This window comes from Anomaloglossus baeobatrachus, chromosome 10 (genome assembly GCF_048569485.1).
Source record: "Anomaloglossus baeobatrachus isolate aAnoBae1 chromosome 10, aAnoBae1.hap1, whole genome shotgun sequence".
Classification (NCBI taxonomy): domain Eukaryota; kingdom Metazoa; phylum Chordata; class Amphibia; order Anura; family Aromobatidae; genus Anomaloglossus; species Anomaloglossus baeobatrachus.
The window spans coordinates 98,440,754-98,512,842 of record NC_134362.1 but is presented as its reverse complement, the minus strand read 5'-3'; the positions used below and the strand labels follow the sequence as shown (position 1 = coordinate 98,512,842).

The following is a 72,089-nucleotide window of genomic DNA, read 5'->3' as shown; positions in this document are numbered from 1 at the left end:
AAACAATCACCTCGCTCCCTGTCCCCTGGCGGTCAGTTTTGCTTTACCTCATGCTGATTGGTGGAAGATGGAGCCAGTGGCCCTTCCACCACCAATATGTTTACTGCTATCTGCATCCTGTTGATGCAAATAGAGGTGACATTGGGCGGTGGACGGGTGGCGGAAGACAAGCAGTGAGGGATGATATGGTGTGGCCGACGGTCCTCTGTTTTCAGCCCTTTAGCTGTCTCAGTCAGTGGACCAACCAGAAAAGCCAGAGATCCTGATGGACTGCATTTTGCCCAACCCTGCCTTAAACTTATTGTTCTGAAGCTGATAATTTCTTGCCTAATGGAAAATATTTTGAAATAAAAATGATGTCCTAGTAATTGAACAACAGACTTCATGTAGATCATATGTGTTCTCACTCCTCATGTACAGCACCATGGAGTCAATGGTGCTCTATAAATAAATAATAACTATGTGTTCTGAGCGACACGAGTGATTCTTAGCAGTGCCTGTGAGAGCAGTTTAATAGTGTGATAGGTTCAACCTTTGTGAACAGACATTTGAAGCATAATAACCGATGTGTTTAATTCTACATTCGGCTTTCAGTCTATGAGAAACACATGTCTTGAGATTGTATCTTAAAGTAATGTAGAACGTTTTCAGGTTGTAAGAGAAAACCTTTTGAAATGTCATATACAATGAGGGGCCTCCTTATTGATGCTAAATATAGGAGGCATTTACTAGCTTATTTACTAATTTAGTATCCAGCCAGAAAATTGAAAACCCAGCTTTGCCTGGAATGGTAGGCTGTCTGCCCAGTTTATGGACCACAATCATTCCCATCTCTTATGTGCTCTGGCTAAAACATTCACCACTCACAAAAATTTACGGATATTTGGCTTTCGGGATGATCTTAAAATGCACTCTAACTTTTTCAGGTGAACTTAATTTGACTTTTTCTAAACTTTTGAATGCACGTGTCTAGTTGTTCAATGTTTCAGAACCTTTTGCACAATTTGCTGTTCTCTAACAAGGAGCTTAATGGCAAAATTCACAACAGGTGTTTGATCCATGAATCATCCAATAAATATCAGGGTTCATGTAGAATTGGTATTTAAACAGCTATTGTGAGGCTCTAAACAGGATGTTCTCAGACGGAAGTGGACACTGAGCTTAGAGTGTCAAAGAGTGTCATCAGCAGGTTGCAACAGAGAAAGAGAGAGACTGGGAGAGTCAGAGAAACGCATATAAGTGGACGTCCTTCGGCCAAATCTCACACTGGTTACTGCTTCATTGTGAACAAGGTTCTTCGGAACCGTATGATGAATGCCACGCAACTCCAGGCACATTTAAGCACCCAAGTGTCATGTCAGACCATTCAAAACTGTTTACATCAGTGTGATCTGCATGCTAAATGACCTGCAAGGATACCTGACCACACCACCAGGCACAGATGTCATTGTCTTGCTGGACAAGGGATCAGTGTGCCTTAGTCCTGTTCACTGATGAAAGTCAATGCACACTGAGCAGAAATGATGGCCATCAACAATGTTAGAGACTTCAAGGAGAGCACCATGCATCAGCCACGGTTATCACCAGACAAGCTTTTGGTGGTGGTGCTACAGTGTGGGCCAGTGGATGTGTCTAGTCAATACAGTATTGCCTTAAGGCCCCGTCACACGCAATGACGTATCTAACGATATATCGCCGGGGTCACGGATTCCGTGACGCACATCCGGCATCGTTAACGACGTCGTTGCGTGTGACACCAACGAGCGACCATTAACGATGGAAAATACTCACCAAATCATCCATCGTTGACACGTCGTTCAATTTCAAAAAATCGTTGATTGTTGAGGATGCAGGTTGTTCGTCATTCCCGAGGCAGCACACATGTGTGACACCTCGGGAACTACGAACTACAGCTTACCTGCGGCCGCCGACAATGAGGAAGGAAGGAGGTGGGCGGGATGTTACGGCCGCTCATCTCTGCCCCTCCGCTTCTATTGGGCGGCCGTTTAGTGACGCCGCACAAACCGCCCCCTTAGAAAGGAGGCGGTTCACCGGCAACAGCGACGTCGCTAGGCAGGTAAGTCCTTGTGACGACTCCGAACGATATTGTGCGCCACGGACAGCGATTTGCCCGTGACGCACAAACGATGGGGGCGGGTACACTCGCTAGCGATATCACTAGCGATATCGCTGCATGTGACGGGACCTTTACACTTTGTTATTGAGTTGCCTTACACAAGTTATTGAGACATTTACATTTTGGGGGTTATACCTCCACTGTTGTTGGCTTTTGTTTCAATCAATTGTGTGATATGCGGAAATTTCTATTGCATGCTTCTATTCATATCATATCATAACATATCAAGCATAAGCTTCTTATGTTTTACATAAATTTCACCAGAAAGCCAAATATCCCTAACTTTTTGTGAGTAGTGTAATTCATTGTCATAAAAAATTAGGTGTAAATGTGGTGTCAATGCAAGAGGGCACAAATCATAGCTGGCAATCAGAGATCTGGCAAAATTCAGATAAGTGTTATTGCACAGAATTTAGAGTGAACTTTTCTCTGCTAATTGAATGTTCTCTATTAGGGTCTCGGGTTTCTCCAGATCCCAGAACACAATAACTGTAAGATGTAAAAAATGAAAAAAATCCTTGTACTCATAACACCGCTCACCTGTCTCAGCATCCTTGCTTTCTCTGGAGCCCAATGTTCACCATCTGTTCATCAAGGCCTCTTCTTTCTGTGGTCACGTGTCGGTGTCTGCACTCTAGTACAGGACTTCCGACCATAACTAGACCTCAGAGGACACAGCATAAGGCTGTGACTAGTGATGAGCGAGCACTACATTGCTTGGGTTCTCAGTACTTGCAACGAGCAGTTGGATGCTCGGAGGGACACGACTTGTGTATCCGAATATATAGTGTAAGTCAATGTGGAACTTGAGCCTTCCAGGAACTCTTCTGGAAAAATGCTGAAGTTCCTCATTGGCTTCCATTATACTCGGGAACTCGAGATTTGCCTCTCCGAGAATCCAACTGCTGGTTATGAATTCTGACCACGTGAGCATGGTAGTGCTCGCTCATCACTAGTTGTGACGTCATGGAAGTCCTGTTCTAGAGTGCAGACACCAGTGTGTGACTACAGAAAGAAGAGGCCCTAGGACCCAATGGGCTAGCAGCGGACGTCAGAGGCATTTTACTGAAGTCACATGAAATAAATTACCAAAAATAACTGTATCATAGACATGTCAATTCTGCGCGAATAAATTAGCCCATCTCCACTGATAAGTATTGTGAATGGGGCAGTGTGTGTTTATGTAAAGTACTGTAGGTAGTGAGGGCTGCCCGAGAAGTGTCCGAGGTGTTTAATGTCAGTTGGGGGTATTATGAAACCACGTTGTCTTGGTCAGGATATATGTGCACAGATGTAAGGTAGCAAACTGAGTCTTTGCATTTAGATTATTGGGGCAGAAATGCTGTGGGGCGCTGTTTTGGGCACTGTCACGCTGTACAAAAGGCTAGTACTACGTAGTACAGCATATTCCCCACTAGATGGCAGCAGAGTAGTGAAGGAGAGTCAAAGTAACACTGTAACAGAAAGGCAGCTGAAGTACAGTAGAGTAACTTCAGCAAGCAGTTCACAGGTGAACCACCGGGGAGCAATAGAGTAGTCAAGCAGTCAGGGTCTAGCCAGGAAAGTCAAGTCACTACAAAAGGAGGATCAAAATCAGGTCAGAAAACAGAACCGAAGCTGGATGCTGGAAGATCAGGTATGGAAAGGGAAACACAACGGGCACAAGGAACAGAAGACAAGACCGGAGAGTGAGGAGACACAAACACGGGAAGGAGGATGAACCAGGATGGGTATACAACTGACAGGAGCGGGAAGTCCGGGACTGGGGCAGACTGATGAACGGGGGAGGGTACAGGTCAGGGCATGATAACAAGGAGTCAGATCAAACAGGAAATCTCACCAGAGCCAGTCACAGGCTGCAGAGCAAAACTATAACCAGCACAGGAATGCAGGTTTAGGAACCAGATAAAGTGTCTCCTGAAACCAGAATGAGGCTGATGGGAGTTAACCCCGGACATGACCAGAACGGGTCTGGGAAACTCTGGAGCGAGGAATACTGGTCCTGGATCATGACAGGCACTATATTTAGTATTTTTATAGATTACTGAGGAATCTAACATGTGTGTAGACTTGATAAAGCAGTACTAGTGCCGATGATCTGAAATATGAAGTGTTAAGGCCCTGTCACACACAGAGATAAATCTGTGGCAGATCTGTGGTTGCAGTGAAATTATGGACAATCAGTGCCAGGTTTGTGGCTGTGTACAAATGGAACAATATGTCCATGATTTCACTGCAACCACAGATCTGCCAAAGATTTATCTCTGTGTGTGACGGGACCTTAAGGGGCTTACTGTGACCTCATGGCTAGAAACTTGCAGAGTTTGAAACAAGGCATAATCCACATCCAAACAACTGGTGCACAACTGCCCAACTCACAATGGTGCTCACATATGCCAGACACAAACTCCACCATCAGTCTCACTATCCAGTCTGTAATCGTCCCAGCTCACACACTGCGGAGCACATTATATTAGACAATATTTCATCTGTAGGCTCACCTGGACGCTTATATAGTTAGGAAGTTAGGGAACTTTACACAGGTAGGTCCAGGATTTTGGACATCCAAAGACATGGCAAATTTCATCCACAGTGAAAAAAAAATGTCTACATGTATTTTCTGCAACTTTCCTATGTACGGTGATTGTTGTAAACTGTAAGGTACCAGAACTAATGAATGACTGAATTCAAGCCCATGGTGCATCTTCATACTGTATGTAGATGCTGCTGGTGACATCTATGTGTTGCTCTGTCTGCACCGTACTCACACACAGTCGCCCATATTGATTTACCTTGTCATGTGTAGCTTGACATCCAACCGGGAAAAGCAGCTACTCAATACAGTTAAGCGGTAATAGAAATTGGCTTTATGCTAATTGCATAGACCTTGATGTCCGTACAACTAAACGGAAACCGATTCTCATGCAGCGCTAATCAATGTTGAATTTTCTTCCAGATCATTGTGGCTAAAAGATTGTAAAAACAGAACAAACAATTAGACTTTTACTAATTAGATAGCAAATTGATTTATTTACGACTCAGCTAAGAAACTTTTTAACCAAGGGGAGATAAGAAGCTTGGATTGACTTTCTGGTTAGTGAGATTGACTGATGGTAACTGTGAAATTGAAGAAATTTTGCATTTAAAATGTAATTTGATCAGCAATGTGCATTATCTCACAGTATTTATGCTATTGAAATCAGTCATAGTTCTCTGCAGGTAAAAGGGTGATGAGATGTTATGGAAGATAAAGATGTCCTGTTATTTGTGAGATCATTTCCTTATAGGTATAGCCAGGCTATATTCTTCATCAGGGCAAAGATTCAGTTTGCTGCACTGTCTACTCACCTTCGCCACACCGGTTACTTGTGAGTACATATAGCAATGGTCACCAAGATGTGACTCAGGAGCCACATGTAGACCCGTGATGTGTGGTTCTCGGCTTTGTGCCAACTTGGTGCATCAGTACGAGGTCTAACAAACAGCTATGAAGAGCAGGTCTCCAGAGGGTAAATTCAGGGAGTTGGTCCGCATAGCAGAGCAGATCTGAATGGAGGCAGGTACCCCTGGATATTGGTATACTTCCTCAATGTGGTGATTTCTGTGGAAAAGCTTTGGCTGTAATTATACCGGTAATAGGGGCTCTGGGTGTCATTACCATGAGGGGCTGGGGCTGGATGTGACTCGCGGTCCTCTCTCAGAGCTGAATATCACTCTCAAGGTCAGCAAGGTTGGGAATTTCTGATCTATAGCAATCGACAGATCTGTAAGTGTCGGTCTAGTAAATCCTTGTTGCCTCTCAATATAGGTCATGTAATATCTGTATGAAGAGATTACATAAGTGTGGTGTGGAATTAGGGCGGCGTCACACGCTACGCTATATCGGACGATATGTCGTCGGGGTCACGGATTCTGTGACGCACATCCGCATCGTTAGAGATGTCGTAGCGTGTGACAGCTACGAACGACTGTGAATGAGCAAAAATACTCACCTTATCGTTGCTCGTTGACACGTCATTCATTTTCAAAGTGTCGGTCCTCCTTCTATGCCCCGGTTGTTCATCGTTCCCGAGGCAGCACACATCACTCCGTGTGACACCCCGGAAACGACGAACACAGCTTACCTGCGTCCCACCGGCAATGCGGAAGGAAGGAGGTGGGCGGGATGTTACATCCTGCTCATCTCCGCCCCTCCGCTTCTATTGGCCGGCCACTGTGTGACTTCGCTGTGACGTCGAACGTCCCTCCCCCTTCAGGAAGAGGATGTTCGCCGCCCACAGTGATGTCGTCGGAGAGTAATTTCTCGCACAAATGACGGGGGCGGGTACGATCGCTCGTGAGATCGCACGATAGATCGTACCGTGTGACGCCGGCCTTAGGGTTAAAACAGAAATAAAAAGAAAAGTGATCATGATAAAATCCTACGTGGCTGCATCTACAACTGGAGGGAGTATACTGCACACTGTAATAATCCATTAGCGATGGAGACAATTTTTACCTTCCCGACAGAGCCCCATTTTCCATTTCTGACATGTGTCACTTTATGTGGTAGTAACTCTGCATTGCTTCTACATATCTCAGTGGTTTTGATGTAATGTTTTATTATTCACTGTTCTTTAGGTCAGTATGTTTTGCATTTATGAAAATATTTAAAAATGTATAAAACTATCTGAAATTTTCTGAACATTTTAAAAAATTAGCAATTTTTAATCCTTGGTTATACCCTTAAATCAGAAAGTCATACCATATAAAGTAGTTAATAACCAACATTTTCCATATGTGCCATAATTTTTGTTTTATAAGACGCAATAGATTATAAGACGCACCCCAAATTTAGAGGAAAAAAAAAGGAAAAAAGAAAGGGGGGCAATAGTGGTGGTTGAGCGGGATCACAGGAGGCAGGGACGGTGGTGGAGTAGGGCGATGTTGTGGGTGGTGCCGTGGGTGTCCCAGATGCTTGCTGCAGACACTGTGAAGAAGGGAGCATCCGGAAAATGTTGGTGGTGCGGGCTTCAAAGAAATGGTGGCCAGAGTCATCGTGTGAGCTACCGCTGACATTTTTAGGATGTTCCCTGCCTCACTGCCCATAGTGAGCACTAGCACAGCGCCTGCAGCAAGCACCAGCACAGCGCCCGCAGCACAGCACCCGTAGCACAGCGCACGCAGCATTGCATCTGTCTCCTGTAACCAGTGGCGTAACTAGAGTTTGATGGGCCCTGGTGCAAAATTTGGACCAGGGCCCCCCCTCCACATACACCGACACTTAGGGGTACTTTGCACACTATGACATCGCAAGCCGATTGTAGCGATGCCGAGCGCGATAGTCCTCACCCCCGTCGCACATGCGATCTCTTGTGATAGCTGCCGTAGCGAACATTATAGCTACGGCAGCTTCACATGCACTCACCTGCCCTGCGACGTCGCTCTGGCCGGCGACCCGCCTCCTTCCTAAGGGGGGCGGGTCATGCGGTGTCACAGCGACGTCACACGGCTGGAATAGAAGCAGAGGGGCGGGAGATGAGTGGGACGTAAACATCCCGCCCACCTCCTTCCTTCCTCATTGCAGCCGGGACGCAGGTAAGGAGATGTTCCTCACTCCTGCGGCTTCATACACACCGATGTGTGCTGCCGCAGGAACAAGGAACAATATCGTACCTGTCGCTGCAGTGACATTACGGAAATGTCCGAGACTACACCGATCATACAATTTCGACACTTTTGCGCTCGTTAATCGTAGTAAAAAAGATTCACATACTCCGATGTCGACAACGACACCGGATGTGCGTCACTTTCGATTTGACCCCACCGACATCGCAGCTGCGATGTCGTAGTGTGCAAAGTACCACTAGGGTACGGGATAATGACACTGACACTCGGGGTACAGGATAATGATGCTGACACTTGGCTCTTACCCTCAGCACCAAGGTTTCCCATGATCTGAAATCCCTCTATCAGAGCACAACTTTCCCATGTTCTGATATCCATCTTGTCCTCGGCACCCAGCTTTCCTATGTTCTGATATCCATCTTTCCTCGGCACCCAGCTTTCCCATGCTCTGCTATACATCATTCCCTCGGCACCCAGCTTTCCCATATCAGAGCATGGGAAAGCTGGGTGCTGAGAGATGTACAGCAAAGCATGGGAAAGCCGGGTGCTGAGGGAAAGAGTCTTTTTCACTTAGCACAAAACATTCCCATCCCATGCTTGTATCTTTGTCCCCTCTCGTATATAGTTCTCCAAATACTATAATGGCCCCCACATAGCCTTCCATATAGTATAAAGGGTCCCGCATAACCCTTAATATATTAAAATGCACCTCCATAGTCCTCCATGTATTATAATGCATTTCCCATAGTCCTCCATGTATTATAATTCACCCATAGTTCTCCATATATTATACTGCACCACAGTCCTCCATGTTTTATAACGCACCCCCATAGTCCTCCATGTATAAACCAGCCTCCATAGTCCTCCATATATTATAATGTCGCCCCCATAGTCCTACATGTATTAGAATGCAGACCCATAAATTTTCATATTGTATTATGCAGCCCCATACTCCTCCATTTATAATGCACCCATATAGTCCTTGTATAAGGTGTCCTTCATGTTTATTATGCAGCCCCATAGACCTCCATGTATAATGCAGCCCCATAGACCTCCATATTTCTTGCAGCCAGCCCCCCCAGAGCCTCCATGTGTCCTGCAGCCAGCCCCCCCAGGGCCTGCATGTGTTCTGCAGCCAGGGCTCCCCCAAGGACTCCATGTGTCTTGCAGCCAGGCCCCCTCCAAGGACTCCATGTGTCCTGCAGCCAGCCTCCCCGTGTACTCACTGATTTATAAAAAAAAACAAAAAAACAAGTACTCACCTTTCTTCTCCTTCCACCGCAGCTTTGTCCTCACCTCTACTTGTTTCACCGCTACCCGTCCTCACTTCTGTCCTCGTTCCCCCATGGCTCCGGTCGGCATCCTCCTGTGCTCTCACCACACACAGCAGTCACACAGGAGTGACGTCACCGCGCAGGCACGGGGGAAGAATGATGATGCATAGAACAGCGCCGGCCGCTCTATGCAATATCAAAGCAGTGTGCAGTGACGAGAGCACGGTGAGTGACGGGAGCGTGGTGAGTGATGGGAGCGCGGTGGCGCCACCGCCGGGTCATATAGCGGCCGCCGCGCCGCCTGGTCTGCGGCAGAACAGCGCAGCTCCTCTCACAGAAAGGAGCTGGCTGCTGATCTGCCGGGCGGCCGCGGGCCCCTAACCTTCCAGGCCCGGTCGCAATCACGACCGCTGCAACTGCGGTAGTTACGCCCCTGCCTGTAACCATTCTCTACCACCTTCCATTAAGCTACATTCGGAATATAAGACACACCCTCATTTTTCTCCCAAATTTTTGGAAGGAAAAGTGCATCTTATAATCTGAAAAACATTTTATATTAGTGTCATATTTCAAATGTCTTTTTATTTTGCAATGTTGAAGGGGTTTATATTGGTTGTCAACTACTCGGAAAACTCCTTCTCAATCCCTATGTTTCCCCCACGTAAAATAACAATACTTATACTCACCTACGATGCTGGTGCTAATCCAGCGGTGGTGGTACTGGTTTCCTGGGGATCATGGGACATTGTTATGTCACGTGAGCCATGCAACCAATCAGCAACTGCTTCACCATCACTTCCTTTGGACATAGCTGACATTTGGAGGAAATCTGAGAACAGCCGCATTTTTCACTTCTTCCATGTGTCAGTTTTGTCTGAAGAAAGTGAGAGGGAAGTGGCCACTGATTGGTTCCAGGGCCAGCAGAATAGCTCCAGAACCGGAGGGGAGTATAGCTGTTACTATTTTACATGGGGGAAAACATAAGGATGAGGAAGGGGTTGTCCAAGTAGTGGAAAAGTTAAAGAAAGCAGCTAAATTTTAAAGCGATTGTCCACTACTTGTACAACCCTTGGACATTTTAGAAGCAATTTTATATTTTTTCAAGGGAATTAATAAATCCTATTGGACCCTACTTGTGCACCACCTCAGAAGTGCCGTATGTATCAACTCACTTACTGTGGTTTAGGCACAAGGGGCTCAGAAGGAGGGGGGCATTTGAATTTGAGAGCACAGATTTCACTGGATTTTATTTGGATCTGAGCCATATCACTTTTCTAGAGTCTTTTGTTCCACTAGAAATGTGGGACCGCCTATATTCCCAGTGTTAGATGACAGACCTGAATGGTGGCTGGTTTTGTGTGTGATAAGTTAGGATTTTTTGTTTTATAAAATTTAGGGGTACATAACAATTTTTGATCGCTTACAGTATATAAGCCAGGGATCACATTCTTGTGTTTTACTTATGTCGTATTTACCGTGGAAATCCCAAAAAAAGAGGATTTAGATGAAACCCCCTATGGAGCCATTCACTGTAAGGAGGCAGATGGAGTCACGTTGGACTCCGTTTGGTGTCTGCTCTGGTGGTGTCCATCCTCTTTAGGCATGCACATCTCAGTGGTCGTCCTCACTTGTGTCTTAACAAGACACCTAAAATGATGGGACAACACTGCAACTGAGATCAGATGGAGCCCAAAGTGTCTCTATCTGCCTCATTAGAGTGAGTGGTTCCTTCAGCAGTTTTGTCTGATCCATGTTTTTTGTGATTTACATGGAAATCCTGACTTATGTGCTCAGTGGAGATCTCAGGATAAATGTCAGCCAAGCCTTATTCTGATTTTTGGCGGTAGAATGAAGAAATAGACATCAGTGCAGGAAGTTATTTTTATTTTTGCACAGTTCATTGTACGGTATTAGTGATGGGATGCATTTATACTTTGAGTTGGTGCGATTACAGTCACAGCAATACCAGATGTATATATTTTTTATGCTTTGATACTTTTACACACTAAAATCTATATTTTACAAAAAGTAATTTGTTTTTGCATTGTCATATTCTGAAAGCTGTACCTTTTTTTTTGTAATGAGGCATATTAGGGTTTGTTTTTTGTGGGACAGTTTGGTGTTTTTATTCACACCATGTTTTTTTTTATTACATATAACTTTTGATGATTTTTTTCTTTAACTTTTTTGTGCTTCAGTATGATGAGAAAGAGATATTTTTGGCTTGTTTTTTATTCATATTTTTTATATTTTTCACCGTATGGAATAAATAACGTGACGGTTTTATGGATGGGGTCATTCCGGAGGTGGTGTTACCAACTGATTGAACGTTTTTATTTAAAACGCAAACGCTGCCCTTACAGTGACAAAATAGGTTTTTCTGATTTGTGTGTGCTTTTTTTTGTTTGCAATGTTACACAATATGCAACTGGGTAAGGAATTGGCTAAAAGATAGGAAACAAAGAGTAGTCATAAATGGTACATTCTCTAAATGGGCCATAGTCAGCAGTGGGGTGCTGCAGGGTTCTGTGCTTGGACCGATTCTTTTTAATCTCTTTATTAATGACCTTGTGGATGGGATTGATAGTAAAGTGTCAGTCTTTGCTGATGACACCAAACTATGTAGGATATTAAAAACTGACCTGGATAGTACAATATTACAAAAAGATCTGGATAAGATGTCAGAATGGGCAGATACTTGGCAAATGAGATTTACCGTATTTTTCGGACCATAAGACGCACTTTTTTTCCTCCATATTTGGGAGGAAAGTGTGGGGTGTGTCTTATGGTCTGAAGCTGCGGGGTAGGGAGCTGTGGGGGAGTCAGCGCTATGCAGTGGGATCACAGTAGGCAGGGAGGGTCGCTGCTGCAGGATGCCGGCTGCTGGAGAAACCACGTGTGCCCGCTGCTTAAAGTCAGTGAATATTCATTAGCTGCTCCCCGCACACCTCTCTCTGCAGTCAGCGGGTGTGAGGAGCAGCTAATGAATACTTGTTTAATGTAAACAGCGGTCACACGTGGGTTCTCCAGCCCCCGGCTTCCTGCAGTGGCTGGGGAGACTGTGTGTCCGCTGTGTAGGAGGCAGGAGCAGGGTGCCGCTGCACTCATGTATGGCCCGGGGGGATGTGCAGATCACTGCAGTGTCCGGGCCAGAGCACGGCATACCTTCACAGCACAGCCGCAGTCTCTGTGCTGAGGGCTCAAATTACTTTCACTTTGCTCCTGCTGCCTTTACACTAGAAACAGTCTCCCGTAGCTGACAAGGACCTACAGTGATGTAATGCAGAGGGGTGGCCAGAGCAGCACAGAACAGCACAGAGCCCTGCCTCTTCATTACATCACTGCAGGTCCTTCAGATATGTGAGACTTTGTTTGTAATGCCAGGACCAAACTGAAGCATGGTGAGCAGCACATCTGTAAAAGTAAGGCAATAAATAATATATAAAGGCATTACTGTACACCTGGATGGGGTTGGATCATATACATATACACACATATATATATACATATATATATATATATGTATATCTTTACACACACATACACACACACACTATATAACTATATACACACAGACACACACACATTATATACACACACACACTATAACTATACACACACACACACAATCCAGATTAGAGGATCACACACATAATGATGGGGAACATACATATTCCACCATGGGGGCCATATATACAAGGTACCCAGAAAGGAGGATATGAGGACAGAATTTGAGGATATTATTACCTCAGTAACACTGTCAGCAGTAAAATAACAGTGTGTCATGACCACATTCTTTTACTTTAATTTTATTTTTTCTATTTTTTCCTCCTCTAAAACAAGGGTGCGTCTTATAGTCCGGTGCGTCTTATAGTCCGAAAAATACGGTAATGTTGATAAATGTAAAGTAATGCACCTAGGACGGAGTAATCCTATAGCTGCGTATACATTAAATGGAAGTAAACTCGGGACTACAGAACAGGAGAAGGACTTGGGTATTCTAATTACAAATAAGCTGAGCAGCAGCACTCAATGTCAAGCAGCAGCTGCTAAAGCAAACAAGATTCTAGGGTGTATAAAAAGAGAGATTAGATCCCGTGATCCCAACGTATTGTTACCCCTCTATAAATCACTTGTAAGGCCACATCTGGAATATGGGATCCAGTTTTGGGCTCCACATTTTAAAAAGGACATTCAGAAGTTAGAGTCAGTTCAAAGGCGGGCAACTAGACTATTACAAGGAATGGAAGGCCTCCCATATGATGGCAGGTTGAAAAAGTTAGATATGTTTAGCTTAGAAAAAAGACGTCTCAGAGGAGATCTCATTTATATGTATAAATACATGTGTGGTCAATATAAAGGACTGGCACATGACTTATTTCTTCCAAAGACAGTACTAAGGACCAGGGGGCACTCACTGCGAGTGGAAGAAAAGCGATTCCGACACCTAAATAGGAAAGGGTTCTTTACAGTTAGAGCGGTCAGACTGTGGAATGCCCTACCACAAGAGGTAGTAATGGCAGATACTATAACAGCTTTTAAAAAAGGGCTGGATGATTTCCTCAGTACACACAACATTGTTGGTTATAAATGACTTAGTGACTAAATGTAGAACTGGTGGAGGAAGGTTGAACTAGATGGACCTAGGTCTTTTTTCAACCTAAGTAACTATGTAACATTTTATCAGACTTTTTTTTTAACTTTTCTACTTAGTCCCACTATGGGACATGAATATTTTTTACTTTGATTGCTGGTCTCATGAATTGCAGGACTCGTTTCCAAAGCCTGCTAGACTCTGCTGATAGCAGGATCTAACAGGCCAATGTACCCTGGGGTCATCAGATCACCTCAGGGTACCATGGTAACAATCAGCACTCACAATTACGATTGAAGGGGCCGATCCTGTCAATGGGGATCTTTTAAGCATCTTTTAACCACTTAGATACCACTGTCATGATAGATAGTGGTATTTAAAGAGTTAATCGACCCTGATTGGTTCCACAACTGGTTAGGACTGATGTCCGCAGGTGTCAGCTGTCACATACAGCTGTCATCCGCTGGATTTTCACCTGGGTGGAGTACACTACTCACTTATTCCTTAACACGGTTTTAAAAAAGGGGATCATAGATTATTCTTTTTGTGAGGTAAAACATTTCCCTGCCCATTTTTAAATACATGTTTTATCTAAAAAGAAAGAATTATTTGTGATCCCATGCTGTAATGCCTGTATACTTTTTTTTTTGTCCCCGACTCAAGAGTTGTGGTATGATCAGACCGTGTCCCTATACAGTCAGACATGGCCATTACACAGCACATAGCAGGGACACATAGTGTGTCCACCCATATCCTGTCCGCCGCCATTAACTTGAGAACGGCGGCAGCTATAGGCATAGAAGTGGTGTCTAGGTATAGTAAAGTACCCATGCACTACGCAATGAAACCAAGTATAGCGCTACCTGGTGGAAAACATCGGAGTTAGCACTTTCAGATACCTGCAAGTTATTGGTGTTAATCTGGCACCTGGTGCTAATTACCTTAATTCAAGACCTTTTCAAAAATGGTGGGCTGTATCAAAGTGACTGAAACCCTCTGGTAGCAGGTTGTCCATTTGAAGGTCAAAAGGGATGACCCTATTAGCCATAGCAAGAGGAATTGGTCGTTCCAAGTCTGTGATTTCGAGAATATTACATCTTTACATCACAAACTTTTTGAACTCTCCCAAGACCGCTGGTCGCCCTCGAAATACAAATGCAAGAGAGGACAGGATAATGCGGAGAAGCTCCATGGGTAATCTTTTCAACACTGCAGCTGAAATTGCTCACCAATTCAGCACTGAACAGGGTATCGGTCACGTCATACAGTGTCACAACGTTTAAGAGCATATGGACTGAAAGCCAACTCATCAGTGACCAAACCTCTCATTAGCAGAAAGAATCAAAACGTTAGACTCACCTTTGCTGAGGAGCATGTTGTGTGGACAGAGGAGAAGTGGTCCACAGTTCATTTTAGTGATGAAAGAAAGTTTAATTTATTTGTCTGATAGGAAACATAATATTCGTTGACAAACTGGGGAAAGACTGAACCCAAAGGGTGTTAAAGGGAACCAAACATCAGGCTTTTCATGTATAAGCTGCAGCCAGTGCAGTACTGGCACTATCAGGCACAGGCTGTACATACCATTAGGGTGCAGCTCGGGTGTTTAGTCAGTGAAATCCAACTTTATAAAGTTTGAAAATTCATGCACTTTTTGATTGACGTGTGCACCTCTCTCCTAATGTCCGGGCGTGTTATGGACGTTTAGCTGCAATCGCATTAGCTATTAGCATTAGCTGCAATCGCGTCCTCTCATCAGCTGTTCTGCAGTCCTGTCGTGACCACGCGCGCTCCCGCGGTCACAACGCGATCTGAAGAAGCGAGGGCGCATGCGCCGCCCTCTCCTGCAAAATACTAAGTACAGTGGGCTTCAGAAACATGGCGCCGGAGATAAGCGCTATGCGCAGGTGCCAACTCCGGCGCCATGTTTCTGAAGAGAGAAATTTACATACGGCCAGTGAGAGGGAGGAACAGGCGGCGGTGGGGGTTAAACGTCCATAACACGCCCGGACATTAGGAGGTGCACACGTCAATCAAAAAGTGCACGAAATTTCAAACTTTATAAAGTTGGATTTCACTGACTAAACACCCGAGCTGCACCCTAATAGTATGTACAGCCTGTGCCTGATAGTGCCAGCACTGTACTGGCTGCACCTTATACATGAAAATCCTGATGTTTGGTTCCCTTTAAGAAGTCAGTGAAAAGTGGTGAAGGAAGTGTCATAGTTTGGGGAATGTTTTCTGCAGCAGGAGTTGGACCTCTCATAAAAGGTACATGACAGAGTGAATGAAAGTGTGAATCAGAACCTTCTTCAATAACACGTGGTTCTTTACTTGTGTTCATCACTCAATCAGCCAGCAATTTTCATGCAGGACAATGCCCCGTGTCACACAGCAAAACGGGTAATCTTTGAAACAGAAAACATTGAAACAATGAAATAGCCACCCAGAGTCCTGATCTAAACCCAACATAAAACCTCTGGAAAATCCTTGGTGACAAAGTTATGTCTAAGAAACCCACAACAGTCAAAGAACTGTGGAAGAGACTGGAAGAAGAGTGGACCGAAATCACACCACAGCACTGTGATAGACTAGTGATGTCCTGTGTGGCAGCCGATGTGCTTCAAAGCAAAAGCCTGTACACTTCCTACTGATTGGTGACTGTTGATACCTTCAGAAAATGTACTTATCTTTCTCTGTGCAGTCATTGCTGTTCTCTAATTATGATCATCATCACGTTTTGGGCAAAATAAAGGTTTTATGTTGATAAACTTTGGATCTTTTGTAAGACACCGTTCTAGTGGCATGGTGCACCCCTTACAAAAAAAACCCTTCAAATGTTCATCAATGCAGATTACATTATTTCTGAAAAAAGCAAGTGATCATATACTGTTCTCAAATTTTGATCTCCAGTGTATAACTGTCCTGTATGTGCGCAGTTTAAATGTCAGATCTTTAGTTCACCGCTAGTAGTTTGGAAGCTGCATTTTTCTCCCTTTCCTCACTGAAAACACAAGAAAATAGATGAGTAAGGGACAATAACAAAAAAACAACAAGCCTTCCATTTATGATCAATACTATAACTTTAAATTATAATTTGCATTGATTCCAAGGTAAAATCACAGTATAATACGTAGCAGATATAACATGAATTTCTCACAAAAAGAGATATTTCCTTTCAGAACCATAATTTTTTTCTTTTTTTTTTGCTTATGATCCCCTTTGCTGTCCACAAAGATAATTAACGTTAATGTTAATTGCTTTTACCCATCAGTTTTCATGCTAATATCCCACTTGAGCAAACCAGACATCCCTAATGAATGCTTTACAGAAAGTGGCATATGTCAGCAATTTTTACAGGTAGTCTTTCATAGCTGGTGGAAAGATTGCAACAGAGGAGAGTTTAGAAATCCAATCACTGCACCGGCGTACTGCGGTCATTATCAGATACAGGACCTGTACAGGCGCATTTACACTGGCCGATAATCGGTTAGTTTCTAATGGTAATGACCTATCGATCACGATAATCGTGTAATGCGACTGAACGGAGTGTCCAAAACACATGTTCATTGTGACAGAAATAGTTTATCTGAGTGAAAAAATTCTCATTCATCTTTTGAAAATTATGTAATGTAAATGGAGAGTGGCAAAAGGAGAAGTGGGAATTCAAGGCCAGAATAGGCATGGCTGCCAGTGATCGTCTGACCGCGCTCAGAGGAGATGGGTCAGGAGATGGAGAGAGAACAAATTCAGGTCATGTTCATCATTACTATTGAAAATTATGCTCTTCTTATAAAACCATGAACTTGATAATCCCACATTTCATTACTAATTCGATTACATTTTTTTTGTAGAGCATCAGAAATGATTGTACAAAACTTCAGAATTTCTGTATTAAAAAATAATAGTATCACATATGGGATTAGAGCATTGTACACACCTACACGGCAGATGATCTCCGGTTGAACTCTGGGCACAATGTCCGATGACTATCCAAACATTTAATTCACGATTCTCACTGTGTAAACAATTGTCTAATATGTGTACTAGTCTATAGAGTTATGGTTGCTTTGATTAAACGATTATCTGCTTGTGGAAGCGAACCCAGAGATTATTAATTTGCTCCTAATGACTTCACAATCATTTACAATGCACGTGACTTTTCTAAGACTTGGGTGTTTTCTATAGGCAAATTACAGCTCCAGAATTGGTATACCATAAATGTTTTTGATCATGCACCCTGTGTTGTGTAGCCCTAGTTGTGAGGTCCATTGACAATGCTGTCGAGCCACCGGAGACAAAAAATATCACGTAATGTAAGGAAAAGGGGAGCCAGAGCAATACTAGAACAAGGACTACGCTGGTGTGGTTCACTGACAACACTGTCCAGCCACTGGAAACAAAAATATACCGTAATGTAAGGAAAAGGGAAACAAGAGCAGTGCTAGAACGAGGACCACGATGGTGGAATCCACTGACCTCCATTGCCTCCTCTGCTAAGACTAGCCTTCATCTAAAGCCTATGCGATGGCATTGGCAGTTATGACTCTAAACCATGCCTCCCGCCTGTCCTATGTCCTTTAGGGTTTGCTCACATCTGCGTATAATTACAAGATCCCATTCTTATCAAAAATGTTGCACAAGTGAAATCCGTTTGGTATTCCATGTCACGTGTGTGATTTTTTTTCTTGCCTAGTATCTGTATGCCATCTGTATGAAATATATTTTGTCTCTCAGCAGCTATTAAATAAACAATAATTTACAGAATGATAATGTATCCATAAATACCAGACAGCATAAGGGTGATCCGTGTGCCAGACGTTTTTTCTCGCACCCATAGACTTGCACTGGTGAGTCTCGGATGATTTACACCACCACACGAACGGTGCTGTGATTTTTTTTTTCCTCAGGATGAATACATCAGAGTAAAAGATCAGCACTGACTCATTGAATAAAATGGGGTGCAATGTGATTTTTTCTCTCTCATTGAACTCATCCATTTTATACGCAAGTGGTAGCAAGATGTTGGGCACAGTGCGGAGTCTCTTTGACCACTGCAGTGAGGAGACAGAACGCTGGCCTGTAGGAAAAATACATCGGGCGAGAAAATAGAGGCATCAGGTAAGGTGACTAATTCACAAAAGTATAGTCATTTTTGAGTCCCACAGATCAGTTTAGGCTGGCGTCAGGCTTGTGTGTAACTTGTACTGCCCGGCGGCTCTTCTGATAGGAGCGGTTCAGCTTCATGTTTCTATGCAACAGACCCACTCTTGTCAGGAAAGATGTGGCTGGTCTGGGCGCCTTGATCCTCGCGTGAGTCACATGCAAGTCTGACTCCAGCCTTAGTCTGAGTGTAAGCTCACACTAGCGTGAAAAACGGAAGTGCAATGCGAGAAAATCTCACATTGCACTCTGACCAATGTTAGTCAATGAGGGAGAGCAGTTGGTCAGCTTTTCTCGCATCCAGAATCTGGATGTGAGAAAAATCGCAACATGCTGCGATTTTCTACGAGAGCCATATCACTCACACCCATTCAAGTGTATGGGTGCGAGAAACATCTGACTGCACTCAGATGTTATCCCATTGCAGTGCGATACATGCAAACGCCGACAATGGAGGAGATGGGGGATAACCCCTCCCTCTCCTCCGCAGCACCCACCCTCAGCTTCACAGCTGTGACCTGATTGCAATATTACAGTCACATGACATGCGGCTCACGCTCGCAGCAGAGCCTGAGCCCGGGGGTGGTTAGCATATTGCATCCGATGCTGTCACAGCAGGTACGTAGCGAAAAAAAAGCACAGATTTTCTAATCACTCATTAAACAATTATAGTACATGATTTTGCCGGGAAGCTCCATTACAATCTGGTGTGCAGTTTTGCTTGTGAAAAGGTTGTTCCTCTACAAAAATCACGTAATTGCTAGTTTCACAAATCCAAAATTGCAGGGACTAATGGTGTTTTGGCCACTGTCTGACCTTAGGCTGTGTGCGCACGTCTGCGTGTTGCATGCTTTTACGCTGCGTTTAGAACTGCAGCATAACTGCATGCGTCCTGCGTCCCCACCACAATCTATGAAGATTGTGCATAATCCAACCGCAGTTTGAGAGTGCAGCGTTTCGGATGCTGAAATTTTGATCAAAATCGCTGAATTCTAAAAAGCAACATGTCACTTCTTTTGTGCGTTCAGGATGCTTTACCCACTCTGTCTATGGCACAGCAAGCATCCAGGACGCATGAATTCTGCATACAAAGCATCCAGAAAGCAGCTTTTTGGCTGTGTTCTGAAACGCACGAACGCTGCGGGAGATTTGGCATGGCAGAACGCAGACGTGCGCACATACCCTTAAAGTGAACCTGTCAGGTGCAACATGCACCCAATATCACGAGCAGTTCTGGGTGCATATTGCTAATCCCTGCCTAACTGTCCCTGTACACACTAGCATAGATAAAGAGATCTTTAGAAAAAGTATTTCTAAAGATCGTTTCTTATATGCTAATGAGGCCAGGCACTAGTCGCAAGGGCGTACGTTTCTTTGGCTAGCCGGCTCTCAGCATGTTAGCATGCCCCTTCACCGCACATACGTCACTCTTCATGGCAGCTGGCAGAGAATGGATGCGCTCTGTGTATAGGTACTCATACCTATAATAGTCAGAGACATGTAGGGTTGGATCAAAATCAGAAATGGGTCCATGAAAATTGGACCACATTCTTATAGCATACGAGTGTGATCAGATTTTCACAACTATCAGAATAGAGAAGGCAGAGAAATATATATTTTTTCATTTCCCCATGTACGTGAAAATCAGACATGTCAAAGAGCCATAAAGCAAACAAAATCTGGGCAGCAGCTCAAGCCTCTCAATGACAAGATATGCATTTGATCAGACTTCACTAGGCCACACTGCCAAGCTGTCACCAGAATTGTCCCTTATAAGCTACAGCCACCACCAGTGAGCTCTTGCATATAGTATTCTAGAATACTGTACAGTTATGGACAAAAGTTTTGAGAATGACACCAAAATTATATTTTCACATGATCTGTTGCCCTCTGGTTTTTAATTGTGTTTGTCTGATGTTTACATCACATACAGAAATATAATTGCAATCATATTATGAGTACCAAAAGGTTATATTGACAGAATGAGTTAATGCAAGTCAATATTTGCAGTGTTGACCCTTCTTCGGGACCTCTGCAATTCTCCCTGGCATGCTCTCAATCAACTTCTGGACCAAATCCTGACTTATAGCTGTCCATTCTTGCATAAGCAATGCTTGAATTTTGCCAGAATTTGTTGGTTTTTGTTTGTCCACCCGTCTCTTGATGATTGCCCACAAGTTCTCAATGGGATTAAAATCTGGGGAGTTTCCAGGCCATGGACCCAAAATCTGTTTTGTTCCATGAGCCATTTAGTGATCACCTTTGCTTTATGGCAAGGTGCTCCATCATGCTAGAAAAGGCATTGTTGGGCGCCAAACTGCTCTTGGACAGTTGGTAGAAGTTTCTCTTGGAGGACATTCTGGTACCATTGTTTATTCATGGCTGTGTTTTTAGGCAAGACTGTGAGTGAGCCAATTCCCTTGGCTGAGAAGCAACCCCACACATGAATCGTTTCAGGATGCTTAACAGTTGACATGAGACAAGACTGGTGGTAGCGCTCACCTCTTCTTCTCCTAATAAGCTGTTTTCCAGATGTCCCAAACAATTGAAAAGGGGATTCATCTGAGAAAATTACTTTACCCCAATCCTCAGCAGTCCACTCCCTGTACCTTTTGCAGAATATCAGTCATTCCCTGATATTTTTTCTGGAGAGAAGTGGCTTCTTTGCTGCCCACCTTGAAACCAGGCCTTGCTCAAAGAGTCTCTGCCTCACAGTGCGTGCAGAAGCACTTACACCAGCCTGCTGTCATTGCTGAGCTAGCTCGGCACTGCTGGTAATCCGGTCCCGCAGCTGAAACAGTTTTAAGATACAGTCTTGGCGTTTGCTGGTCCTTCTTGGGCGCCCAGGAGCCTTTTTGGCAACAATGGAAGCTCTCTCCTTGAAGTTCTTGATGATGCGATAGATTGTTGACTGAGGTGCAATCTTTGTAGCTGCGATACTCTTCCCTGTTAGGCCATTTTTGTGCAGAGCAATGATGGCTGCACGTGTTTCTTTAGAGATAACCATGGTTAACTGAAGAGAAACAATGATACCAAGCACCAGCCTCCTTTTAAAGTGTCCAATGGTGTCATTCTTACTTAATCATGAGTGATTGTTCCATTAACACAGGTGTGGGTGTTGATGCGGACAGGGCTGGCGATCAATCACTAAAACAATGTTAGCTGCTCCTTTTAAAGGCAGGAATGATGCAATGATGTTGAAATGTGTTTTGGGGGTTAAAGTTAATTTTCTTAGCCAATATTGACTTTACAAGTAATTGCTGTTAAGCTGATGACTCTCTGACATTCTGGAGTATATGCAAATTGCCATTAGAAAAACTTAAGCAGTAGACTTTGTAAAAATTAATATTTGTAGCATTCTCAAAACTTTTGGCCATGACTGTATATAAGAGCCCAGGTCGCTCTGTGTAATGTAAAAAAACATCTTTTGTTATACTCCCCTGCAGAGCGGTCCGATGCTCTCGGTCCGGCGCCTCCTCTCTTCCATCACTGTCCTCCTTCCCAGCTCTGTGTGGATGACGCATCCTATATCATCCACATAGAGGCCTCCATTGTGATTCTGTGCACGAGCAGACCAAAGACCACCCGTGCCTGTGCACTAGAACTCTTTGCTCTACCGTCAGCAGGGCAGGGAGGTGAGTGTGCGGCAGAGCGTAATTGAGGCCTCTGTGTGGATGCCGTATGACGTGTCATCCACACTGAGCTGCGAAGGACAGCGATGAAAGATAGGAGGCACCGGACAGAGACCAACGATGCCTTTCAGCCCTGACTGCCCTGCAGCTGAGTATAATGAAAGGTGTTTTTTATGTTATATATTGCAGCCTGGGCTCTAATATACAGTATTCTAGAATGCAGTATATAGGGGCTTACTGGTGGTGGGCATACCTTATAAGAGACAATTTTGATGACAGGTTCCATTTAAAGAGATGAGATGTCATGTACATTAAAAATAAACACCCAAATAGGCACAGCACACATTTTTTAGCCATTTCTACATATTAAATGTGAAGCGCTCCCCTAGCTTTACGTTGGTTATAGCATTAGGAATGTACAGCCATTTTCAAGAGTCCAATATAAACATGGATTTATGAAGTAATTTACACAAGAGCAGTGTGTTCCATTAATGACTCAGTTATGGCTTAAGCACATTTTGTTCTAAATAGTATAAACTATGAATAGACCTGTGTACATTTGAATAAAAGTGCAATATATTTATCTCTGAGCGTTTGTTGTAGGAAATACTGAATGGATGCAGGACCATGGAGAACACCTTGTCTTTCATTCTCAGTTCCAATCATGTGATTACTCTTTAATTGCATTAGTCTATGTGAAATAGAGAATAATTGGAAATAAGGCAACTATGCAGGAACCAGGCAGGCTTCAGGTTTACTTTTTATCTCCTTGCAAATTGCCCTCAACATCCTCAGTCAAATATGAGCTATATTCACAGCCTGACTTAATAAAGAGTTAGACAACAGAATTCACACCCACTGGGGAGAATGGGATCGGGCTTCGATCCATGGGGTACAGGTCATAGCAGTAAGTTCCTACTAGCAGTCAGCTGAAATTGTGTGATGGATGACTCCCATCACTTCATGTTTGGAGAAGTCAAAATGAAGGCTGATATGCAAATGTGGCGGCTGACATTTTATTTGAGATGTTAATGTGATTCATTACATTTAGTTTATTGCTGAACCTTAACTTCCACTTCAGAACTCAAAAAGAGAAATAAAAAGGATTTACTTTTTCCCCCAGAAACAGCCACAGCACTCCTTCACAGGAAGGCTGGAGATGTGGCTAAGCTCTACTAAACGGTAAATACCGTAGGGCCAAGCTATAATATCACATACAATACAAGAGTAGCGCTAATTCTGTGAAGAAGCAAACTCCATCTAAAGTCATCACTAGCGGCGTGGTGTACCCCAGCCTTAATGAATTTAATGCACCTCTGCCAACATATTACTCAACTCAGGAGCAACTGAAGGCGGTTTACACTAGAAAACGGGCAGAACCATCTTCATGAATTGGGGTTTTTATTTAGCGCAGACGACCCCTCTAAGTCTACATCTAGATTATAGTTGGCATTTCTACAGGTACATCTAACTATTTAAAGGGTTTTCCACATTCAGAAAACACCCTTACGCTGCATTGACACTGAAAGATTATCATGGACTGTTAATAGTACTCACTTCACAGTAGTCTTCCAGAGTACAGTCAAGCACCTGATGAACAATGCATCAGGTGACACAATCTTTTGTGCAGCGCCAAAGTTCATCACTCTCGGCACTTATTGTCCTGAGTAGAGGACCTGTGATTTATTACCGATCATTCAGTGTGCATGGTTTACCACGATAAACATATGTACAAAAACTTTAACACAACCACACATCAGTAAGCGTTTGCCAATCAGCTGTAGTTTGCTACTACTGGTTGGTTTGATCCATAGGAGAAATGGATCAATACCCCCCATAGGACCAGTGATGAGCGTGCACTAAAATGTTCACAAACTAAGTACTCATATGCATATCGATCAGGATGGACACTTGGATAGGCTCGACTAGAGTACAATGGAAATCAATAGGAAACTTGAGCATTTTTCCAGAAGACCGTAACAGGACATCTTGGGGAGTAATCACTGAAATGGATGAAAACAGTGCTCAATTGGAATGAGAATAGTATGGGGGCAGACACCTGGACGCATATCTGACTCACAGGTGGTGGCTGGGAACTAAATAAAATAAAAAGTGGACTCACCTATTTTTGATAACTAGCCAAGGTAAAGCAGACAGCTGGGGGCTGATATCAGGCTGGGAAAAGCCACAGTTATTGGCCCCTTCTTAGCCTAAAAATAGCAGCCCGCACCCGCTCCTGAATTGGCACATCACATTCGAAGCTCCAATTCTGGCACTTTGCCCTGGTGTAGGGGCAATTGGTATGTTTTTGGGGGGATTAATGTCAGTTGGCACCAATTCCAGGGGTTAGTAATGGAGGGGAGTCTATCAAACACCCCCATTACTAAATAATAAGGGGGAAAAAAAAAAATAACACACAACAAAAACCCACACATGGTAAAGTAATTTATATAAAAACTCCCCGGCTCTGGCAACACTGAGCAGCAGTAATACAGCTGTTCATAGGCGCCTGGTAGTGACAACAACACTCATCAGTGCCGCCGTGTCTCGCTGAGCGCAGCATTGAGCCGGCAGCTCTGAGAAGAGTTGTCGTTACTACCCGGCAATAGCAATTGAACACCACCCAAGTGCCTGCTCTTAGCTAAGCTCTCCCTCCTACATCAACTCTCTCCTACCTGCTTCCAGAGGACTGTGTGTTGAGCATCGCACCCCCAGGTCTTATATAGACCCTTCTAACAGCCGCAAGACATTCAGGGCGGGGACTCAAGCATGGCACTCAAGCACTTTTGATACTCAGGCGAGAGACAGAGTACCCCGATGCTCAATCCAGCAGTGGCAGCACGTTCGCTCATCGCTATATGGTACCTTTTCAGGTAAGAATGGTGACAGATTGTAAAAACATTACCTGTATCATTCCTGCTGGTATAGACAAGGTGAAACATTTCATACACTGTCTCAAAAATTACAGTCACATTTTCTGCAAAAACTGTAACAAACATTGATTGAGAATAAACTGAACACAAACATTTCGGCAGCAGTGATTGTATCTATTTTTTATATCTATCCATATTACTACTCACATGCAGTGCATCCCATTTATTTGAAGTACCAGACAGACACAAAGCTGAAGCGGTTTTGTGGAGGCTGGGAGCAAACCACTTTTTTTTTTTTTATCTCAGATAGTCCTTAAACATGCAATTTTAGATAAAAAAAAATACAAGAAAAAAAAAAAGTATAAAGAAAAAAAAGGTGCTCTTTCAGGTTTCTGCTTTTCATTCTGGCAGCGGTCAGCAATATTTTTATCTTACCTCTCACCAAGGAATGCATTTTATACTATGATTCAGTGTAAGTTTGTGTTAAATAGATTCCCCTGCTATTCAGGAGAACTCGGCCAGACAGAGAAAGACGATCACTCAATAGCGTGCGCTGCCATATGAAATGTTATTACAAATTGAAACGTATCAGGGGTTAGTGAAATCCTCATTTGTGGGCAGCACTGTTCACATTAATATCTCTACTGTTCAGATGTGTTACCCAATACTGCCCTCTGCTGGGAAAGTCAGGAAGGACAGCCCGCAGGTGTAATACATTATAGGGACAAAAGCTGAACTTCTCATTTTGATGCCACGTAGGATATTACAGAAGTGTGTGCTGCCTTGTATTTATGGGGCACAGGAATGTCAAAAACTGGATTTGGAGTACTGCAGTGTTCAGCTGCTAGGTCCCCCATGGCTTACTAGAATGAAGGGGAAAATTGTATCACACCACCACCCTATTTTGGTGCAGCTCCCATAGTGTGGCTCTATTCACTTGATCAGGAGTGTTTACAGAGTCTGGATGGGAGAGGCGCTGTGTACAGAAAATGAAGGCGCCACCGCACTGCACGGCCGCCGGCATACACAAGGCCAGGCATTTCTACAACTATTATATAGATACCAAAATAATGCCGAGAGACAGAGTGCATGTGTGAAGAGAACCACAGTGCCCAAAACACCGCTATTAAAAAGGAAGTTGTGATACTGCCAATCCCTTCTAAAACGGTGATGCAGTATCAAAAATATCCTTTCAAGCTCATCGGCCTACACGGAGGGAAATCATATCTTAAGAGAATTAATAAAAAAAAAATAAAAAAAAAATAAAAAAAAAAGAAGACCTCACAGATAAATTCTCAAGTCAAAAGTCATAAAACAAGCAAAGATGTGTCTTTTTTCAATTTTTCTCCACACCTCAGCCAAATGTACGACTTTCATCCATGTCATAAGTTATCAAAACAAAATCAAGCCAGACTGACAGAAGCTCGAGTTCCTCCCATCAGGTTTCTATGGTAAAAACTAACCCTGACCAAACTTAGGAGAACAAGATCCAAAACACTGAGGAAACTGGGACCGTTTAGTTTGCTTTGGAGTATGACGAAAATAAAAGTGTGATGGAGCGCCGGGAGTCTTCATCCAGAGACAGAGTAGGGAGCTCTGAATCAAACATGTTTATTACGGATGACTTCTCCGCCTTCTATTTCAATCTGTTCATAAAGCCATTTGCGGTCACATCTGCACTCGATGCCGCATTTGTTGGAGCCGCATTTCCGGCAGGCATAGAAGCAGCCCATACAGTCTTCATCCAAACAGTCACATAGATCCATGCCGTTGGCTAAAAGGATCCCTTGGCTATCGTAGACTTTATTCTTTGATGGTATGGTTTGTCTATAAGAAAAAAGAAAAAAAAAATCATTAGTCACATATAATAGAGTTATGTGAAATACATCTTGGACAACTGCAAGTATCCACAGTTTATTCTAAGTGACAGGCTTTGAGGAGCAAAATTCACCTGCTTGCAGATCTGATCCCACAGCTATAAGTTCCTTAGGACAATGGAAGCTGTTATGCACTAAGCCAAGATACTCTCTGCCATTTTGTAACTCAAAAGCTATCTCCTCAGGAGCACAAGCCTGAGCATGCACAGAAGGCATTGGAGGTCCGGGCTAGCCACTCGCTCGCTCACCGCAAACAGCTTATCTTATACTATACTACCATCTAGTGGACGAAAACAAAATAATACCACACTAAAAAGATACAAAGCACACAGGAACAACCAGAGCAATGCAATATGTACCGAAAATGCCTGACACTTCACTATGTGATTCACTGTAGATTTTGCAACATGTGTCTGCATTTGGATGGGATCTTGTGTAGTAAAAGTGAACACCCTTCACATTTCTGTAAATATATTATAGCTTTTACTGTGCACTGCAGATATTAAAGTTTGATACAATATAAAATAGTAGGTGTAGAGCAGCTTGTATAACCATGTAAACTTGGTACCCTCTAAATAACTCAACTATTAATGTCTAAACAACTGGCAACAAAAGTGAATGCACCCTAAATGAAAATGGCCAATTTGTGGCTAAAGTGTGAATATTTTGCACAGCCGCCATTATTTTCAAGCAATGCCTTAACTCTCCTGGGATGGAGTTCACTAGATCTTCACAGGGGCCGCTGGATCCTCTTCCATCCACCATGACGACATTACAGATCTAGTGGATGTTCGAGATCTTGTGCTCCTTCAACATCTGTTTGAGGAGGCCCCACAGATGCGCAATAGGGTTTAGGTCTGGAGACATGCTTGGCCAGTCCAGCACATCTATCCTCAGTTTCTTAAGCAGGGCAGAGAGAGGTGTGTTTGGGGTTATGTTAGAATACTGCGCAGTGGCTCAGTTTCCTGAATGGAGGGGAGGGGAAGGGGGGGGGGGGGAATAAAGTTGTTTTTCAGTATGTCACAGTACATGTTGGCATGCATGGCTCCCTCAATGAACTATAGCTCCCCACAGCCGGCAGCACTCCTGTAGCCTCAAACCATGACACTCCAATAGTATGCTTCTCTGTAGTAAGACACTTGTCTTTGTCCTCCTCACCTGGTTGCTGCCACACACGCTTGACACCATCTGAACCAAATAAGTTTATCTTGGTCTCATGGTTCCAGTAATCCATGTTCTTAATCTGCTCATCTTAAGCAAACTGTTTCTGGACTTTCTTGTGCATCATCTTTAGAAGAAGCCTCCTATTGGGATGACAGCCATGCAGACCAATTTGATGCAGCGTGAGGCGTATGGTCTGAGCACTGACAGGCTGACCTGACCCACCCGTTACCTCTGCAGTAATGCTGGTAGCACTTGTATGTCTATTTTGAAAAGACAACCTCTGGATACGCTGAGCACGTGCACTAAACTTCTTTGGTCGATCGTGGTGAGCCCTGTTCTGAGGGGAACCTGTCTTGTTAAACCACTGTATGGTCTTGACCACCGTGCTGCAGCTCAGGTTCAGGGTGCTGGCAATCTTCTTATAGCCTAGGCCACCTTTATGTAGAGAAACACTTCTATTTTTCAGATCCTCAGCAAATACTTTGCCAGGAGGAGCCATGTTGAACTTCCAGTGGCCAGTATGAGAGAGTGTGATAAAACCATATATAAACACACCTGCTAGCCATTCACACCTGAGACCTTGTAACACTAATGAATCACATAAGACCAAGGAGGGAAAATGGCTAATTGGGCACAATTTGGTCATTTTCACTTAGGGGTGTATGGTTTGTTGAAAGCGAGTTAGACATTAATGGCTGTATAGTGAGTTTAGAGGGCACCAAATTTACACAAGTGTACAGTTTGAAAATTAGACTACTTAACATTACATCAGGGTCATAGCTTCAGCGTTAGCCAATGAAAAGATATTAAATACTTACAAAAATGTGAGGTGTGTACTCACTTGTGATATACTGTACATACACAACACCTCATTTGACACGTGATGGAGCCTTTGCTGCAGCATCTGTAGTTTGTGCGACTCCATGCTAAGGAACGGTATAACCAGTATGCACACAACTGGGCCTTATGTATAGAGGCGAAATCCATACCAATCCACTGGGACTACTGCTCAGTCATTGCTCATCGGAAAACATAATAAAGAGAATCAACTGAAGCAGCAATTTACAGAATAACAGACCCCCGGAAGAGGGCATTAGATCGAAACCTATAGGTCGGGGTTTCCTGGATCCTCACTCCACGACTCAGGTATATGTCATATTACTGAATTTGAGGTTTTTTGCTTTTTTCAATTGCACCTGCTTGATGTCCTCCAAATACCACAATTTTTTTTTACCTTGGATACTTAATCTCTATGATATGTGGCAGTAGCCTTTTACATTTAACTTTGTAAGTGGTGGCTGGTGGACATTTTTGTATGGTGCTTTTGTCTAGCTGCAATTTTAATGTCTCTTTCACTCTATTTCTTCTTACAATACCACTGAGCTGTGGAGTGAGTACGCCTCCTACTGGTCCTCTCAACAAAGTCCCTTTTAATCCTTTTTTTATGCAATTTTCCTGTTTATATTAAATACTCAAACTCATTTTCTAATTTCACAAAATTGCCGTTGTACAGTTTTTCTTCCTTTTTTCTGCATTTATGTTCTGTATTTGGCTCTATCCATGTACACACTATGGCACGGCTTGATAACCAGTGTATGTTTTTTGTTCTAACTTCTAGAATAACAGACCTACCAAGAAGCAAATATCAAACAACTGACTTGCACCTCCAAAATTAATAAGATATGTGAACAGATGCACACCGCCACTAGCCTTCACTGATAACATTTCGCACATTGGGACAAGGGGATTACAATTACCAGACCAAGAGACATCAATTAATGGGCAAGAGAAAAAACGAAAAAAAAAAAAAATGGCAAAGTGGTTTGGTGACTTACACACCAGTTTCTGCATAAGAAAACTAACGGTTAACAATGACAGGACTCAAAACATAGAAGTAACAAATACTGGAGGTGTTTAAGAAATCAGTTTAATCACAACCAAAGCCAGAAATATAGCAGAAGTCATAGACCCAGCACCAAGATATCAGAAGGAGAATGAGAGATACTTCCATCTCAGTAAGTGGAGTTGTCCAATAAACAACATTACCAATCCACAGGACAGATGACAGTAAGGCCTTGTGCACACACTGCAATATTTTGACACTTTTTCCCCCAAAATCTGCATGCCACTCCTGAAGTCAGCAAAGTCTGATATTTCTGAAGTGCTGTGCCAACATTGCATTTTTTCCTTAAAGATTTGGTGCAGATTTTTACGTAGAAAAAAAAAAAAATCTGCAGCATGTCAATTGTTGGGGCGTGGTTTTTTTTTAAAATTTTTTTAGGCTAGTTTCATACTTGCGGTGAATGGCATCCGTTGCATTGCGTTGTGTGACGAACGCAACAAAACAACGGAAAGCTTTTTTTTTTCTTCTTTACAGTTTTACCGGCAGCAGACTATTGTGAACAATCAGCTGAGCGCTCTCACATGCAAGCGGCCGCTCAGCTGAGCGCTCAGCCACCAAGAGACAAAATAAAGTTTCTGTGATAAAAAAAAAAAAATATATATATATATATATGAGCATGCGCAGTGAAAAATAGAGGATTCCGCCACTCAAAAAAGTTACATGCTGCGTTCCTTCCGCCCGGCGGAAGCAACACAGCGTCGGCCGACGGAAGCATCGCAGGTACTTTTGGCACAATCCGGCATCCATACAAGTCTATGGGAAACAGCGGAATCAGTTAATGGATTCCGGTTTTCCAAAAGGGCGGATTGTGACGGAAGGGAAAAAACGCAAGTGTGAAAGTACCCTTAGCCCAGGGTTCCCCAACTCCAGTCCTAGAGGGCCGCCAACAGTGCATGTTTTCAGGATTTCCTTAGCATTGCATGGGTGTTGGAATCATCAACTGTGCAGGTGATTAAATTATCACATGTGCAATACTAAGGAAATCCTGAAAACATGCACTGTTGGCGGCCCTTGAGGACTGGAATTGGGGACCCATGCCTTAGCCCTTCCAGCAATTGACTTCACTAAAAAGCGCATTTAAAAAAAAAAAAAAAAAAAAAAAAAAAACCACACACACACACACACACACACACACACACACACACACACACACACACACACACACACACACACACACACACCTTTTTTTCTGCCGGAAGGTGTAGATTTCTGCACCAAATCTGCAGCGTGTGCACATATGATTCGCTGGGTGTCCAGCTGGTGAGCTCTTCACTAAAATCAGAGAAAGCTCCCAGTGAGAAGGGAGCAGCGGCAGCACATGATCACTACTGTTCTGTTCACACCAGGGAACTATGTGATAGGCGCTCATTTGCCGTGTGGCCAGAGCAGTCACGCCTCTATTGATAATATATGCATCCTGTATAGTGATAAATGTTGTTTATGGGACAACTCCTTTGTCCAGTTCTGCATCCTCACTGATCCTGAGAGGAAGGTCCGTAGCACCGATACCCCATTCACAGAACTGCGGCTGTTCCATCCGAGTAGATTACATGCTTCATGCAGACGAAAGCTCTCAAGATCAATGGGGTCCCAGAGGTTACACTATCCACCATTAAAAGATGGGATAGCCTAGCAATATGCCATTACGTAGAGATGGAAATACCCCTTGGAAAGGACACACCAAACACAAACCTATCTGACCCGGATGCTGATGTCTTTGTCTGTCGCCTCTTCTCTCTCGTACTGGTTTCTGGTGTAAACTCTGTTTGCCGCCCTGGGTTGGCAAACTGCAGGGACTTCAAGGCTTTGGCAGCTCGCCCCTAAATGTAAGAATAAACTAATAAACACATAAAGCCATATGAGCACATTATCAAAGTGTAGTAGTGCGCTGAAAGACCCCGACACAATTCAGGGTAACGGAGGATAACATAGGCCAACTAAACCCTTGTGGTCTTACATTGAGGTGACATTACTATTACCAATTATTGTTTATACTGTACTCAGTCAATTTTCTTTTAGGAAGAACACAACATTTGAAGTGGCTTGAGGGGCCTATATGAAACACCCAAAAGTGACACCAATCTAAAAACTGAACCCCTTAAAACTACATTTAAGTATGTTTACCGTGCAGGTACCATTTTTTTTTTTTTTTTTTAAACAAAAAATAAGGGTCAGTGTTATACTCTGGTGGTGTCTTACCAGAGAGGGGGGGGCGGGTTGTCACAGGAGGGTGATGCTGACTGTGGTGCCGGCGGAGCAGTGGGTGTACCAGATGCTCTGTCGGCAGTATGGGCTTCAAAGAAATGGCGTTCCGAATCGGTGCGTGCTGACATTGAGCTCTCAGCTCGATGACAAGTTGAGATCTTATCTACACGCACCACCTCTAGGAGCCATTTTCCTAAACTCCACTGTGGGAGATCAATGGGCCGGAGGTGGCCCGTGCACAGATGAGATCTTGAGCCGAGAGCTCCATCTGCGCACGTGCCGACTCCACGCAGCATTATTTGAAGCTGCACCGCAGACAGAGCCTCTCACTTGCCACACTGCCCTGCTCCACACATCTCCCATCGCAACCAACACCAACAGAGCATCTCACCCGCTGCACCGCAGCCAGCACAGCGCCCATTTTCCACCTTCCGGTAAGCTACATTTGGATATTAAGATACACCTCTCATTTTCCTTCCAAATGTTTGGGAGGAAAAAGGGAATCTTAAAATCCGAAAAATATGGAACTTCGCAGAAATTAAAGCAATGTGGGAAAGGAGAAAAAACACAAAAACACCCCCCTCCCCCCCAAACACAAAAATTATTGCTTTATCCCCTTTTTCATTTTCACAAGGATAACAGTTAAAAATGGACCATAAAATCTGATAAGAACTTTCTACATATTTATACGCACATCCACCATTGGTGGTGGAAAAATTACTTATTAGTTTCCTTTAAGTGACATGGCATCCACAACCACCAGGATTTTCATATATAAGCTAAAGCCAGTGCTATACTGGCACTATCAGGCTGAGTCTCTACATACCATTAGTGGTCAGCTCTGTTTTGAAATCCAAGAAAGTGAAGTTTATAAAGTCAGCAGATTCTTGAGTGACAGCAGCTGAGGATCAGATAATTGCTGTGGGGGGGAGGAAAGGTGGGGGGGGGGGGGGAAGGTAGTCAAACTTATGCTAATGAATCAGTATTAATACCCCCCACATCCCCCCCGCTATTATCTGTTCCTCAGTTGCTGTCACTCAAGAAGGTGCCGATTTTCTAAACTTTACTTTCTTAGATTTCAAAACCTAAACATCTGAGCTGACCACTACCGGTATGTATAGAATCAGCCTGATAGTGCCAGTATAGCACTGGCTTTAGATTATATACGAAAATCCTGATGATTTGTTCCCTTTCAAGAGTCACTTGAAACCAAAACCATTTTAAATTAGGTCACATATATCCTGTGCTCTATGCTGACCACTTATATCAGGGTTTCCATCTACATCTCTGAAATACGCGATTCAGCGGAAACTCCAGATAAACTGAATGGTTCTATGGGGCAGCAAAGTTACTCCGGCCTCTGTTCAGTCTGTTGACTGCACTTTTGTGCACACCTAAAAAGATGGACACCGCCAGAACAGAGGCCAGACAGGAGTTTAAACTATAGGCCCCATCACACACAGAGAACAATCTTTTGCAGATCTGTGGTTGCAGTGTCATGGACATATTGTTCCATTTGTACACAGCCAGAAACCTGGCACTGATTGTCCACAATTTCACTGCAACCACAGATCTGCCGCAGATTTATCTGTGTGTGTGACAGGGCCTTAACTCCCTCTGCCTCAGTGAATTTTCAGCTGTGAATTTTGTCGGAATCACTTTTTTCTCCAGAGATTTACATAGAAACTATGCCGAAGAGCACAGGATAAATGCGAGCTGTGTCATAGAAACTATGGTGCAGGCACACAGCGAAGAGCACAGGATAAATGCGAGCCGTCTTAGGCCCCCTTCACACGTCCGTGTCTCTGACACGTGTTTGGTCTGTTTCCTCACATGCCGGAGACACGGACACACGTAGACCCATTAAAATCAATGGGTTTGCGCACACGTGCATATGTGTGCCTGTGTGCTCCACACGTAGACATGTCCGTTTATATCTGGCATCACCCTCCAGATGTGATCTGTGTGACATGCACCGGAGAAAACATGTGTCTGAAATAAAAAGAATTTCTATACTCACCTTCTGCAGCACTGCTCTCTCTGCCGCTGCTGTCAATTGACCGGAGACCGCAGATCAGCACCACGGACAGCAACGACCAGGGACAGGTGAACCGAAAGTTCCCATTTGTGTGTTATCACGGATAACACATGTCTGCCATAAACACGGCACACGGAGGATAATACGCACCTTTGACACGTCCGTGAAAACCGTGCGTGATTTTCACGGACGTGTGAAGGGGGCCTTACAGTGATCTTTTGGAGGCAAAACACAGCAGTTGAAAAATTAGCTTTACTACTATTTGAGTCTAAGTGATTAGGTGACTATTCCTCAGGTTAGCTCAATAAGAATACCAGATTTATACAGGTTTTTACAAAATTTACAAAGTTTTTTTGCATCACCAAACTTTGAAGGCTACTTTTTTTTTTATTTATTTTTCTGCGAACAGTAATGTGAGCACTAGGGGTTTTTTTTCAGGACGAGTTGGAGTTTTTATTGGTACCATTTTGAGACAATTTTTTTTCTGATTGCTTACTAGGGGCACTCCGTCTCCCTGATGCTGCGATCGCTACTAATTGCAGCATTTAAGAGGTTAAACAGCCAGGGGCAGTGTGGGAACCACTCCTGGCTGTGGGCCAGGTAACAGCCATCACTTAAGACATTGCTTCCGGTGGCGAATATGTGGCCACAGCTCCTCAGGAATGTGGACATTTGGATTTATGATCCCAAATTTTGCTAGATTTCTTTTAGTGGGAACCATGCCGCTTTCCAGAGCCTTTGAGACCAGCAATGTGGACACCAATATTTCTGTTAACAAGTGATGGAGCTGAATGGGGACTTTTTTTGTGGGTTGGGCTGAAGCTTTCATTGGTGGCATTTTGGATCAGATCACTTGTAGCCATTGCTTTACGCTGAACACTTACATTGGGGTTTTCATCTAAATACGTGAAACCAGCAGTTCAGATGAGGTAGCAGTTACTTTGAATTGAACCGTTTGGTCTCTCCTTAGTGGTGTCTGCCTTTACAGAGGTGCCCAAATGCACTTTTTGTAAGCCTAAAAAGAGGGACACAGCTAGATTATAGTCCAGACAGGGTCCATAGTGTCTCCCTCAGTATAAGAAATCATCCATTAGGGGCATGTCTGAATTACCATATTTTTCGCTTTATAAGACGCACCCAAACTTAGAAGTAAAAAAAAGAGAAAAAAAATGGGGTCCGTCTAATACTCTGGTGTTCTTACCGGAGGGGGGCAGCAGTGGTGGTGAAGCGGAGGCACAGGTTGTGCTGGCAGGCGCGGCGGGTCAGTGGCAGCGGGGTCCGTGGTTGCAGGTGCCGTGGCGTCCGTGGTGGCGGAAGCAGCCGTGGCGGGTGAGCCGTGCAGCAGGCCAGTGCAGTGAGTGTCTGCGGTCCCAGTTCAGTGGTGGCGGCGGCTCAGTGGTGGGAGCGGCGGCGACTGCTCAGTGGTGGCAGCGGCAGGGACTGCTCAATGGTGGAGTGTGTCCGCGGTCCCGATTCAAGTAATGGCGCCCGGAGCAGCGCGTGCGCAGATGGAGCTCTCATCCAAGAGCTCCACCGGCGCCATCATTTGAAAGTGGGACCGCGGACAACTGGTAACATGCTGCACAGCCGCCCGCCCCGCATGCACAGAGTGGCAGCCAGCAGGCTGCCCACCCACCCTGCGTACAAGCCGCCAGGTACCTGTGCTTGCGTGCGGTGGCAGCCGGGTACCCATGGCCGCCCGCACACAGCCCCCGACTGCCGCCCGCACACAGCCCCCGGCTGCCGCCCGCACACAGCCCCCGGCTGCCGCCCGCACACAGGCCCCGGCTGCAAGCACAGGTACCGGCTGCCACCGGATGCAAGCACAGGTACCGGCTGCCGACCCCACACAGCACCCGCTGCCGCCCGCACACAGCCACGGGTACCCGGCTGCCACCGCACGCAAGCACAGGTACCCGGCCGCTTGCATGCAGCCACAGGCACCCGGCCGCCCGATCGCCTCAGACAGGACCCCCCCGGTACCGCTTTAAAAGACGCACCCCCCATTTTCCTCCCAAATTTTTGGGAGGAAAAGTGCGTCTTATAAAGCGAAAAATACGGTATGTAGGATAGAGATTTAGGGAAAAAGCACCAGTGAGATTATATTAAAATTTAACCACATAATCATAACGACAGTAGTTCCATTATGTTTCGACCAGGGACATAATGGAACTACTGTCGTTATGATTATGTGCTATCCACTGAGTGTTAACCCGCTTTGCTCTCAACACATGATTGTTTACCCATTGTTTACCTTGCCCAAGGGACATATCTATAGCCCTTTTGAGCTTTATATACAGCTCAGGGCAGTGTGTGATTTGTGACCTGCATGGTCAAACCTTTGGTATTTTAATATTGTGTTTTAAGGAATAAAATAAAAAGGTTAAAATTTTAATATAATCTCACTGGTGCTATTTGCCATACAAATTGTGAGCCCCTGTCCTGGAAGGAACACAAATCAGTGGTTCCCTTGCTTACTTGCTAGGATAGAGATTTACACGTAATACCCAATGTAAGTTCTCAGTGTAGAGCGCAGGATAAATGTGAGCCAAGCCTTACTGTGATCTTTTGGAGACAAAGTGAATCAAAAGCAGGTCAAGAATCAGTTCAATTTATTTTTACGCCATTCCTTGTGCAATATAAATGATTAGGTGGATTTATTCTTTGGATCAGTGTGATTATAACCATAACGGATTTATATTTTATTTTATGTTTACTGACATCACACTAAAGAGATATACATATACATATACATATACACACACAAAAAACAAAAAAAAAAAAATAGGCACTGTCATATTTTGAGAGCTTTTAATTTTTATGTATTTCTGCATTGATGTGAGGGCTTGTTTTGGGGGGACAAGAAAGCCTATTTATTGGTATCAGTTTTAGGTACAATGTTTCTTGATCACTTTCTATTCTGATTTTTAGTAGGCAAAATTAACATAAAACAGTATGTCAGGATTTTTTTATGCTGTTCACCATGTGGTAAAAGTGTTGATAGTACAGTAGGGTCAGTACAAGTACAGCAATACCATGTATATATCTTTAATGATTTGCACAAAAAATATTTTAGAGAAAAAATGTTTTTGCATTGTTATATTTTGAGAGCTATAACTTATTTTTCTAGTAATGGAGTTGTTTGGAGACTTGTTTTCTTGCGGAACAAGGTGACGTTTTCAGCAATACCATTTTTATCTACAGTTTTTTTTTTTGTACAGTGTTCACTAAAGGGGTTAAATAGCATGACAGTTTTATAAGTCGGGTTGTTCCGGACATGGCGATACCAATAATTTATTTTAGCATTTACATAACTATACATATTTATTAATATGCATTATTTTTTTTATTCTTTATTTTGGGATTGTTTTTTCCCCCTTTTAGTCCTTCTACGGGACTTTAACTTTCATTAAATCTGATGGCTGATCTAATGCATTGCCAAGCATTAGAAAGGCAATACATTATACCTGTCAGTCCTGCACTGACAGATGTCTTTTAGACCATGCTCCTGCCATGGTCTAATAGGCTTGTTGTAGCCAGACAACCCATGACCACTGGTTGCAACTGCTACAATGAGGCCCTTGTGAGGACATTGTGGGGAAGCAGATTGGATGGGAGAGGTAACACACTGCCTCGCTTATCCTCCTAAGGCTATGTGCGCACGTTGCGCAAATACATGCAGTTACGCTGCGCTTTGTTGCGCAGCGTAACTGCATGCGTCCTGCGTCCCCTGCACAGTCTATGGAGATTGTGCAGGGGCCGTGCGCACGTGGCGTTTTAGAGCGCAGCTCTTCGGCTACTGCCGAAGCGCTCCGTTCTAAGAAGTGACATGTCACTTCTTCCGTGCGCTTTGCCGGCAGCTCCTGCTCTGTCTATGGCAGGAGCAGCAGGGAGAGCGCATGGAATCGGCTTCACTACGGACATTTCTGCAGCGATTTAAAGCGCACATGTGCTCTTCAGATCGCTGCAGAAATTTCTGCAGTGAACTGTACGCAACGTGCGCACATAGCCTTAATGTTGTGACCAATATTGACTGTGGCACTTCTGGGGGATTAAACAGCTCAGGACGGTACAGGCACCACTTCTGGCTTTGAGAACCGGGAATTAAATGTAACGCAAGCCAAGCTCAACACGGTGAACGCGTGATCATTGGGGAACCCCCAACCATGACATACAGGTACATCAAATGTCGTGTAGAGTTTAGAGCACCACCTCAGGGTTTTGTTATTTTTATAGCAATGCTAGAGTGGTATTACTAATCCAAGCTCCTCGCCTCTAGTAAATTACTTATCAGCTACAGTCCTTCGCTCTTTCCAGCAGTACTCCGGTCCTGTGTTGCAATCTTGTGACCTCAGCTTGTGACTGAAGAAAATCTGAGGTAACGGTCACAAGCTCCAATCTAAAGCCTGCTTTACATGTTACGATTTCGCATACGATATCGTATGCGATCGTAACCGCCCCCATCATATATGCGGCACGTTCAATTTGTTGAATGTGCCGCACAAACGATTAACCCCCGTCACATGTACTTACCCGTCCATACGACCTCGATGTGGGCGGCGAACGTCCACTTCCTGGAGTGGGGGGGACGTTCGGCGTCACGTGGCAGCCGGCCAATAGAAGCGGAGGGGCGGAGCTAAGTGGGACGTAAACATCCCGCCCACCTCCTTCCTTATTGTCGGCCGGAGCCGCGGATGGAGGTAAACTGTCGTTCAATGTTCCCGGGGTGTCACACACTGCAATGTGTGCTGCCTCGGGAACATTGCACAACCGCACGTTCAATGTTTGAGGAATGAACGATGTGCATGCGATGAACGGATTTTCAATCGCACGGAGGTTTTACACGCTACAATCATACTTACGATGCCTGATGTGCGTCACTTACGACGTGACCCCGCCGACACATCGTAAGATTTATTGTAGCGTGTAAAGCGCCCTTAAGTCTATGAGGTCCTTGTTCTGGCTCTCAGACTTAGAATGAGAAGTGACCTCCGGCTCGCCTAGTTAAAACTGCAGCGATCCAGCACGTAAAAACCATGCAGAAGACGACCAGAACGGCATAGAGACCAGCAGAATTTATTTTCCCGCTTTTCAGTACACTGTGGCATAATGAATGGTGTCGTTCACAAGTACAACTTGTCCTGCAAAAAAAAAAAAAAAAAGCCCTCATACCGCTATATTGACAAACATAAAAAGGTATGGCGAAAATTCCGGTCTCCTCTCTGAATACCAGCTAAACACTGGCTTTCACAAGAGAATTTTTGTTAACAAGCATGGAGGTCTTCAGTGGACCCCTGGCTGTCATGGCAGCCCAACAGCACCCCATGATCATTCACATGTAATGGCGCACGCAACTGTTAAATGTTGCTGTCAGTTTACCAGCATCATTTAACAGGTTAACTGTTGCAGACGCAGCTCCATTCCACCTGTGCCTGTTAGAGGCAGATGATGACTGAATAATTTAGCCATCATCTGCTGTAAAGATACGGGGTTGTGCTATTTAAATGCTGCTCTGAGTTTCCACTTAGGCCCTGTTCGCACACTGCGTTTTTACCTGCGGTTTTGCTGCAGAAATTTCTTGAGAAATGTCTAACTTTTCTGCAGACAAGTCCCAGCAAAACCTATGGGAAAAAAAGAAAAAAAAAAAAAAAAAATAGCTGTGCACACTGTTTTTTCCCTCAAGAAAATTCTTTCCGCAAAATTTGAGAAAATGTGCAGGTCACTTCTTTTTCGCAGGTACCTGTGGTATTTCACTCCATTCACTGTAATTTAATCACAAAATACCGCAGGTAGCAAATGATGTGCGGTATACCCTCGGTATAGCCGCAGTAATGTTCATCACTGCCTGCGTGTTGCAGGGAAGTGATGTCATTATGACAGGAAGAGGAAGCGGAGCAAAGAGTAAACACACAAACACATCACACTCCCTCAACGCCGCACGGAAGCACTTCCGTGTGACCTACGTCGAGTGCCCGTGCAGTCTGTGTCCCGCTCCCTGCCAGCCCCGTGGCTGCCTGCACTGCAGTATCAGCAGCTTCTCAAGCTGACGTCACGGGCTCTCGCGATACCGCTGAGAACGCGGCGGACATAGAAGTCAGTGACTGCGCTGATGTCAGGAGAGCAAGAGATCGTCACAGCAGGTAATGATCTCATCTAACCTCCTGATGGCAGTGCTCATCATCCCCTGCAGTGACCTGGGCTGACCTATTTATGTTCTCAGGTCACTGCACTGCTCTCCCAGCCAATGGGACAGTGACTAAGGTATGGATCGTCGTGTGACCCCCTTATTGGATTACACCGGACCTGGTGTCGATTGCTCTTTTCAATAAAATGGTGAAAGAGGGACTGTTTTGGGCAGTGTTTTTTCTAATAAAAGTTTTTTTGTTGTCTATTTTTTTATTTCTTACTGACTGAGTTGGTGATGTTGGGTATCTGATAGACGCTTGACATCACTAACCCCAGGGCTTAATGCCAGGTGACATTACACATCTGGCATCAACCCCATATATTACCCCGCTTGCCACCTAACCAGGGCAATGGGATGAGTTGGGGCAAAGTGCCAAGATTGGCACATTAATGGATGCGCCGCTTCTGGGGCGGCTGTGGCCTATTTTTAGGCTGGGGAGTGTCCAATAACGGTGGACCTCCCTAGTCTGAGAAAAACAGACCACAGCTGTCAGCTTTACGTTCGCTGGTGATAAAATTTGGGGGCACCCCACGTTTTTGTTTTAAATTACCATATTTTTCGCTTTAGAAGACACACCTGATTATAAGACACACCCCCAAATTTGGTGAAGGAAAAGAGAATTTTTTTTTAATAAATGGGGTCCGTCTTATAATGCCAGTGTCCGTCTAACAAATCATATAGGGTATATGTCCCTCATAGCTCCCCCATCCTAAAATTAGCCCCCCTGTGGCTGCCACGCGGCCCCCTGCGGCTGCCACGCGGCCCCCTGCGGCTGCCACGCGGCTGCCACGCGGCCCCACGCGGCTGCCACGCGGCCCCACGCGGCTGCCACACATCACTGTTTGATATGACCCCATGCTGCTGCTTATAGTAAAATAAACTCTTTCCTTACCTTCTCCAGTGAAGTCCTCCCTCGTGTCACCCTCCGTGATGCTGAGCTCCTGCACTTCCTAGTTCTCGGTGCCGGTCATGTGATTGGCACAGCAGAGTGACATCTCTGCGTGCATGATCACAGCGGCAGGAGGGAGACATGCTGGAGGAAGTAAGTAAAGCGTTTTTTATTTTACTATGAGCAGCAGCATGGAGGCCATATCTAACACAGGGGGGCACGGGCATATGCCATCAAAGGGGGGCGCAGGCACATAATATGCGCCGCTCCCCCAGCCCGTCACCTCGGTGCGGTTTCAGCACCAAGGTGATGGACAGCGGCAGTGCATATTATATGAGCGGGAGCAGGAGATCTCTCGCTGCAGCCTTCACCAGCCTCCAGCACCGCTCCAGAGCTGCCCCCACCTGCCCTGGACCCTGCAGTATATAATTTGTATATTCGGATTATAAGACGCACCAACTACTTTCCCCCAAAGTTTGGGGAAACAAAAGTGCGTCTTATAAAGCGAAAAATACGGTATTTAATGTAAAACAACAGCGTGGGGTGCCCTCTGTTTTGGATTACCAGCCAAGGTAAAGCTGCCAGCTGTGGTTTGCAGGCTGCAGCCGTCTGCTTTACCCTAGCTGGCTACAAAAGATATGGGGGACCTCACGTGTTTTTTTTTTTTTTTTTAATTATTTATTTTTGGCTAAATACAAGGCTAAGCACCCTTTAGTGCAGACCTAAAGATAATGCAGACAGTATAATACAGGTGTAGTATATAGGGGTGTAGTATATAGAGGTGTAGTAATACAGGTGTATATAGGGGTGTAGTATAATACTACAACCCTATATACACACACCCCTGTATTATACTACATATATATGTATATATATGTGTAAACTTACACATACATACACATACTACACCCCTATATATACACACACACACACACGTATTATACTACACCCCTATATACACAAACACCTGTATTATACTACACCCCTATATACACACACACGTATTATACTACACCCCTATATACACACACACACACACACCTGTATTAAACTACACCGCTATACACACACACACACACACACACACCTGTATTATACTACACCCCTGTATACACACACACACACACACACACACACACACACACACACACACCCCTGTATTATACTACACCCTTATATACACACACACACACACACGTATTATACTACACCCGTATTATAGGGGTGTAGTATAATACAGGTGTAGTATATGGGGGTGTAGTATAATACAGGTGTATATAGGGGTGTAGTATAATACAGGTGTATTTAGGGGTGTAGTATAATACAAGTGGGTCATTCCACATCAAGTGGACCAGTTTTAAAAATCGTCCCCACTTGACCGTCTCCGATTTTGCTGAAAACTTATAAGGATGTACATGTATGTTTGAAAAGAGGTTCTGTAAATTTTTAGGGCCAGATCTCAAATACATTGGGCACTGTTGACCTTTCACTGGAGCTCCCACCAAGCCTGCGGCTTCAGCTAAGAGGATTTTGCAAACTTTGGCACATAGTCATTAGAGTTCTATACTGGCTATGATACTGAAATTTGGCATACTAGCTCAACTTTTGCTGCTAAACACGATAAAATTATTACCGGCTATGACAAAACAATATTTCGGCCGCAATTTTGTGTCAAAGTAGCTTGTAAAACGTGTCGCATAAAATGTATGCCTAAGGGTGGCTTTACATGCTGCGATATCCGGCCCGATATCGCTAGCATGACAACCGCCCCCATCGTTTGTGCGCGACGGGCATATCGCTGTTTGTCGCGCACAAAATAGTGCACCTCCGCCACACATACTTACCTGTCCTTCGACGTCGCTGTGACCGGCGAACCGCCTCCTTTCTAAGGGGGCAGTCCGTTTGGCGTCACAGTGACATCACTAAGCGGCCGCCCAATGTAAGCGGAGGGGCGGAGATGAGCGGGACGTAACATCCCGCCCATCTCCCTCCTTCCACATTGCGGCCGGAGGCAGGTAAGGAGATGATCCTCGTTCCTGCGGCGTCACACGTAGCGATGTGTGCTGCCGCAGGGACGAGGATCAACTTCGCCCTGCGACAGCAGCGATAATTGGGAGTGGACCCCCATGTCAACGAGGAGCGATTTTGGACGTTTTTGCAACGATCCAAAAATCGCTCCTAGGAGTCACACGCTACGACATCGCTACAGCGGCCGGATGTGCGTCACAAAATCCGTGACCCCAACGAGATCGCTGTAGCGAAATCATAGCGTGTAAAGCCCGCTTAACTTTGCCCATATATAACTCAAGATCAAAAACCAATAGTAACTGGTGCTTTGCTCTGTACACCAAACATCTACATGACTTTGCATTGCTGCAATATCACGGTCAAAGCATATGTATTTGTGGAAATATTCACACCCACATATGATGACAAACTTTAAAAAAAAAAAAACACAACTAAATTTTACCTATTTTTAGGTCAAAATTTCTCAAAAAGGGTACCCATAAAATATATTAATTCTGATATCATTAGAAAGAGCACATTTTTCTCTACAAGGATCATTGGTTTTTTTTTGGAGTCTCTCAGTTTAAGAAAAGAAAAATGCCACTGAACATGGTGTTATTAATATGCAATGAATGGTAACTGCACTATTCAAACCCTTGCATTGGTCCATGGTGGTTATACCACAACCAATTCACTAAGTATTGGTATTATAATCCTATTAAGAACTGTAATAATTTCTTTCAAGAATTGGCAGCCCCATCGCCTAGGAGCCATGGCCGATAGCCGTGCAAGGCCAGCTGCGGGCGGTCTCTATCGCAGGTTCCGAAACCTGAGGGTGGGTGTCTTTGCCTAGGATCCCAAGCCTAATATTGGGTATCTTGTTGGTTCCCAAGCCATAATGTTCAGTCTAAGTGGTCTAGAATTGTTGCTTCAGCGATGGATCTCCAGCCCAGTACAAAAAGTTCAAATATTTTCTCAACTTGTGCCACCTCCAGTGAAAGGTCAACAGTGCCCAATGTATTTGAGATCTGGCCCTAAAAATTTACAGAACCTCTTTTCAAACATACATGTACATACTTATAAATTTTCAGCAAAATCAGAGAAGGTCGAGTGGGGACCACTAGTCCACTTGACATGGAATGACCCAAGTGTAGTATATAGGGGTGTAGTGATGTAGGTTATCACAGGTGTAGTATATACTGATATAGTGGTACAGTTTATTACAGGTGTAGTATATAGTGATGTAGTATATTACAGGTGTATATAGGGGTGTAGTGATGTAGTATATAGTGGTATAGTATATAGAGGTGTAGTTTATTACAGGTGTAGTGTATAGGGATGTATATTACAGGTGTAGTATGTGGTGGGTGTAGTGATGTAGTATATGGGGTGTAATATATATACATCTCCGAGTTAATTATATTAGTCCAGCCCTCTAAAACCATCCCAATTTCTCATGCGGCCCCATGGGAAAATTAATTGCCCACCCCTGCTTTAGTGCCACATGAAAGTCACTAAAGGGTGCTAGCTTAGAATATGCAGGGGGGTGGGACATTATATAGGTCTTTCTCATCTATTATCCATCTATTCATCTATCCATCTTTCCCTCTATCCATTATCTGTTTATCTATCGATTATCTATATTAGTTATTGTAGTTACAGCATAAAAAAAAAATGCAGGGACAAACCTGCAGAAAAACCGTGGCAAAACCGCATGCGTTTTTCCCACGGTTTTGGTGCGTTTTTTTACCGCAGGTGCGGTAATCTTCAACTCCCAGATGTTTCTCAAGAAATTTTCTTAAAAAAAAAAAAAAAATCACTTTTCTAGTGCGCACATAGCCTTAGACCGCGGAGATAAGTGGCGGCAGCAACAGTGAAATTCTTACCAAACTTACTGATGTATCCAGGGCAGAGAACCTTTTTCCTGTCCAGGACCTCCGATATTAACACCATCTTCTGGAGGTGGAAAAGTTTACTTAAAAAGGGTCCTGTTATATTAGGTCAAACCTTTTAACCTCTTCACATCATGGCAAATTTTGATTTTCTGTTCTGTTTTTTTCTCCTCCCCTCCCCCTCCTTCCAAGAACTACCGTATAACTTTTTATTTTCTCATTAATATAGCCATGCGAGGGCTTGTTTTTGTGGGACAAGTTGTACTTTCGATGACACCATTCTTTTTACAATATAGTGTACCCCATCCCCCCCCCCTCAAAAAAAAAAAAAAAAAAACCCACAGCACAATACTAAAATTTTGGGGGTTATTTGCCATGTTCACTGAGTGGTAAAACTCACCTGGCAGGTAAATACAAAAGATACTATGTATATAGTTTTTTTGTGAAGTGGGGAGGTGAATTTGTTTGTGTTCCCATTCTCCAAGACCCCGTAATAGGTCTTCATTCTGGGGCTGTGTGAGGGCTTACTTTTTGCTCCCTAGGCTGACTTTTTTTTTTAAGCTAATAGTTTAGTGGAGTAGATGGATGTTTTGATTGTGGTTTTTTTTTATACCTTTGGGGAGTTGAAGCTGCGATTGCTTGTGCTGTACAGAGCAGTGCATCAATATCAGCACCCATGTGTACAACAGAAATAATCATTATCTGTGAATGTCGCCTGCAGCTGGTGTTCACAGGAAAAGAGTCATGGCAGACACAGGGGTCATCAACTGATCTGTCTGTCCTGACAACCCACCAGTGTCTCAGTATGGGTATGTGCGCACCTAACTTTTTTGTGGCAATAAAACGCTGCGTTTCTGGCCGCTGAAAAAAAAATGCATGTTTTTACCGCGATTTGGTGCGTTTTTGGCTGCATTTTTTTTTTTTATTAGTGAACAATGCCATTAAAGAATGGTGAGGAAAAAAAAACAAAAAACAAACATCTGATGTCATTTCCTGCTTCAATCTGTTCTCATTCATTCTCCACAAGTGTATGCAGGAGAGCAGACAGCAGCTGCAGAACTACAAGGCTCAGCATGCTGCATCCAGTATTGTATGCTAGAGGGAGAGAAGAACTACAAGGCTCAGCATACTCCATTCACTAGTGTATGCAGGAGAGCAGACAGCAGCTGCAGAACCATAAGGCTCAACATCCTCCAGCCATTACTGTATGCAGGAGTTTTTGCCCAAAAACAAAAGAAAAACGACGTGCGCTTCGCCATATTTTTGTATGCTAGCCAGGTACAGCAGGCAGGTACGGCTGCCCCCAAGCCCCAGCTGCCTATTTGTACTTAGCTGGGAACCAAAAATATGGGGGATTGGAATCCGCAGCGAAGGGTGCCCAAGGTTTCTGGGCACCCCCGCTGCGAATTGCAGTCCACAGCTTCCCCAGAAAATGGCGTTTTCATAGAAGCGCCATCTTCTGGCGCTCTATCCAACTCTTCCAGTTGCCCTGATGCCGGGTGGCTCGCTGGGTAATAATGGGGTTAGGGCTAGCTGTGTATTATCAACTGGCCCTAAGCCCAAAATGCATGGTGTCACGCCAATATTAGACATGGCCACCATGAATTTCTAGTAAAGGAAAAAAAAAAAAAAAAAGAAAAATATTTTTATTAGAAATAAAAAAAAACACAATTAGTGACTCCATCTTTATTGAAATAAAGAACACCCCCTCCCCTCTGCAGTAATCCTGGGTCAAGAGTTCAGCGATGTCCAATCCGGATCCAATATCATCTGATCGGTTTACCGGAAAAAAGGCAAAGTGATCAGATGATGTGTCAGGGTGAAGGATATGAATCACATGACAGCAGCTGATTGTATAAACGCCTTTTATACAATCAGCATTAGTAGGAAAAAAAAAAAACCTGCTCACTTCTGTGCAGACTCCTGTCCGATCGCTGCAGGACCCAGCGGTAATCAGCTGATGCCATCAGGTGACTGCAAGTCCAGCGGTGAAGCCAGCTTTTTACCGCCCGGCCGGCTTAAACTATCAGGTGACCGCCGGCAGCCATCAGACGTGTCCCGGGAGTCTGCAGACAGGCAAGTATATATTTTTTTCTACTGCCAACCTTTGATTTCGCAGCTGCTTCCACCTCCCGTCCGGACATGGCGCAGGACGGGAGCAGACATGGCGCCGGACGGGAGGTGGAAGCAGAGGTGGCGGTATCGGGAGGATTCACGCTTCTGTTTATCAACAGAAGGAATCCTCTTCCTGTACACATCACTGTACTACCCACCCCTTGCGTTTATAGCTGCGTTTTTAGTCCTTAGAAACGCAGTTATATTTGCAATTTGCGTTTTTGAACATCTCATTGAACTCAGTCGGTGAAAACCGCAGTGAAAAACGCAGGAATAATTGACATGCTGCGTTTGTGGGCACCACAAAAACGCAGCTAAAAAGAAAGAAAAACGCTGTGTGCAGACAGCAAAAATGAAAACTCAGACTTTTCTGGTGAAGCAAAGTCAGTTTTCTGAACAAAACCGCACCCGAAAAACGCGGTAAAAAATGCCTAGTGCGCACGTAGCCTATCACATCATGGGTGCGCTAATGGGAGCGGGGAAGGAAACTCTCCCCGTCGACACGTGTTTAACCCCGCTGTTAACCCATTAGATCCTGCGGTCGATCTTTAACAGCCATGGGAGGACTTCCAATCCACTTGCAGGTTTAAGGCTGTTCACACTATCTTTCACTGCGTTTTTGAGGTCACAAAGATGCACCTAAATGCACACATTTCCTTCCCACAGCAAAGTCTGAGATTTCTATTTTGCTGTCCACACTGGGCATCTTTTTTTGTCTCCATCTTGGCTGCGTTTTTGAAGATGCAGCATGTCAATTCTTTTTGCGTCTTTTCCAGCGATTTTGAGCCCTCCAGTCAATTAATTTGACTTAAAGGGAACCTGTCAGGTAATTTATGTGTTCTAACCTACAAGCAGTGTGATGTGTGCTAGTAACCCCTTCCTACCCATCCATGTTGTAATATTGTGTAATGTGAGTGTATGAAAATATGTTTTATTACTTATGTGTACCCTATGGAAATGAGCAGAGGCTCTAGCCCCCTGGGCATCACATCGCCCTGTTGGTGTTTGCATGTTTTCCATGGTATCACGCCCATGTGGGCACGATACCATGGATTTACATCAGCAATGTGACAGTCTCTACTTCAGATCCCACTCGTGCACACTTACCATTCCCGCAGCCTTGTTATCCAGGTGCTTGTTTCTTGTCTTCAGACGTGCTCTGCGCATGACCCGAACCACAGGAGTCCTCTGAGCATGCAAAAAGCGCATCTGAAGACGAAAAATAAGCACTTGGATAACAAGGCTGCGGGAATGGTAAGTGTGCAAGCGCGGGATCTGAAGTAGAGACTGTCACGTCGCTGATGTTAATCCATGGTATCACGCCCACAGGGCAATGTGAAACCCATGGGGCTAGAGCCCCGGCACATTTACATAGGGTACACAAGTAATAAGATATTTTGAGACATTCCCATTACACATTATTACAAGACAGGGATAGGTAGGAAGGGGTTACTAGGTTAGAACACAAATTACCTGACAGGTTCCCTTTTAAACGCTGCAAAAACGCAAACTTTTTTTATGCATTTTTGGGGCCAAAAACGCTGCATCTTTTTGGTTTAGAAAAGACTGAAAGGCACGATTCAATCAGCTGTCAACGTTGCCAGCTGCATCAAAGGCAGGAAGACTACATATGATGTACATCATTTCATGAGAGGGTTAAAAATTAAAGCAATTTTAAACACACACATTTGGTATCACTGTGTTTGTAAAAGTCCGATTTATCAAAATATTCGATCGGTAAACACAACAATGCAAAAACGTGATCAAAACATCACATCTACACCAAATATGGGATGAGTAAAAAGGTCAGCTTAGGGTGCAAAAAAAATAAGCCCTCGCACAAGGGTCCCACCAAACACTTTAAAAAAACCAACAAATAATATTGAGAATTAATTTAACAGCAAAATTACAACTCAACAAAAACAAATCAGGTCCTCATACGGCCATGCGGGCGGAAATATAGGAACACCACAGGGCGGCTCTCTGCAAAAGAGACAAAAGTGTCATTTGTATTTGAAAATGGTATAAATAAATAAATAAATACCGACTTCGCCTGCAATAAGCGGGCCTCACACAGCGCACTGGAATGGCAGTTTTTATGTACCCCCTCACCAGTCTGGCGTCGCCTCTGACCCCGGGAATCACACCGCTGAGTAACCGCTGTAAACACAGTCCTACACAGGGGCAGAGTGTGTCCCATCATTTCATGATAAATAGAGCCCCTACAGCCCGTCCCGCAATACACAGCCGCACATGGAGGGAAATACACACATGGGAGGGCTGCTACAGGGGAGGAAAAACAAGCAGACAAGCGCCCGCTCCGGAGGGCTGTGCCGTGAGCTCCTGCCGCCGCCGCCGCCATCTTGGAGGTGGCAGCGCCGGTACATGGCCGCTACAGAGGAGCTCCTCGGGATGGTGTACAGGGGCCGCGCTGCGGGGAGGGGACCCGTAGGTGTACGGAGTGGTCTCGGTGTACGTGCACACCGCTGCGCTCCCTCATTACAGGCCGCCGCTGTATCTTACGCCCCTCTGGCCGCACTCACTTTCACCTGTGTCTTCTTGCTCGGCATCCCTGTATAACTGGCGCCAGAATCTCGCGCAGCCGCCATTTACAGGGGGACGCGCCTCCCTGTGACGTGCGGCACAACACGCGACCATAGAGACGCGGAAGCGTGGAGCCAGCGTATAGAGAAGCGACGGTTTCTGCTGCCATATTCTCTGTGGTTAGGAGGCCGCTCTGTGGCGTTTCCATGGCAATTCTGACACACTGTAGTGGATTATCCTAGAAAAGCAGCTTTTTGTTTTGGTTTCCAGTAACTTTAACCCCTGAATAACGGAGCCAATTTCCACCTTTATGTCCAGGCCAAAGAATTGCGCTTTTGTCTCCATTTTCTGGCTCCCGTAGCGTTCTCATTTTTCAGGATCTGAGGCTCAGTGATGGATTAGTTTTTGCTTCTTGCGCTGACATTTTTAATTATATAATTTTTGTGTAGATGCGATGTTTTGATCTTTTGTTATTGCATTTTAATTGTGGCGACCAAAAAAACCCCCCCGTAATTCTGGCGTTTGGATTTTTTCTGCCACACCGTGTACCCATACCTGCCAACTTTTGAAGAACAAAAAGAGGGACAAAGCATGTGCGCCAGGGCAGATTTTGGTCACGCCCCAAACCACACCCATTTGGCAGTGAGAGATGTTCAGCAGACGCTGGGATTGGTCATTCATTCATAGTCATATCAACCAGAACTTTCTCATATTTATATAAGCTTCACTATATGACATGTTAATTTTTTTCGTCTACAGTATATTCACTATGTGCAGAATTATTAGGCACATTGTATTTTAGAGGATTTTTTTATTATTGATCAACAACTATGTTCTCAATCAACCCAAAAGACATAAATATCAAAGCTTAATATTTTTGGAAATTGGAGTGGGTTTTTTTTAGATTTGTCTATCTTAGACGCGCAACACACATCCGTTTTTTTTGTACGTGTGCGGTACGTATTTGCACGTACCGGAGACACGTACACACGGAGACCCATGTTATTCAATGGTAGATGGCACACACACGTAATATCACACGGAACGTGTGTCTGTGTGATAAGTACGTGTGTGCGCTTTTCTGCACGGACGACATGTCCGTTTTTGGCCGGCAGCCCGCTAAAGTCTATGGGTCCGTGCCTGCACGGACCGCACACAGAGTATGTCCGTGTTCAGCACGTTTCGTGCGTGTGCGTTTGTACACTAGCGATCTTATTTTTATTTTTTTTAAATTAAATTCAGTATACTTACCTTTTTTTCTGCTGTTCTCAGTCATACTTACATTGGCGCTAGTTTTTTTTCTTCCCCCGGCTCATACCGCTCCCCGATCACCAGCGCGGCGAGGAACAGCTGTGCAGAGAATACGCGGCAACAATTACTTTGAATATGCCGGCCGCTCATTAATCAACCTCGTATTCCCTGCTTTCCCCACCCACATACGCCTGTGATTGGTTGCAGTCAGACACGCCCCCCACGCTGAGTGACAGGTGTCTCACTGCACCCAATCACAGCAGCCAGTGGGAGTGTCTATACTGTGCAGTAAAATAAATAAATAATTAAAAAAACGGCGTGCGGTCCCCCCCAATTTTAATACCAGCCAGATAAAGCCATACGGCTGAAGGCTGGTATTCTCAGGATGGGGAGCCCCACGTTATGGGGAGCCCCCCAGCCTAACAATATCAGTCAGCAGCCGCCAAGAATTGCCACATACGCGACAATTCTGGGACTGTACCCGGCTCTTCCCTATTTGCCCTGGTGCATTGGCATTCGGGGTAATAAGGAGTTTTTGGCAGCCCATAGCTGCCAATAAGTCCTAGATTAATCATGTCAGGCGTCTCCCCGAGATACCTTCCATGATTAATCTGTAATTTACAGTAAATAAACACACACACCCGAGCAATCCTTTATTAGAAAAAAAAAACAGTAACAAATTGCCTTGTTCACCAATTTTATAAGCCTGAAAAAGCCCTCCATGTCCGGCGTAATCCAGGATGGTCCAGCGTCACTTCCAGCTGTGCTACATGAAGGTGGCCGGAGCTGCAGAAGACACCGCCGCTCCTGTTAGCTGCACACAGCTAATGAAGGGAATAGCGCGATCAGCTGTATTCAGCGTTGGCCGCGAGTAACCTCAGTGACAGCTCAGCTGATCGTGCTATTCCCTTTATTAGATGCGTGGAGCTGACAGGAGCGGCGGTGTCTTCTGCAGCTCCGGTCACCTTCATGCAGCACAGCTGGAACAGGTGTACTGTTTTCCCTTCCTGTAGATCTTACATTTTATGACGGACCACAGGTTCTCAATGGGGTTCAGATCAGGTGAACAAGAGGGCCATGTCATTATTTTTTCATCCTTTAGACCTTTACTGGCCAGCCACGCTGTGGAGTAGTTGGATGTATGTGATGGAGCATTATCCTGCATGAAAATCATGTTTGTTTTGAACGATACCGACGTCTTCCTGTACCACTGCTTGAAGAAGTTGTCTTCCAGAAACTGGCAGTAGGTCTGGGAGTTGAGCTTCACTCCATCCTCAACCCGAAAAGGTCCCACAAGTTAATCTTTGATGATACCAGCCCATACCAGTATCCCACCTCCACCTTCCTGGCATCTAAGTTGGAGTGGAGCTCTCTGCCCTTTACTGATCCAGCCTCTGGCCCATCAAGAGTCACTCTCATTTCATGAGTCCATAAAACCTTTGAAAAATCAGTCTTAAGATATTTCTTGGCCCAGTCTTGACATTTTATCTTTTGTTTCTTGTTCAAAGGTTGTCGTTTTTCAGCCTTTCTTACCTTGGCCATGTCCCTGAGTATGGCACACCTTGTGCTTTTTGATACTCCAGTAACGTTGCAGCTCTGAAATATGGCCAAACTGGTGGCAAATGGCATCTTGGCAGCTTCACGCTTGATTTTCCTAAATTCATGGGCAGTTATTTTGGGCCTTTTTTGCCCAACACGCTTCTTGTGGCCCTGTTCGCTATTTGCCATGAAACGCTTGATTGTTCGGTTATAGGCTTCAAAAGTTTGGCAATTTCAAGACTGCTGCATCCCTCTGCAAGACATCTCACAATTTTGGACTTTTCAGAGCCCATCAAATCTCTCTTCTGACCAATTTTGGCAAAGGAAAGGAAGTTGCCTAATAATTAAGCACACCTTATATAGGGTGTTGATGTCATTGCACCACACCCCTCCTCATTACAGAGATGGACATAACCTGATTTACTTAATTGGTAGTTGGCTCTCAAGCCTATACAGCTTGGAGTAGGACATTTATAAAAAGTATCATGTGATCAAAATACTCATTTGCCTAATAATTCTGCACACAGTGTATACTGCTCGACTTGAGTTAATTTATTCACTGCAATGAGGGGAGGAGCTGGAACAAGAGCTGTGACCAGCGAGATTGCTGGAGAGAGCTCTCAAATCGGGAGAGTCCCGCTGAATCTGGGACGGTTTGGAGGTATGTGTGTACCGATCAAATTAACCCTCTTGCGACATACCAATTAAAATGATGGCAGGGAAGTGTACTTGTTCCGTACCGCCGTCTTAAAATGGTGGTAAGAAAAAAGTGAATAAAGCCTCCCAGCGTCAGTAAATCTCTGGGGTTTCAGCTACTGGGGGTAGCTGATACCCTGGAGATTGAGCCATTTTTTAGAGCCCCTATGCACGTGATCACCGATATACACCGTATAATATGATCACGTCACAGTAAATGGCAGCGCCGGTAAAAAATTATTTATCTCCCACCTGGCTTGATCAAACATGTCAGATCAGAGCTAAACATCCCCCCCCCCCGGTCCCATGGGGTGGCTAAGGTCCCCGCCGGCCACTCCTCCTCCCTCCTGATTATCTAATATAGCGGGTGCACGAGTTATGCACCCGCCGCAAGCATCCTCTGATTTCTGTCTCATCTTACATGTCAGAGGAGACAGAAAACTCCTCCCCCTGTCTTCCCCCTGTCCTCCCCTGGTCCCCCCCTTGGTACCTCATGCAGCGCCGAGTCCCCCATGACTCGTTCTTCTGAAAAAGTGGCGGATGCATGCGCAGAGAGCAGCTCTCAGCTGGCTCTCTGCGAGCAGTGAGACTCCGGTTACTGCAGTTCAAACTTCCCTTGGTGGTACCCGGGGAGTGTGGCCGCAGTAATCTCACTGAGGTCACTGCACGTACACTCCTTATATGGATTGCCTGCACTTCTAGGAAATGGAGGATACATATCCTGGAAGACCGACTCTTCGTGGAGCCTCCAAAATGGATTACAGCAGACCAGATTTTTTTTTTAATAAATTGGTGAAACAATGAATGTGTTGGGAAGTGTTAATTCAAATAAAAAAAAAATTGTCTTTATTTTATTACTGACTTGGTTAGTAATGTCAGGTATTTGATAGACTCCTTGATATTACTAACCCCTGGGTTTGATGCCAGCTGACATTACAGCTGGTATCAACCTCTATATAACTCCATTTGCCACCGCACCAGGGCAATGAGATGAGTTGGGGCGAATTTTAATGGATGCGCTACTTCTGGGGCAGCTGCAGCCTGCTACTATATTTAGGCAGACCCTAGCTGTCCACTTTACCTTGGCTGGTAATCCAATTTGGGGGAACCCCATATGTTTAATAAAATATTTATAAATAATTTAAAAAACAGCGTAGGTGACCTCTGTTGTGGATTACCAACCACAGTGAAGCCGCCAGCTATGGTCTACAGGCTGCAGCTGTCTGCTTTAACCTAGCTGGCTATCAAAAAGGGGGGAACTCCATAGAGGTTTTTAAATTATTTATTTTTTGGCTAAATACAAGGCTAAACACCTTTTACTGCCACATGAAAGTCACTAAAGAGTGCCAGCTTAGAATATGTAGGGGGTGAGTGGGACTTTATATATGTGTTTTACTTCTGTCTATCCTAGCTTTTTAAGCTCCGGTTTTGACCACATGTGGGATATCCCTGTACTCATAAGGAATTGGATAACAAACTGTGGGGTCCACTTTTTGGTTTTGCCTCTTTAAAAAGTGAGAAATTTAGTGCTAAAGCAACATTTTTGTGAAAAACATGACAATTTGAAATATGATGACCTAAGGTTATCGAATTCTGTGAAAAATCTATGGGTTAAAAATGCTCACTATACCACTGAATAAAATCCTTGAGGGGTCTAGTTTTCATAATGGGGTCACATGTGGGGAAGCTTTACTGTTTAGACACCTCAGGGGCTCTCCAAAACTCATATGGCGTTAAGCCTGCTTTACACACTTCAATAAATCTTTCAATCCGTCGTCGGGGTCAAGTTGTAAGTGACGCACATCCGGCATCGTTCGTGACATGTTTGCGTGTGAAACCTACATGCGATCGATATTGAACGAAAATACGGTGATCGCATACACGTCGTTTATTCCTCATACATTGGACGTTTAGTAGTACGAAACTAGTCAATTGAAACGTGTGACATCCCTCATACGATTTTGCTGTCTGATGCTATGTGCGCAGGTGTGCGCTCTGCACCGCAGCTTAAAAAAGGTCCGCTTCAGAGCGCAGCTGAAAAGCTGCGTTCTGAAGCGCCTCACAATGTCTGTCATGCACTAATCTCTGTCAGTCCGTCACTATCTCTGTCCATGTCAGTCTATCCCCCTCTCTCATATACTCACCGATCCCCGATCCCCGGCGCTGCACGGCATTCACACTGCTGAGGCGGCTTTTACTGTTTTGAAAAAGCCGGCCGCCCATTAAACAATCTGGTATTCCCTGCTTTCCCCGCCCACCGACACCTATGATTGGTTACAGTGAGACACGCCCCCACGCTGAGTGACAGGTGTCACACTGCACCCAATCACAGCAGCCGGTGGGCGTGTCTATACTGTGTAGTGAAATAAATAATTAAATAATTAAAAAAAACGGCGTGCGGTTCCCCCCAATTTTAAAACCAGCCAGATAAAGCCATACGGCTGAAGGCTGGTATTCTCAGGATGGGGAGCTCCACGTTATGGGGTGCCCCCCAGCCTAACAATATCAGCCAACAGCCGCCCAGAATTGCCGCATACATTATATGCGACAGTTCTGGGACTGTAGCCGGCTCTTCCCGATTTACCCTGGTGCGTTGGCAAATCGGGGTAATAAGGAGTTATTGGCAGCCCATAGCTGCCAATAAGTCCTAGATTAATCATGTCAGGCGTCTATGAGACACCCTCCATGATTAATCTGTAAATTACAGTAAATAAACACACGCCCGAAAAAATCCTTTATTGGAAATAAAAAACACACACACATTCCCTGGTTCACCACTTTAATCAGCCCCAAAAAGCCCTCCTTGTCCGGCGTACTCCAGGATGGTCCAGCGTCGCATCCAGCGCTGCTGCATGGAGGTGACCGGAGCTGCAGCAGACACCGCCGCTCCGGTCACCTCCACGCAGGTAATGAACACAGCCGTGCGATCAGCTGAGCTGTCACTGAGGTTACCCGCTGTCACTGGATCCAGCGGTGGCCGCGGGTAACCTCAGTGACAGATCAGCTGATCGCGCTACTCACCTCAGTTGCTGACTGGAGCTGACCGGAGCGGCGGTGAGTAGCGCGATCAGCTGATCTGTCACTGAGGTTACCCGCGGCCACCGCTGGATCCAGTGACAGCGGGTAACCTCAGTGACAGCTCAGCTGATCGCACGGCTCTCTTCAGTTGCTGCGTGGAGGTGACCGGAGCGGCGGTGTCTTCTGCAGCTCCGGTCACCTCCATGCAGCAGCGCTGGATGCGACGCTGCATCATCCTGGATTACGCCGGACAAGGAGGGCTTTTTGGGGCTGATTAAAGTGGTGAACCAGGGTATATGTGTGTGTTTTTTATTTCCAATAAAGGATTTTTTCGGGTGTGTGTGTTTATTTACTGTAATTTACAGATTAATCATGGAGGGTGTCTCATAGACGCCTGACATGATTAATCTAGGACTTATTGGCAGCTATGGGCTGCCAATAACTCCTTATTACCCCGATTTACCAACGCACCAGGGTAAATCGGGAAGAGCCGGGTACAGTCCCAGAACTGTCGCATCTAATGTATGCGGCAATTCTGGGCGGCTGTTGGCTGATATTGTTAGGCTGGGGGGCTCCCCATAACGTGGAGCTCCCCATCCTGAGAATACCAGCCTTCAGCCGTATGGCTTTATCTGGCTGGTTTTAAAATTGGGGGGGACCGCACGCTGTTTGTTTTAATTATTTAATTATTTATTTCACTGCACAGTATAGACACGCCCACCGGCTGCTGTGATTGGGTGCAGTGTGACACCTGTCACTCAGCGTGGGGGGCGTGTCTCACTGTAACCAATCATAGGCGCCGGTGGGCGGTGAAAGCAGGGAATACCAGATTGTTTAATGGGCGGCCGGCTTTTTCAAAACAGTAAAAGCCGCCGGAGCAGTGTGAATGCCGTGCAGCGCCGGGGAACGGGGATCGGTGAGTATGAGAGAGGGCTGGTCACTTCAGTTACTCAGGAGATTAGCGGTCACCGGTGAGTCCTTCACTGGTGACCGCTAATCAGGACGCGGCACAGACAGAGCCGCAGCATGACCGTGAAGTCGGGTGAGGTTCACCCGAGTTCATTCTGACAGTGCGGCTCTGTCTGTGTCTGCTGTCATCTGCCATTCAGCTCTGCTACATGGCTGTCTGTGTCTGCTGTTAGCGGCCATGTAGCAGAGCTGAATGGCAGATGACATAGTAAAAACGCATCTCTACACATTACACACTCTTGGCAAGTCAATAAATAAAAAAAAAAAAAGGTGCCCAATGCATACGTCACAGAACACATGATCTAAAGGATCGCACACAATATTGATCAATTTAACATAGGCTACTAACGCACGTGTGACAGCAAATGAACGACCTACGTGCAATCTCATTAGATCGCATATGCGACCTGGGCGTGTCACATCGCATACGAGATCGCATCCCTAATTGTAAGGTGTAAAGCTGGCTTAAGTTAATAATTCCAGTCAATTTTGCAGTCAAATGGCGCTCCTTGCCTTCTGAGCCCTGCCGTGCACCCAAACAGTTGATTTACACCACATATGAGGTATCAGCATACTCAGGAGAAATTGCACAATAAATTGTATGGTGCATTTTGTCCTGATACCCTTGTGAAAAAAAGCTATTTGGTTGAAGTAACAATTTTGTGGTAAAAATGTATTTTTTTTTTTTCCCAGCTCAACTTTATAAAATTCCGTGAAGCACCTGGGGGTTCAAGATCCTCACCAAACATTTAGTTAATTTCCATTAGGGGTCTAGTTTACTGAATGAGGTCACGTGGGGGAGCTCCACTGTTTAGGCACCTCAGGGGCTTTCCAAACGCGACATGTCATCCGCTAATGATTCCAGCCAATTTTTCAGTCAAATGGCGCTCCTTCTCTTCCAAGCTCTAATGTGTACCCAGACAGTTGATTTTACCAACATATGAGGTATCAGCATACTCAGCAGAAATTTCACAATACATTATATGGAGCATTTTCGCTGTTACCTAAGTTTATAAAAAAAATCTGTCTGGTTGAAGTAACAATTTTGTGGTAAAAATTGTATTTTTTATTTTCATGGCTAAACATTATAAAATTCTGTGAAACACTCAGGGATTCATGGTGCTCACCAAACATCTAGTGATCTTTTTCAGCCAAATTTGCTTTCCAAAATTAAAATATTGCTCCTTCTGTTCCAAGCTCTCCCATTTGTCCAAAGGGAGGATTCTGACCACATGTGGGGTATCAGCGCACTCAGAACAAACTGGGTAACACATTTTGGGGTCCACTTTGTTGTGTTATTTAACCTAGACTTTTCAAACTCACTTCAAATGGTTTTGTAAATTTTGTTAAAAAAATGGGAAAATGCTGATGAACTTTGCACCCTTCTAACTCCCTAACCCCGAAAAAATTTCGTTCAAAAATTGCGCTGATGTAAAGTAGAGATGTGGAAAATGTAATTTATTGACTATTAGCTGTAGTACCCGGGCGTTGCCCGGGATAGTAACTGTCTCTGTCTCTCTCTCAGTCTCTGTCTGTCTGTCTCTCTATCTCTTTCCCTATGTCTCTTTCCCTGTCTGTCTCTTTCCAGGTCTGTCTCTTCCTCGTCTGTCTCTTTCCCCGTCTGTCTCTTTCCCTGTCTGCCTGTCTGTCTCTTTGCCCGTCTGTCTCTTTGCCCGTCTGTCTCTTTGCCCGTCTGTCTGTTTCCCAGGTCTGTCTGTTTCCCAGGTCTATCTGTTTCTCAGGTCTGTCTCTTTTCCAGGTCTGTCTCTTTTCCAGGTCTGTCTGTTTCCCAGGTCTGTCTTTTTCCCAGGTCTGTCTGTTTTGCAGCGCTGTCTCTTTTGCAGGTCTGTCTCTTTTCCAGTCTGTCTCTTTCCCCATCTGTCTTTGTCTCTCTGTCTCTTTTGCTGCCTATCTCTTTCCCTGTCTGCCTGTCTCTGTCTGTCTCTATCTCTCTGTCTCTTTCCTTGTCTGTCTCTTTCCAGGTCTGTCTCTTTCCCCATCTGTCTCTTTCCAGGTCTGTCTCTTTCCCCGTCTGTCACTTACCCCATCTGTCTCTTTCCCCATCTGTCTCTTTCCCTGTCTGCCTGTCTCTGTCTGTCTCCTTGCCCATCTGTCTCCTTGCCCATCTGTCTCTTTGCCCATCTGTCTTTGTCTGTCTCTCTGTCTCTTTTGCTGCCTATCTCTTTCCCTGTCTGCATGTCTCTGTCTGTCTCTATCTCTGTGTCTCTTTCCTTGTCTGACTCTTTCCAGGTCTGACTCTTTCCAGGTCTGACTCTTTCCAGGTCTGACTCTTTCCAGGTCTGTCTCTCTGTTTTCCTATTCAAATGATTTTTTATTAGGTTTTGTAGTTAACAAATCTTGAAATCATGCGTTACAAAATTTAAGGACATATAGATAGTAAAGTAAGCTTAAGAAAATGCACATATTTTGACCCTCCAGTTTGTTAGTGTTGATACATCAAGCAGTATATTTTGTTGGTCAAATCAATTGCTTATGAATTAACTTTTTGCAAAACATAACTAAACAACAAATAAAATTAACAACTTCCTGACATGGATTCCGTAGACAGTCCAGCAAATTTGCGAGATCAGAAACATATAATTCTAGTGAGTTTTAGATCAGGGAGGTATCAAAGACTAGAGCTTCAAGCCTGGAATTATTAGTGAGCTTGTATTTCTCGAATATAGTTAGTGTTTTTTAACGTCAGTTGGGCTATATAGTCTGTCGGTGATTGGGCTCTGGTCATGGGTCCCATTTGGTGAGTTACTTTGTTTGAGTATTATTTTTTATGGCATAGTAGTACTCTAAAGTTTTATGTAGAGTTAGTTTCTCCTTAGCATCTTGAATATTAGGAGCTTTCCCACTTTTCCATTTGGATGCAATGAGATTAGTGGACACTAGTAGAATACCGTGTTTCCCCGAAAGTAGGACCCCCCCGAAAGTAAGGCAGGGTGGGGGTTTCGGGGGGGTCCGCCAATGTAGGGCACCCCCCGATTGTAAGGCAGGGTAGCGGGGGTGCCCGGGGAATGTAAGGCCGCCTATGGGTGGTGGTCGCGGCGTAATGTATACCTCCTCCGGTGAATGGCCCCCGCAATCTCGCCGGCCTGCGGCGCGTCCCGGGTCAACGCTCTTCCTGCTTGATGCTGATTGGCCGATCAGCCTGTTCGTCACAGGCTCCCTGCTGGCCATCAGCTCGAGCTGTGATTGGCCAGTCAGCCGGCTCGCAGCTGATTGGCCCTCAGCTCGAGCTGCGATTGGCCAGTCAGCCGGCTCGCAGCTGATTGGCCCTCAGCTCGAGCTGCGATTGGCCAGTCAGCCGGCTCGCAGCTGATTGGCCGAAATCAGCCGCGACGTCACCGCCTGCAGGCTCGCTCCGATTTCGGTAAGTTCCGAAACTCTGTGTGTGTGTGTGTGTGTGTGTGTGTGTGTGTGTGTGTGTGTGTACGGTATGTGTATGGGTGCCGTATGGGGCTGTATGTGTCAGTGTGTGTGTGTGTGTGTGTGTACGGTACCGGTACGATATGTGTGTGGGTGCCGTGTGGGGCTGTACCGGTACCGTATGTGTCAGTGTGTGTGGTGGCAGAGTGGGGGGCAGAACCACTGTATGGGGAGGCTGCAGGGGGGAGGATGGGGTGGATGCTGGATCTCAAACAATGGGGAGGCTGCAGGGGGGAGGTATGTCATTTTTTTTCCAATGTAAGGCCTCCCCCGAAAGTAAGGCAGGGTGGGACTTTTGGGGGTAAATTTAATGTAAGACAGGGCCTTACTTTCGGGGAAACACGGTATGTATTACTATGGGCCGAAAATGTTTAGGTATCGCTTCAATGTTTAAGAGAAGAAGAACTAATTCTGGAGATAGAGCTACATCTAGCTGTGTAATGGACCTTATAAGTGATTGAATGTCTGTCCAGAATTTCTTAATTTTTGGACACGACCAAAATATGTGAGTTATGTTGCCTGAATTTCCACAGTTTCTCCAGCATTTGTTTGAGGTATCTGGGTTAATTAAATGCAATTTATGGGGTGTGTAATACCAGCGGGTTATTATCTTATAATTGGTTTCTATAAGAGCAAGAGCAAGGTATATTTTTGTAGACTGTGGCCAATGACTTTTGAAATCTTTCTTCAAATTGATTTTCTGGGATTTTTAACTCGATTTTCCACTTTTCCAAGTGTTTTAAGTTAAGGAGATTTGTGTCTTCGTTATAAATTTGGTAGATATATTTGGTTTTCCAAGTGTTTTGATTATTTGGATTCTTTAAGAGAACTGTGATGTTACTTGGAAGGTGGAGGGTGGTGCTAGGTTTCATGAATATTTTTTCTATTATCTTCCAAGTTTTCTTATTTGACTTTGTTAGTTTGAATTCTTTTGCTAAGTCTTGGTAGGGTTTCAGCTTATCGTTATCGAGTATGTCTGAGATTAAGCATATTCCCTTGGATTTCCAGTCGTTGAGCTTTAATCTTGGTGAGAATGCAGAAAGCGTTTCGATCTTCATCCAACCTATTGATTCGGTGCCGTGTATTTTTCTAGATTGGGCTCCAAATTTCCTCCATGTTATTATTGAGTTCCTGGTGATGACCTCCATAGGTAGTCGCTTTTTAGAGTCGCATAGGTAGGCCACCACCAGGTCTCCAACTTCTATATTTGGACAGTAAGAATCTTCAAGTCCCACCCATGCAGGTTTATCATCTCTGTTCCAATACTTCTGGCTGCTTTTAATAGTCGTTGCTTGATAGTAGGCCATTATGTTTGGCATCCCCAACCCCCCATTGATTCTGTTTTTGTTTAGTGTAGATTGTGCTACTCGAGGTTTAGTTTTACCCCATACAAAACATGTTAGTTGAGTTTGGAGTTTTTGTATAAGCTTCTTCTTGATTGGTAATGGGATAGTTCTGAATATATAAAGAAGCTTGGGAAGTTCCAGCATTTTGTATGTGTTTATTTTTCCTAACCAGGAAAGCTCTACTTTGGACAGATGTTGTAGATCTTTTTGGATGGTATTATAAATGTCAGTAATATTCTGGTTAGCGCAGTCCTTTGTGTTTTTTGTTAGTTTGATTCCTAAATAAGACATGCTGTCCACATTCCACTGAAATTTGATTTCCGATTGTAGGACTTTTAATAGATCCTGATCCAGATTGAGGTGCATAGCCTGGGTTTTATCCATATTTACCCTATATAATGAGACCCTTGAGAACTCCTTAAAAACTTCTGTCTGTCTCTTTTCCTGTCTCTCTGTCTGTCTCTTTCCCTGTCTGCCTGTCTCTGTCTGTCTCTTTGCCCGTCTGTCTCTTTCCCAGTCTGTCTCTTTCCCCATCTGTCTCTTTCCCCTGTCTGTCTCTTTCCCCGTCTGACTCTGTCTATCTCTGTCTGTTTCTCTGTCTCTGTCTCTGTCTGTCTCTCTCTCTCTTTCCCTGTCTGTCTGTGCCTGTCTCTTTCCCTGTCAGTGTCTGTCTGCCTCTGTTTCTTTGTCTGTCTGTCTCTATCCGTCTCCCCACTGACATCATATTACCTCTTATACTATGAATGTCTTTCGTTCCTATAGCAACCAATCAGAACAGCTAATAATAACCTGTGGCTTCCAGCCCCATTGACTTTAATGGAGGCAGGATTTTTGTAGAGTAACTGTAAAGCACGGGGTTAAATCTTCCGGTCAAAACATAGTCTATGACGTTCTCTAGGTCACATGGACTGTCTGTGCAAAATTTCGTGATTGTAAATGCGACGGTGCGAATTCCTTTAGCGGCCACACAAACACACACACACACACACACACACACACACACACACACACACATTCAATGAGCTTTATATATTAGATTTTATGTGACATACAGTACAGTTCAAAAGTATGGGGTCACCCAGACAGTTTTGTCTTTTCTATGAAAAATCATACTTTTATTTATCAAATGAGTTGCATAATGAATAGAAAATATAGTCCAGACATAGACTAGGTTAGAAATAATGATTGTTACTTGAAATAATAATTTTCTCCTTCAAACTTTGCTTTCATCACAGAATGCTCCCTTTGCAGAAATTACAAGCTATGCAGACCTTTGGCATTCTAGCTGTTAACTTTATGAGGCAATCTGGAGATATTTCACCCCATGCTTCCAGAAGCTCCTCCCACAAGTTGGATTGGCTTGATGAGCCCTTTTTGCGTACCATACGGTCAAGCTGCTCCCACAACAGCTCATTAGGGTTGAGATCTGGTGTCTGGGCTGGCCACTCCATTACAGATAGAATACCAGCTGCCTGCTTCTTCCCTAAATAGTTCATGCATAATTTGGAGGTGTGCTTTGGGTCATTGTCCTGTTGAAGGATGAAATTGGCTCCAATCAAGCGCTGTCCACAGGGTATGGCATGGCATTGCAAAGTGGAGTGATAGCCTTCCTTATTCAAAATCCCTTTTACATTGTACAAATCTCCCACTTTACCAGCACTAAAGCAACCCCAGACCATCACATTACCTCCACCATGCTTGACAGATGGCGTTAGGCACTCTTCCAACATCTTTTCAGTTGTTCTGCGTGTCTCAAATGTTCTTCTGTGTGATCCAAACACCTTAAACTTCGATTTGTCTGTCCTTAAGACATTTTTCCAATTTTCCTCTATTTAATGACTGTGTTCTTTTGCCCATATTAATCTTTTCCCTTTATTAGCCAGTCTCAGATATGGGATTTTCTTTGCCACTCTGCCCTGAAGGCCAGCATTCTGGTGTTGCATCTTCACTGTAGACGTTGACACTGGTGTTTTGCAGGTACTATTTAATGAAGCTGCCAGTTGAGGACCTGTGAGGCGTCGATTTCTCAAACTAGAGACTCTAATGTATTTGTCTTGTTGCTCAGTTGTGTAGCGGGGCCTACCACTTCTCTTTCTACTCTGGTTAGAGTCTGTTTGTGCGGAGTAATACACACAGTTGTAGGAAATCTTCAGTTTCTTGGCAATTTCTCGCATGGAATATCCTTCATTTCTAAGAACAAGAATAGACTGTCGAGTTTCACATGAAAGTTCTCTTTATTCTGGCCATTTTAAGAGTTTAATGGAACCAACAAATTAGTGATGGGCAGTCCGACTCTTTTTGATGATCCGGTTCCCATGGCTCCGCTCACCAAAAAGAGTCGTCTCTTTTGGATCGTTCATGGCTCCCTATTGAATATAGGTTCACCCAGGGCCGGATTATAGGCGGGGCAAGCGGGGCTCCAGCCCAGGGGCCCCCACCAAAAGAGCTTCTAAGGGGGCCCTCACCACCAGGGCCATATTTGTCAGCATTTTTTTTTCTTCACACCCTCTCCCCCTCCGTAAAGACAGTCTAATAAATCAGCTGTGTTTTCGGAGGGGGGGGGGGTGGGGCGGTGCACCGGCATTTATTTGTATCTGCGTCCTTAAGACGCAAAAACAAACTGCGGGCACAGGACGCTGAATGACCCCGGAAGTACCAGCGATTGTACTTCCGGGGTCAGAGGTGTGCCAATGAGCTCCCTGCTAAGTGCTGCGGCCGTCATGGGCGTACCCAGCGAGGGGCGGGGGGGCACCTGCCCCCCCCCTTCCTAGAAGCAGGGGCACGGTGTAATGGGCCGCTGTATGTGCAGCCACGCTCCTCCGCAGTGTGTGCATGCAGGCCCGACACACTAGCTGCAGGAGGCAGCGCTGTGCTGTGCTGGCTCTGCTGTGTGCTGTGTGCCCGGCATGCACACAATGCAGAGGAGCGCAGCGGAGCCGGAGCCGGTGCTCGCAGCTTCCTCCTTCTTACTATTCAAATGTATTTGCGTCTTTCAGACGTAAATACATTTGAACAGCGCACCGGGACTGGGCCCCGCCCCCGACATGCAGCAACGTGATGAGATCAGCACCTTGCTGACGTCATCACAGTGCTGCGGGCGCCGGCACACAGGGGAGATCAGATGGTAAGCGCTCCATGAAGGAGCCGAAGAGACAGGTTTAATTAATGATGATGAGTGGGGAGGGGCTGAGGACACAGAACGGGGAACATCTGTGAAGGAAGTGGAACACAGCTTTGTGACAGGCAGAGGAGGAGTACTGTATTCCGAGGGAGGGGGGGAGGCAGGAGTGTGTAGGGATGGGGCAGTGTGATTTGTGTGTGTAGGGGGTGATGAGGGTTGCATTGTATTGTGTGTGGGGGGAGGGGTAATGGGGGGTGCATTGTGTGTGTGTGTAGGGGGTGATGGGTGGGTGCATTGTGTGTGTCAGAGCTGTGTGTGTGTGTGTGTCAGAGCTGTGTGTGTCAGAGCTGTGTGTGTGTCAGAGCTGTGTGTGTGTGTGTCAGAGCTGTGTGTGTGTGTGTCAGAGCTGTGTGTGTGTGTGTCAGAGCTCTGTGTGTGTGTGTGTGTGTCAGAGCTGTGTGTGTCAGAGCTGTGTGTGTGTGTGTGTCAGAGCTGTGTGTGTGTCAGAGCTGTGTGTGTGTCAGAGCTGTGTTTGTGTCAGAGCTGTGTGTGTGTGTCAGAGCTGTGTGTGTGTGTGTCAGAGCTGTGTGTGTGTGTGTCAGAGCTGTGTGTGTGTGTGTGTCAGAGCTGTGTGTGTGTGTGTGTGTCAGAGCTGTGTGTGTGTGTGTGTGTGTCAGAGCTGTGTGTGTGTGTGTGTGTCAGAGCTGTGTGTGTGTCAGAGCTGTGTGTGTGTGTCAGAGCTGTGTGTGTGTGTGTCAGAGCTGTGTGTGTGTGTCAGAGCTGTGTGTGTGTGTGTCAGAGCTGTGTGTGTATGTGTGTCAGAGCTGTGTGTGTGTGTGTGTCAGAGCTGTGTGTGTGTGTCAGAGCTGTGTGTGTGTGTGTCAGGGCTGTGTGTGTGTGTCAGAACTGTGTGTATGTCAGAGCTGTGTGTGTGTCAGAGCTGTGTGTGTGTGTCAGAGCTGTGTGTGTGTGTCAGAGCTGTGTGTGTAAGAAGCAGTCTGTGCAGCCCCCCAGAACTATATGGGTCCCCCAGAGCGCTATGTCACCCATCCCAGTAATGAGTACACCACCAGAGCTGTTTGCCACTCCAGTAACGTCTATGCCCCCTGCCCCTCCTGTAATGTATATATTGTAGCCCTCAGCCCTTCCTGTGATGTATATACAGCAGTGCTGTCAGTGTGCAGTCATGTCTGTAAGGCCCCTTTCACACGTCAGTGATTCTGGTACGTTTGTGCTTTTTTTTAAACGTACCAGAATCCCTGACATACGCAGACCCATTATAATGAATGGGTCTGCTCACACGTCAGTGATTTTTCACTGCACGTGTCTCCGTGCAGCGTACCCGCGTGTGCGTGATTGCTGCATGGAGACATGTCCATTTTTTTCTGGCATCACTGATGTTCCACGGACCACACAGTGGTGTGGTCCGTGAAACACGTGCCAGAAAAAACGTGCTTTTAAAATAAAAAACATTTTAACTCACCCGGCGTCCAGCAATGTCCTCTGCAGCCCATTCTCCCTGCTGCTTCTAAGCTGGCTGATTACTGTCGCGCATATTCATTATGCGCGACACAGCCGACCCGGAAGCAGCTGCTGCGGGGGTCACCGCCGGCCGGATGCTGCACTGCGGGAGCGATCAGCACCATGGACAGCGGGAGCGGGCACAAGTGAGTGAATCTCTAAGTGCAATCACGGGCCACGGAGAACGGAGCCCGGATTGCACTTAGACAACCCACGTGTGCCGTGATTTTCGGCACACGCAGGGACATGTGCGTGTTTTACACGCCAGTGAAAAACGTCTGTGTTTTTCACTGACGTGTGAAATGGGCCTTAGTGAAACACAGCCACATGTCCTGAAGGAGCTGGATGGAAACAAGCGGGAGAGGTGAGTGAGGCTGCTGGCGACTTCCCCATATTAATACCTGTAAGGGCTCATGCGCACGTAACTACTGAATATTCTGCAGCGATTTGACAGCACATGTGCGCGTCAAATCGCTGCAGAAACACTGCATAATGGATGCAGTTTTTCCTTACAAAAAATGCCGATTTCATGCTCTCTGGCTGCTTCCCCCACCATAGACAGAGTGGGAGCTGCATCCATAGCGCACGGAATAATTGACATGCTCATTTTATGAACTCACAGATTTGGGTCAACATTTTAGCACCCAAATCGCTGCGTTCATAAAAGCAACGTGCGCACGTATCATGCACAATCTACATAGCTTGTATAGGGGACGCAGGACACATGCATTTACACTGCAGTGCTATACGCAGCGTAAATGCATGGAATTACGCAACGTGCGCACGAGCCCTAATGCGTCTGTGTCTGCATGTATGTCAGTGTATATGACTGTGCATATATTTGTCTGTTTATATGTATTTTTCTGAATTTGTCTTCAAATATGTATATATACGTATGCCTGTATGTGTGTGTGCATGTCTGTGTGTGGATGGGGTCCACTGAGACTCTTTCACCCGGAGGCCACAAAAACCTGGAGCCGGCCCTCGCTGCCTTAACATTGGGATCAATAAAAAATATGTGAGTAAGGTTCTGTACGCACGTTGCGTATTTGCATGCAGTTACGCTGCGATCTGCACCGCAGCGTAACTGCATGCGTCCTGCGTCCCCAGCACAATCTATGAAGATTATGCAGGAGCCGTGCGCACGTGGCGTATTAGAGTGTAGCGATTCGGCTGCTGCCTGAAGTGCTGCGTTCTAAGAAGTGACGTGTCACTTCTTTCATGTGCTTTGGATGCAGCCCCTGCTCTGTCTATGGGAGGGGCTGCACTCAGAGCGCATGAAATTGGCTTTTCATTACGGACTCTTTCTGTAGCGATTTGAAGCGCACGTGTGCTGTACAAATTGCTGCAGAAATTTCTGCAGAGACAAACGCAACGTGCGCACATAGCCTAACTCTACTTTCTGTGTATAAGTGACTGCTGTGAGTGATCCTGGACTATGTCTGTATTGTAGTACTGTAAATCTGAATGTGGCAGAACAGGATAAGATAAATGTTCATTGGATTTATATCTAAATGCTACGGTTCGCGCTCTACTGTTATAGCTAAAAATGTTAACGTTATGGGGCCCCCACCAGATTTTCTGCCCAGGGGCCCCCACCAACCTTAATCCGGCCCTGGGTTCACCCCAGGTGAACACATATTTAAGATTATAGTAATGCGTGCCGAAACCCCACCCACCATCAGCTAAACCCCACCCACTTACAATTGGCCAATTAACCCCTTCACGACCTTGGACGGATCTATCCGTCATAGATCGTGTCCCGTTAAGCCCCGCCCCCTGCCGCGGGCAGGCGGCGTGGATCGGCACACATATCAGCTGTTTTCAACAGCTGACATGTGTGCCTGCTAGCCGCGGGTGGAATCGCTTCCACCCGCGGCCATTAACCCCTTAAATCTTGCTGCCAAAGTCTGGCAGCAAGATTTAAATGCGCGCGGCCATGTTTGTTACTTACCGCCGCCCCCACCGGAAGTCACGTGTGTTATCACGTGACTATCGGTGGTTGCCATCGTAGCACAGGGTCATGTGATGACGCCTGCTGCTATGATCTTTCACTTTCATTTTCCCTCGGCCGAGAGCAGAGGGAAAACCAAAGTGAGTGAATCTGCTGATTACAGCGGTATTGCTGTGATCAGCAGATAGCGATCAGCGATCGGATTGCTGATTGCTATAGCCCCCTAGGGGGACTAGTAAAATAAAAAAAAAAGTAAAAAAAAAAGTTTTAAAAAATAAAAAAAAAAAACAAAAAACCTAAAAGTTCAAATCACCCCCCTTTCCCCCCATTGAAAATTAAAGGGTTAAAAAATAAATAAATATACACATATTTGGTATCGCCGCGTTCAGAAATGCCCGATCTATCAAAATATAAAATCAATTATTCTGATTGGTAAACGGCGTAGTGGCAAAAAAATTCCAAACGCCAAAATTACGTTTTTTGGTCGCCGCAAGTTTTGCGCAAAATGCAATAACAGGCGATCAAAACGTAGCATCTGCGCAAAAATGGTACCATTATAAACGTCAGCTCGAGACGCAAAAAATAAGCCATCACTGAGCCATTGATCCCAAAAAATAAGAACTCTACGTGTTTCGGAAAATGGCGCAAAACGTGCGCCACTTTTATTGGACAAACTTGTGAATTTTTTTTAACCCCTTAGATACAAGTAAACCTATACATGTTTGGTGTCTACAAACTCGCACCGACCTGAGGCATCACACCCAGACATCAGTTTTACCATATAGTGAACACCGTGAATAAAATATCCCAAAAACTATTGTACGATCCCACTTTTTTTCCAATTTTTCCGCACTTGGAATTTTTTTGCCGTTTTCCAGTACACTATATGGTAAAACTTATGATTTCATTTGAAAGTACAACTCGTCCCGCAAAAAACAAGCCCTCATATGGCAAGATTGACGGAATAATAAAAAAGTTACGGCTCTTGGAAGAAAAGGAGCAAAAAACAAAAACGCAAAAACGGAAAGTGCCCGGGGGCTGAAGGGGTTAAATTGTTGCATGGGTGGGGTTTTGTTCAGGTGGGCAGGGTTTCGTCTACTGAACACCGGACTTTTACGCCCAGTGACAGCCGTTTAGAGAATTTAGTGGCTGCCACTGGGGATCCGGCTCCTGTCGGTCACAGAAGGGAGCTGGATCTTTGTGTTGGATCGTTCGTGACCAACACATCACTACAATAAATTTAATGCTCCAGATTCTCAACTAGCTCAAAGGAAGATAAGTTTTAATGCTTCTCTAATCAGCAAAACTGTTTTCACCTGTGCTAACATACTTGCACAAGGGTTTTCAAGGGATTTCTAAACATCCATTAGCCTTCTAACACAGATAGCAAACACAATATACCATTAGAACACTGGAGTGGTGATTGTTGGAAATGGGCCTCTATACACCTATGTAGATATTGCATTAAAAACCAGATGTTTGAAGCTAGAATAGTCATTTACCACATTAACAATGTATAGAGTGTATTTTTGTTTAATTTAATAATAGCTTCATTGAAAAAAATGTGCTTTTCTTTCAAAAATAAGGAAACATTTATGTGACCCTAAACTTTTGAAATGTAGTGTAACGCTCTGGTTTAAGGGCATAACAATTAAAAGTTTGAAAATTGCAAAATTGCTAAAATTTTCATCAAATTTCTGAAGTTTTCACAAATATAAGCAAAATATATCGTCCTAAATTTACCACTAACATGAAGTACAATATGTCACGAAAAAACAGTCTCAGAATCACCGGGATCCGTTAAAGCATTCCAGAGTTATTACCTCATAAACTGACAGTGGTCAGATATCTAAAATTTGGCATGGTCATTAGGGACAAAATTGGCTCCATCATTAATGGGTTAATTTATTTTATATTTTGAAAGGGTATTTCTTAACACAGCGATACCAAATATGTGTTTTTTATTATTATTATTATTATTATTGTTGTTTTAATTTTGAGTGGGGGTGATTTTGACTTTAGGGTATTTTTTTTCCATATTCTGTAACCCTTTAATGACCGCGGGCAGTAAAATTACATCCAAGCAGTCATAGTGTTAATTTCACCCGGCTGCCAAAGGCAGGGGGTATCCACACACATGTCAGCTGATTTGTACAGCAGACATGTGTACCTAGCAGGCACAAGCAGATCCGTGATCTGCCCGTATCTCTTAAACCCTTAAATGGCGCTGTGAAAATGTGACAGCACCATTATAATCACGGACACCATTAAAGTTTTCTCCCCGCCCGACACCGGAAGTCACGTGACATGATCATGTGGATCCGATGGTTGTCATGGTAGTACAGGGTCATGTGATGACTCCTGTAGCTAACATGACTCACTTCCTGTTTCACCTGGCTGAGAGTTGTGTGAAACAGGAGATGAGCATATTTGGTGTTCACAGCTGTATAGCTGTGATCAGCAGATATGGAAGAGCGATCAGACAGCTGATCTTTATAGCCCCCTAGGGAGGACTAGTAAACTAAAAAAAGTAAAAAAAAAGTTTTGAAAAATTGAAAAAAAAAAATAAACCTAAAAGTTCAAATCACCCTCTTTTCGTCCCATTGAAAATTAAAGGTTTAAAAAAATAAAAAATATACACATATTTGGTATCGCCATGTTCAGAAATGCCCAATCTATCAAAATATGGAATCAATTAATCTGATTGGTAAATTGTGTAGCAGCAAAAAATTTCAAACGCCAAAATTATGTTTTTTTGGTAGCGGCAAATTTTGTGCAAAATGCAATAACAGGCGATCGAAACGTAGAATCTGCACCAAAATGGTACCTTTAAAAACTTCAGCTCGAGACGCAAAAAATAAGCCATCACTGAAAATAGAGAACACTACAGGTCACGGAAAATGACACAAAATGTACTCCACTTTTTTGGACAAACTTAAGATTTTTTTTTAACCTTTTCGAGAAAAGTAAACCTATACATATTTGGTCTACGAACTTGCACCGGCCTGAGGCATCACACCTACACATTAGTTTTACCATATAGGGAACACAGTATATAAAATATTTCAAAAACAATTGTGCAATCGCACTTTTTTTGTAGTTTTTCCACATTTAGAATTTTTTTGCCTTTTTCCA

At 44.7% G+C, this 72,089-nt stretch overlaps 1 protein-coding gene across 3 annotated transcripts; it reads right to left on the bottom strand.

The window, feature by feature from the left end:
* Positions 1 to 24,839: 24,839 nt before the first annotated feature.
* ARL14EP (ARF like GTPase 14 effector protein) lies at positions 24,840 to 50,199 on the bottom strand. Of its 3 annotated transcripts, none has more exons than XM_075325540.1 (4): positions 50,101 to 50,199; positions 49,499 to 49,540; positions 31,917 to 32,044; positions 24,840 to 27,107 (listed from the first exon to the last, which is right to left on the bottom strand). In XM_075325540.1, exons 1-4 carry the CDS (start codon positions 50,164 to 50,166, stop codon positions 26,882 to 26,884), a joined length of 462 nt encoding a protein of 153 aa, XP_075181655.1. In that variant the 5' UTR covers positions 50,167 to 50,199; the 3' UTR covers positions 24,840 to 26,881. The 3 variants fall into 3 exon arrangements, with proteins under 3 accessions (XP_075181655.1, XP_075181656.1, XP_075181657.1); XM_075325541.1 differs by having other exon boundaries at positions 31,926 to 32,044; XM_075325542.1 differs by lacking the exon at positions 49,499 to 49,540.
* Between the last annotated feature and the right edge of the window lie 21,890 nt (positions 50,200 to 72,089).

Coding starts and splice junctions, on each gene's coding strand:
- ARL14EP (XM_075325540.1), bottom strand. CDS start 50,166: ATGGCGGCTGCGCGAGATTCTGGCGCCAGTTATACAGGGATGCCGAGC. Junction 49,541..50,100: donor GCAAGAAGACACAGGTGAAA/GTGAGTGCGGCC, acceptor TCTCTTTTGCAG/AGAGCCGCCCTGTGGTGTTC. Junction 27,108..31,916: donor TCAGCATCCGGGTCAGATAG/GTTTGTGTTTGG, acceptor TTTTTCTTATAG/ACAAACCATACCATCAAAGA.